The sequence below is a fragment of the Pelophylax lessonae genome, assembly GCF_965119305.1.
Source record: "Pelophylax lessonae genome assembly, contig: HAP1_SCAFFOLD_57, whole genome shotgun sequence".
NCBI lineage: Eukaryota > Metazoa > Chordata > Amphibia > Anura > Ranidae > Pelophylax > Pelophylax lessonae.
The window spans coordinates 626,733-698,821 of NW_028120142.1; the positions used below are offsets into that span (position 1 = coordinate 626,733).

General features: G+C 46.7%; 1 protein-coding gene across 1 annotated transcript; it reads left to right on the forward strand.

Annotated features, from left to right (window-relative positions):
- Positions 1 to 37,442: 37,442 nt before the first annotated feature.
- On the forward strand, positions 37,443 to 38,302 carry LOC309543478 (dnaJ homolog subfamily C member 4-like). Its single transcript, XM_082275958.1, is given in 3 exon segments — positions 37,443 to 37,578; positions 37,581 to 37,769; positions 37,772 to 38,302. Coding segments are annotated over 3 exon segments (708 nt in total). The 5' UTR covers positions 37,443 to 37,502; the 3' UTR covers positions 38,215 to 38,302.
- The last annotated feature ends 33,787 nt before the right edge of the window (positions 38,303 to 72,089 follow it).

A 72,089-nucleotide genomic window follows, 5' to 3' on the forward strand; every position in this document is an offset into this window, starting at 1 on the left:
CTCTCTCTCAACCCTCCCTCTCCTTCCGGAGACCCCACACAGCCACCAGAGGCCCCTCATAGCCACCAGAGACCCTGCATAGCCACCAGAGACCCCGAATAGCCAATTGAGAAGAAAGGGGTGGGGAAAATTTAGATGGGGGTGCCCAGTTTTAGTCTTGCCTAGGGCAGCACAAAACCAAAATACACCACTGAGTGGGTGGGGGTGTTCACATGCTGCTGTCGCCATGCACTTCTTGCCATCTGTGGCAAAAACTATCACACATGTTGTGTCTGGTGGGCAGAATTGCTGCCAAATGTGATCCATTCAAGAAAATGGGGAAGGACTGCAAGCGCCCTTTATAAAACTCTGGTCTGACCACATCTGGAGTATTCTGTCCAGTTCTGGTCCCCAGTCCTCAGGAGGGATGTGTTGGAGCTGGAGAGTGTACAGAGAAGGGCAACTAAACTAATTAGGGGATTGGAGGACCTTAATTATGAAGAGCGTCTGCAATCGCTTGATTTATTCTCCCTGGAGAAGAGACGCCTGAGAGGGGACATGATAGCAATTTATAAATACCTCGATGGTGATCTCAGCATAGAAAAAAAGCTATTCAGTCGAAAGGATTGCATGAGGACTCGAGGGCATACAATGCGATTAGAGGAGAATCGTTTTAACCTCAGGCAACGCAAGTGGTTCTTTACTGTTAGGGCTACAAGATTGTGGAATTCTCTACCACAAGAGGTGGTTTCTGCGGGAAGTATGGTTGCTCTCAAAAAACTCTTGGACGTACATCTCGCCCAACACTGTACTGTATATATAAAACCCTTTTATTTATTTATTTATTTATTTATTTATTTTTGGGGGGGGGGGGGGCGACTTGTGTGATCCTTTTACTTTAACCTACCAATGTAAAACTGTGGCAATGTTTCTTCCAGTGTTACATTTCTGCTAAATATTTTGTCATCCCTAATCTAGGATTTCTTGCTGCCCTTCATGAAAGGAGATAGAATCTGGATTGGACTGCAGCGGGATATGAAGAACAGCAATCACTGGCTGTGGGTAGATGGGACCCCTCTCACATTCAAGTGAGTGCAGATATTTTTTTCAGCAGGAACGGGGGGGGGGGGGGATGCAGTTTCGGCACCTCCAGCACGGAACGTATATGTCAAAGGGTGCTGGGATGTGCTGGATGGTCAATTGATGCTTGCTGCTATTATTGTCACTTGGGGATTCTATTGTTGGGGGCCCAAACTGCTGCTGGTGGGGGGATCTATTGTTTCTGTGGGGTCAATTGTTCATGGAAGAGATTTAGTGTTGAGTGATGGGTCTATAGTTGCTGGCTGTTGTAGAGTCTATTCATGCTGGATACTGGGAGATATATTATATATATCCAGCTTGTTGCTGGGGGTATTTTCTTGTTGGGGGGGTGTTCTGTACTGGGGGGAGGATAGGTGGAGCTCTGTACTAAGATGGAGGAGTTGGTTGAAGAGTTCTGTACTGAAGGGTTGTGAGTAGAGCTCTCTACTGGGACGTGGGTTTGGGGGGAAGGCATTTTTTGGTTGTGCAGTAGGCTGTGTGTTACCCACTCTTGAACCCTTTGCCCGACACAATATGCTTTCCTGAACCCAGTGCTCTGTGCAATTGCAAGTAAGGACAACAGCTTGGCTGTCATTTCAAGCAGCCAGAGGAGAGATCTCCCCCCCCCCCCTCCGCCGCCTTCCGCGGCTCGCCTGGGCTTCCCATTCCACCGCAATTTTAAAGTGTAACATGTTAGGTATCTATTTACTCTGCGTGACATCATCTTTCACAATATACAAAAAAATTGGGCTAACTTTACTGCTTTTTTTTTTTTTAAGTCATGAAAGTGTATTTCTTTCCAAACAAATTGCATTTGAAAGGCTGCTGGGCAAATGCCATGTGACATAAAATATAGCAACGACCAGTTTAGAGTTACAGAGAAGGTCTAGTGCTAGAATTATTGCACTCACTCTAAGGATTGTGGTGATACCTCACATGTGTGGTTTGAACACTGAAGGTATTTGACTCAATTTCACCTCATAGTAGTCCCTGATAGAGATAGCCTTGCAGTTCGCCCGGCGGTCGGTTCGTGGCAAATTTTGCTTGTTCGCTACCCGCCAAATTTGTGAACACATGGCATAGTTCACGGCGGCCATATTTGTTTACTTTGGAGAGATTTTTGACCCGTGACACAGCCGTCAGGTGGAACGGGACAGCCAATTGAAACATTCCAGCACATGACAGTCCCCCTACCCTATAAATTGACCCGATCTGGCGGCCATTTCACATTCCGCTTTCTGCCAGTGTAGGGAGAGGTCTGCTGTGCTCCTCAGGGAGAGTTTGCTAGACACATATAGCGTCGTGAAGATCCACAAAAGTCCTTTCCAGGGCTGGTATTTCGGTATAGGTCTAGTATCTTTTGAGCTTAGGGAGAGGTATCCTGTGGTTGCTTTAGGGGCAGTTAGAGATCGGCTGCAGTCACACACAAATCACTCTGTCAATGTCCACAAAGTCATGTAAAGTGCTCCAATATCTTTCTAGGCTCTATTACAGTCTCTTTACTATAGAGGCAGGTATCCTGTGGTTGCTTTAGGGGCAGTTAGAGATCGGCTGCAGTCACACACAAATCGCTCTGTCAATGTCCACAAAAGTAATTTAAAGGGCTGCAAATTTTTTGGTATTGCTGTGCAGTCACTAAAAAGGGGGATGATGGAGGGGGTTAATCCACAGTATAATATACTTTGTAGAAAGCATATTATAGTGGATTAGTAGTATTATTGTGCACTGCAGCATTGTGACAGGTGTGGTGGTGAGATTGAGCGTTTCTGCAGCAACACTACACACAGTGGCAAACTCCCTGGCCAATTATTGGTAGAACTGGTGTGACAGACCAGTGGCCCCCCAAAAGCACATATTGAAGTGGGTGTTATCTGAGTATACTTTTACAAGTGTATTTGTGTCCTGCAACAACATTACCTCTGTTGCTGTGTGAAGTCTGATACACACAGTGCCAAATTCACTGGCCACATTTTTTTAGAACTGGTGTGATAGACCAGTGGCCCCCCAATAGCACATATTGAAGCAGGGTGTTATTTAACAGTATACTTTTCTAAGATTGTATTTTAGTCCTGCAAAAATGTGGCCTCTTTTGCTGTGTTAACTGTGCTACACACAGAGACAACAGATACTGGCCAATTATTTGTAGAACTGGTGTGCTAGACCAGTGGCCCCCCCCAATAGCACATATTGAAGTGGGGTGTTATCTACCTTTTTCCAGATATACTGCGATTCTCAAGAGACTTTTGTCACAGGGTAATTAAAAAACATGACAGGCAGAGGAAGAGGCAGAGACATACGCAGGGGTGGTAGGGGTAGGGCAGGAGCAGTAGGCTGGAGCCTAAATGTGAAGTTTCAAAAGCCGCGTGCAATTACGACAAAGGACGCACCAGACTTGGTTGAGTGGGTCACTCAGCCTTCCTCTTCTGCTCCCTCCTCATCCTCTCTATCTGCACCCTCTTCACGCTCTGCTGTGTGCACCCCCAAAGACACCACCACCACCACCACATACACTCCACTTGAGTCACTGGAATTATTTTCCGATCCATCACAAGACGTTTGCAATGCGCAGCCATTGTTGGTATCGGATCAGGAAGAGGAGGTAGCAACAGCCACCACTCAGCAGTCTGATGACAGTACCCAGATTAGCCCAAGGAGGTTGGTCCCCGCTGTTGCTGCCTACTCTGAGATCTCGAATGTTAGTGGTGGGGTATATGACGTGGATGATGACGAGTCTATGGACGTCACATGGGAATCCACAAGTGAGGAAGAGGAAGGGAGTTCAGAGGGAGAGATGGACCGGCAGATAGGGATGAGAGACAGGCAGAACTTGCAATGTCACAAGAGGTAGAAAGCAGACTGCAAATGTATCAGGAGCAAGCCATCAACCATGTACAGTCACATCTGGCACTCCCAGGACGCCGGCACATTGCTCCGCAGTGTGGGCTTTTTTTAATGTGTCCGTTGCTGACAACAGTGTTGCCATCTGCAGCCTTTGCAGTCAACGCATAAGTCGCGGTAAGCCCAACACTCACCTAGGGACAACCGCCTTAAGAAGGCACCTAAACTCCCATCACCGAGCCCAGTGGGAGTAACACCGTCAGAACCCACAAAGCCACACTCCAGGCTCTCACCGTCCAGCCCCTTTTCCTTCTGCTTTTCCTTCTCCTTCTCCTCTCTCCTCACATTTGCCCTCCACTCCACCTTCCATGATGCCGCCGTCACGTTGTTCTGGAAAAAGGCAGGCTTCTGTGGTCCAAATGTTGGAGCGGAAAAAAATGATGACGCCGGATAACCCTCTTGCCCAACGTTTGACTGCTGGCTTGTCGGAACTGATAGCCCGCCAACTACTGCTATATCAACTGGTGGACTCGAAGGCCTTCCATAAATTTGTGGCCATTGGAACACCACAATGGAAGGTCCCAGGCAGGAAATACTTCTCGCAAAAGGGCATTCCAGAGCTGTATGGCCATGTTAAGCGGCAGGTGAATATATCTCTGGCACACAGTGTTGGTGCCAAGATACATCTGACCACAGACACATGGTCTAGCAAACACGGCAGGGAAGGTATATCACTTTTACTGCCCACTGGGTGAACCTTCTGACGGCCGTTAAGCATGTAACCCGTGTCACCCGTGTTGATTTAGTTGTACCGCCATGGATTGCAAGCAGGCCTGCCTCTTCTTCTCCTCCTCCATCATCCTCCCTCTCCTCCTCGACTGACTCCTCCTCTTCCGCTGCTTCCGTCTCTGTCTCCTGCGCTGCCCAAGATCCCCAGAACCTATTCCACATGCCAGGTGAGATGTTGCCATGCTGTGCTGTGTCTGTTGTGCCTGGAAGCCAAGAGCCACACTGGTCCTGCACTCCTTTCAGCTTTGCGTTCACAGGCAGATCAGTGGCTGAGGCCGCTGAATTTGTCAGTTGGTAAAGTGGTGTGCGACAACGGTGCCAATCTGCTGAACGTGCTGAAACAGGGCAAAATAACACACGTGCCATGCATGGCACACGTCCTGAACTTGATGGTGCAGCGATTCGTTGGCAAATACCCTGGGGTCCAGGACGTCTTGCGGCAGGCCAGGAAAATCTCAGGCCATTTCCAAAGATCTTACACAGCCATTGCTCGCCTTGCTGAGATTCAGCAGTGACACAACCTGCTCCTTAGGCGTCTTATTTGTGACTGCCCAGCACGATGGAACTCAACCTTGCATATGCTCGAAAGGCTGCTCCAGCAGAAACGTGCAGTTAATGACTACCTGTTCCAACTCGGCGGCAGGACAGGTTCTGGGGAGCTTGGGTTTTTTTCAGCTCGCCAGTGGCTGCTCATGCGGGACGCATGAAGACTTCTGCGGCCATTCGATGAGATCACCAAACTGGTCAGTCACGGCCAGGGCGCCATAAGTGACATCATACCTTATGCTTTCTTTCTGGAGTGTGCATTGCGTCGTGTCATTGATCAAGCCGTCGAGGAGCAGGAGCAGGAAGATCAGGAAGTCGAAATGTTGGATGAATTCCCTGGGGGTGCTACTCCATCTGAGACAAATCAACAGCAGGAGTCTGAAGAGGAGTCAGAGGAGGAGGATGGTGCTGGGGGGTATGAGGAGGAGCAACAAGATCATGCTTTAAACCTTTCTGGGATCCCTGGTGTTATCCGTGGATGGGGGGAGGAGAACGAAGACAACATTATCCTGGATGATGAGCTGGAAGCAGGCCACTATACCGCTTCCAGTTTAGTGGGAATGGGGGCCTACATGATGCAGTGTTTTAAAGGGGACCCCTGTATAAAATGCATAAAGGCCAAGGACCAGTACTGGGTGGCAACGTACTTAGACCCCCGGTACAAACACAAAATGGCAGAAATGTTACCACAATCACAGAGGTCGGTCAGAATGCAGCACTTCCAGGCCTTGCTGAGGGAAATGCTGCATTCTGCTTTTCCGTGCGCTGGCAGAGGAATGTCCAGTCACAGAGAGACAGTTGCGGGTAGCAATCCAACAGTGCCTGCAAGAAGAGGGCGGTTGGAAGATGTCTTGGTCACTTCAGATATGAGATCCTTCTTTCAGCCGAACCATCGACAGCTGTACTCTGGATCCAGCATGCGGGAACGCCTAGACCGACAGGTGTCCGACTACATCGGGTTAACGGCCGATGTGGACGCTCTGAGGAGTGATGAACCCCTGGACTACTGGGTGGGCAGGCTTGACCTCTGGCCAGAGCTTGCACAATTTGCAATGGAAATGTTGGCTTGCCCTCCGTCCAATGTCCTGTCCGAAAGAACGTTCAGTGCAGCGGGGGGATCGTGACCAATAAGCGCACTCACCTAGCTCATGACAGTGTAAACAACCTCACATTTATAAAAATGAATGAGGCATGGATCTCTGAGGAATTCAACACATGTGACCAGTAGAACAGGTTTCATCGAAATTCCTCCACCCACAACAATTCCTGGTCCATGGCTTCGCTACATACAGCGGCATAAAATGCATTTCATGTCCATTGAATGGCAAATTTTAGGGGACTTTAAGGGCCGACAATTTTTTTTTCTGTGAATGCCTAATGTACCTCTAGCCACCGAATACTAAGTTCTTTGCTGTCAGTTCAAACCATGTGAGCTAATTTTTGGAGCATATACCGGCCGACACTTACCGCTCTGTGTACTGTGAACGCCTACTGTACCTCTAGCCATCAAAAACAAAGTTCTTTGCTGTCAGATCAACCCATGTGAGCTAATTTTTGGAGCCTATACAGGCTGATACTTACGGTTCTGTGTACTGTGAACGCCTACTGTACCTCTAGCCATCAAAAACAAAGTTCTTTGCTGTCAGTTAAACCCATATGGGCTAATTTTTGGGGCCTTTTATGGCCGAGATTTACTTCTGTATCATGTGAATGCCTAATGTACCTTCAGCCACAGAAAACTACGTTCTTAGCTGTCAGGTAAACAAATGTGGGCTAATTTTTGGGGCCTGGAATGGCCGACACTTCTATATCCTGTGAATGCCTAATTTTTCAGACTGGAAATGAAAAACAATGGGTCTGTAAAGGTTTTGCCAAATTGTGGAATGGATGCGGACCCATTTTACAGATGTGTGAATGGACCCTATATGTATTAGACAATGTATTTACCGGCAGCTGTCAGTTCTGGCTGATTTATGAAAAAAATATATATATTTTTGGCTGTAAAAAAAATAAAAAAAAATTTAGGGCAACTTTTTCAGTTGCAATACTTCTATTATGACATTGACCATGTGCTGGGACTATTTGTGCACAGCTTGTACGTCTTTTGTGGCTGCAAATATGACCTAAAGGTTTTTAAAGTTCGCCTCCCATTAAAGTCAATGGGGCCAGCCACGAACTCGCGGTTCGCGAACCGCCCCGGCCGATGTTCGTCCATCACTATTCACAGGTAACAGAAGTAAGTGTCGGCCAGTATAGGCCCCAAAAATTAGCCCACTTGGATTTACCTGACAGCAAAGAACATAGTATTTGGTGGCTGGAGGTACATTAGGCATTCACAGGATAAAGAAGTAAGTGTCGGGCAGTATAGGCCCCAAAATTAGACCACATGGGTTTACCTGACAGCTAAGAACGTAGTATTCTGTGGCTGAAGGTTCATTAGGCATTCACAGGATAAAGAAGTAAGTGTCGGCCAGTATAGGCCCCATAAATTAGCCCACATGGGTTTACTTGACAGCTAAGAACGTAGTATTCTGTGGCTGAAGGTTCATTAGACATTCACAGGATACAGAAGTAAGTGTCGGCCTGTATAGGCCCCAAAAATTAGCCCATATGGGTTTACCTGACAGCAAAGAATGTAGTATTTGGTGGCTGGAGGTACATTAGGCATTCACTGGATAAAGAAGTGTCGGTCAGTATAGGCCCCAAAAATTAGACCACATGGGTTTACCTGACAGCTAAGAATGTAGTATTCTGTGGCTGAAGGTTCATTAGGCATTCACAGGATACAGAAGTGAGTGTCGGCCATTATAGGCCCCAAAAATTAGCCCACATGGGTTTTCCTGACAGCAAAGAACGTAGTATTTGGTGGCTGGAGGCACATTAGGCATTCACAGGATACAGAAGTAAGTGTCGATCAGTATAGGCCCCAAAAAATAGCCCACATGGGTTTACCTGACAGCAAAGAAAGTTGTATTCTGTGGCTGGAGGTACATTAGGCATTCACAGAAAAAATAATTGTCAGCCCTGAAAGGCCACAACAATTTGGCATTCAATGGACATGAAATGCCTTTTATGCCGATGTATTTATCGAAGACAAGGACCAGGAATTGTTGTGGGTGGATGGCGGTCTGGTGGATATTTGTGGCCTGGCATGAGGAATTTCAATGAAACATGGTCTACTGGTCAAATGTGTTGAATTCCTCAGAGATCCATGCCTCATTCATTTTTATAAATGTGAGGTAGTCTAAACTGTCATGAGCTAGGCGAGTGCGCTTATCGGTCACGATCCCCCCTGCTGCGCTGAACGTCCTTTCGGACAGGACACTGGTCAAGCCTGCCCACCCAGTAGTCCAGGGGTTCATCATTCCTCAGAGCGTCCACATCGGCCGTTAACTCGATGTAGTCAGATATCTGTTGGTCTTGGCTATCCCTGATGCTGGATCCGGAGTACAGCTGTCAATGGTTCGGCTGAAAGAAGGATCTCATATCTGAAGTGACCAAGACATCTTCAAACCGCCCTCTTCTTGCAGGCACTGTTGGATTGCTACCTGCAACTGTCTCACTGTGACTGAAATTCCTATGCCAGCGCACGCAAAAGCAGAATGCAGCATTTCCCACAGCAAGGCCTGGAAGTGCTCCATTCTGACCGCCCTCTGTGATTGTTGTAACATTTCCGCCATTTTTTGTTTTTTAACGGGGGTCTAAGTACGTTGCCACCCAGTACTGGTCCTTGGCCTTAATGCTTTTTATACGGGGGTCCCCCTTAAAACACTGGAGCATGAAGGCCCCCATTCCCACTAAACTGGAAGCGGTGTAGTGGCCTGCTTCCAGCTCATCATCCAGGATAATGTCGTCCTCATTCTCCTCCCCCCATCCACGGATAACACCAGGGATCCCAGAAAGGTTTAAAGCATGCTCTTCTTGCTCCTCCTCATCCCCCCCGGCACCATCCTCCTCTTACTCCTCTTCAGACTCCTGCTGTTGACTTGTCTCAGATGGAGTAGCACCCACTGGGAATTCATCCAACATTGCGACTTCCTCATCTTCCTGCTCCTGCTCCTCGTCGGCTTGATCAATGACACAATGCAATGCACGCTCCAGAAAGAAGGCGTAAGGTATGATGTCACTGATGGCGCCCTGGCCGTGACTGACCAGTTTGGTGATCTCTTTGAATGGCCGCAGAAATGCAAAACAATACAACACTGACCAGGATCGATGGATCAGCGCTCACTGCAATCACATAATGAAGGACTGTACATAATGTTATATATGGCACAAAGTCATAAAATCCAAAAAAACTGTCCGCAGGTGTGCTTCAGTGTGGTGTCCTGGGTTGAAATAAGCGATGGTCTCTGTAGTATATGTGGGGAAGAGAGTCCAATTATGTTGAGGTGCAAGACCTGCTGCTCCTAGAAGAGGTGAGGGATCCCTCCAGACATGCAGAATAAACGAAACAAGGGTGCCAGGTCAGAGTAGTGTTTAAATTAAAAACAAATTTATTGCAATGCACTTACATAAAAGAATCAACATCAGCAATCAGGTGAAAAGCATGGATCCCCAACGATGGGTGCTGAGGGGTGGTTGGAACGCAAGCACCCAGCCACAGGTGTGTCCACAGATCCAGGGATGGAGGATGGGGAGTGGATGGTCCGGAGATCCCGAGGGAAGGGGATCTCGCTGTGCTTCCTCCTCCTGGGGACATCTGCGGCGCACAGCCGCAAGCCGGATGTCCCAAGGGACAGTTTAGCAGACTTAGGAAAAATTGTTCCCTTGAAAAGGATTACGAAGAACAGGGCCAAATTCTAACCACCAGATTTCTTGATAAGGGATATGATCCTGCCCTAGTCCATGCAGCATTTGAGGAATGTGGCAATCACAAAAAATCCATCTTTACTCTGACGGCTTATGGGGATGTCAAATTCATCACCCAGTACCATTATGCCCACAGAGAAATGGAGAATATTATCAGACGCCATTGGGGCATACTTCAGGAAGACCCAAAATTGGCCCCTGTCCTTCCAGTGCGCCCCAGGTTATCTACAGAAAACCTAGGAGCATCAAAGACATCATAGCCCCCAGCAAAATCCCTGTGCCTAAGACACCTACACAGAATTTGATCTCTTTTTGAAATTTAGTAGGTATGTTTCAGTGCAAAAAGATATTGTGCAAAATGTGTCCATACATCACGCACAGACAAAAATGGTTCTTGGACTCCTCCGGGAAAAAATACACTTTCAAACAATTCCACAGTTGCTCTATGGAGTTTGTAGTGTATGGTTTGACATGCCCCTGTGGTCTCCTCTACGTGGGCCGCACTATCCGCACAGTGCGGACCCATTTTGGGGACCACAGGAGACTCATAGAAAAGGGTTCTGATGAACATAGCGTTCCTAGACACTTCCTTCTACATCAAAACAAGTCCACAGAGGGCTTGCGTGTTTGGGTCATTGAGGCCTTCCCTCCCTGCGACTCGGTGGCTGAACGGTTTCAGACCCTATGTCGCAGGGAAACTTTTTGGCTATTCACCCTGAATTCATTGTCGCCTGGAGGACTCAACGAAGATTTGGAGATAAACACTTGCCCTTCCCTCTTTCCTTCCTTCCCCCTTCCCTTACTTTTTATTGTTCAAGGCATCACTATATGTGCATAAAGCATATCAGTATTATCGTTATCATATTATATTGATTTTTTACATATTCTTAATAAATTAGTATACAGTCTTCCCCCCCCCCTTTAACCCCCCCCCCTTCCCTATTTTCCTCCATTCTGATTTTTCTGCGTTTTTAGTGATTTTAACATGCATTTTTTTTTCAGATATACATACATTTTTTTCCATATGTGTGCTTTCATGTGTATATATGTATATACATTTTTTTTTTTTTTTTTCTTTCCTTTTTTTCCTTTTTTTTTTTATTGAAGGTCGATAAACAATACATCAGAAACAGTTAAAACAGGGATGTACAACAAACAGTCAGATCCAATCAAAGAGACTCTGACCCCGAGAATGAATGCAATAGGTTGGCATCGACACTTCATTTCACATTTTGCACCGTATACTGATCCCACTTGGGGGAATAAGAGAGCATAGAGTAAAACATCCAAAAAAAAAAAAAAAAAAAAATAGAGTAGTGTGAGGGAGGGGGGGGGGGGAAGAAGGAAGAGGAGAAGAGAGAGAAAGAGAGAGAGGGAGAGAGAGAGAGAGCGAGGGGGGGGAGGGTGGAGGTAAGGGAGAGGGGATGAAGTATAAGGGAGGGGGAAGGTAGTGGAGAGGAAAGAGTAAACAGGGTGGGGGGGGAGAGGGAGAAAGAGCTGTTGCAGAGCGATACCATATCACATTTGCGGATGTGTCAGGGTACGACATCCAAAGATGTAGAGGACACAGCTTTGAGACCCAGAATGCAATTTGCAAAGATTAAACATTATGACCCTTATCAAAGTACGTATCGGGTGTCTATATGTCGGAGCCCGACGCTCCAGAGCTCATAGGAACGCTAAGGGGAGGCAGAGTCAGTGAGGAGGGTGAAGCGGAGGAGCCAGTAGCCAGGAGATAGGCAGACCATTTTCGGTGGAATCGAGAGTGATAGAGAATCCTTAGTTGGTGCAAGTCCATCAAGTCTCTCCGTAGAAGCACTTGTAGTTCCCCCCTGACTTCAGTGATAGAGGGAGGGTCCTTAGATGTCCAATGCTTTAAAATGCTCCTTCTGGCTATCATCAAACAACTCAGGAGCCAGGGTTTGTGGTGCTGCAGGAGTTTTCTCTGAGGCTTGGGCAGGAGGGGAAGAGTGCCCTGAATGTCTCCAAAGAGAAGTAGGTATACGTCCTTTGGCAGAGATAGGTCCAGAGTGCAATTGATAAGGACCAAGACCCTGTCCCAGAAAAGAGAAACCGTTGGGCATAGCCAGAATTTGTGAAGAAGGGATGGCAAATGTTGGTTACAGAGAGGACAGAGAGACTTGGTCGGGTCCGGGGACCACCGGAGGCATGGTATATACGCCCCATGTATGATTTTAAGTTGTTGCTCCCTCCAGAATTCATTATGCACAAAGAGGCATGTGTCGTTGTACCCTTTTAGAATTCGGTTGTGGGCTGATTGTGAGGAGAGAATTGTATCCCATCGTGTAGCAACCTGTGAGGCTACATGGTCGTATAGTTCCAGACATAATGAGGGGTAAATGTGTGAAATTTTGTGGGCTCCCCGCTTCACCCAAGAGTCAATAATGGATGACTGAAAGCGGGCTGTGGCCAGGGTACCTAAGGAATGAATGAAGCTGACACATTGTTGCACATATAGATAATGGCCCCTAGGTAAATCATACGTCCGACAGATATCTGAGAAGGGCAGAGGGAGGCCAGAACTAGAGTCATACAGCTGGGAAAATGTTTTAAGACCTCTGTCTGCCCACAGATCAAACACCCGGCCCTGCTGCCCCTGCGGAAAAAGAGGATGTTTTTGAATAGGCAGGAAGCCGGAGACCCTGTGAGGGGTCCCAAGCCTCCTGCGTACCTCCCTCCAGGCTATGACAGTATCTCTTAACAGGAGGTTAGAACGCAAGCCCGGAGGGATGTCTCCATGTCTACAGTGCAGCAGGGCCGTTAAGTCATAGGGCCGCACCATTTGCATTTCCAGATCATAATTCGTATATCTAGAGCTACCCGAAATCCAGTCTAAAGCACCCCGAAAGAGGCAAGAAAGGTTGTACATCCGTATGTCTGGTAGACCTACCCCTCCCTTCCATTTCGGAAGGTATAACTTGCGCAGTGCGATTCGGGAGCGTCTGCCCTGCCAGATAAATACGGAGAGGGCACGGTTAAGGCGTTGAATATCTTTGTGTTTCAGTAGGATAGGTAACGTCTGTAAGGGATACAACAGTTTTGGAAAACTAGACATTTTAAATAAATGGCACCTACCCCTGAATGATAGGGGCAGCGACCGCCAGTTTTGCATTTCAGCTATAATTTTATCCACTACAGGGGTAATGTTTAGAGAGTAGAGGGAGGAAGGATGTCTCCCCACTCGGATGCCTAGATACGTGATGTGGGATCGAACTATAGAGAATGTGGAGCAGGACGCCCAATGCGGCCGGTGAGGGGAGCGCAGGGGTAGCACTTCGCTTTTAGAGAAATTTATACGTAATCCTGTGCATGAACGGAAATTAGCAAAAAGTGATTGGATCAGCGGTAAGTCATGCGCGGGGTCAGCTGTAAAAATAAGTACATCGTCGGCAAAAAGCGCAGTTCGCAATTGCTGTGTACCCACCGGAATGCCGCGTAAGTCAGGGTGAAAGGTCAATGTTCTGGAGAGGGGTTCGATGGCCATGTTAAAAAGGAGGGGGGAGAGAGGGCAGCCCTGTCTGGTGCCTTTATGGAGTTGGAAAGCCACCGAGGTGAGGCCGGCCACCACCACTTGTGCCATAGGGGTCCGGTACATTTCCCGGATTAAGTGAAGGAAAGCACCAGAAAAGCCAAATCTGGTGAGGACCATATCCAGCCAGCAGAAGCTGACATTATCAAAAGCTTTCTCAGCATCTAATGTGACAATGGCAGCATCCGCGACCGGATCGGCCCCCGCGTATTCCAAGGCTGCAATCACCTTTCTAAGGTTGGAAGTGGCCGACCTCCCCTGGGTGAAACCCGATTGGGCAGGATGAATCAAGGACGGTAAAATAGAAGCTAGTCTGTTCGCCACCATCTTTGACAAGAGTTTGGCGTCCAGATTTAGCAGCGATATAGGCCTGTATGATCCAGGGTTGGTAGGATCTTTCCCTCGCTTATAAATCAATTTTATGTAGGCCTGGTACCCGGTGGGCATGTACTTGCCTCCCTGGTAGATCGAGTTGTATAGATCAAGGAGGGACGGGGCCAGCGGTTCCAATGCCAGTCTGTAGAATTCCGAGGTGTACCCGTCCGGACCCGGCGCTTTACCCGGCGAGAGGGACTTGATAGCCGCAGTAAGTTCCTCCAGGGAGAAGGGAGCATTCAAGGAGACTAGTTGGTCGGCCGTGATTGAGGGGAGCGTAACCGAGTCGAGTAAGGCTTCCGCTTTCGTGACATCAATGGGGTCAGGGCCATAAAGAGACGTGTAAAAGTGTTCGAAGGTGTTCAGTATATCTTTCGGTGTGTGTACTACCGTCCCCTGCGCAGTTTTCAATGCAGTGACTACTGTGGGGGTGAAGGGTGGTCTACATAGCGTCGCTAAAAGCTTACCCGGCTTATTGCCATATTTGTGAAATCGCCAATCTTGAAAATGGGTATACATGGTTTCCTGTGCCTCAGCCCACGTCTCGAAGTCAGATTTGGCTTTGGACCAGCGGTCCCTGTTCGCCGCTGTGTTAGAACCATTGAGAAGCCGTTGTGCCTCTCGTAGAGAGGTACTGGCCGCTGTATATGCTGCAGTAACTTTTCGCTTGTGGGCCGCGGCATAGGAAATGATGCGCCCCCTGAGTACCGCCTTGCCCGTCTCCCACAGAAGTACGGGAGAACAGTCTGGTGAGGAGTTAGTAGATAGGAAGTCCGCCCAGGTATCTCTAATGAGCTTTTGAAGCCCGGCATCTCTAGCCAAATAAGCTGGGAAACGCCATGGGGATTTGGTAGCGGAAGGGGCCATATTTGACAATTCTACCGATATAGGGGCATGATCTGATATTGCAATGTCGTGGATTTCAGGTCGGGTAACGTGAGATAGGAGGGAAGCATTAGAAAATATATAGTCAATGCGTGACAAGGAGTTGTGTGGGTGCGAAAAGAAAGTGAATTCACTCTCTGTGGGGTGTGTCAGACGCCAGACATCCGTCAGGAGCAGTCCGTTCGCAAATGTCTGTAGGGGCGAAGACAGAGGGAGCGGTCGCGCCGGTGAGCGATCCTCCCCACCCCGCTTGTCCTCCGCCACATGCATCACCGAATTAAAGTCACCGGCTACCACTAGTGGGGTATGGGCCACAGGAGCCAGAAAAGAGGTAAGTTGTTGGAAGAAGTGTTTCGTAGGGGCGTTCGGAGCGTATACCCCGGCCAGAGTCCAAATTTTAGTACCAGTTGTGAGGGTCAGGGACAGCATACGTCCAGTGTCGTCGTGAGATGTGTCTTTGACGGTGTAGGTTAGACGTTTGTGTAATAAAACTACTACTCCTGCCTTGCCTCTGACCGCCGGAGATCCATAAACCTTACCCACCCACAATTTACGCATGCGATCTAGGTCACCGGCCGCCAGGTGAGTTTCCTGCAACACCGCAATGTCTGCCCTCAGGCGCTTCAGATGCCTGAGGACAGCCATTCTCTTATTAGGGGATTTAAGGCCCTTAACATTCCAGCTGACAATTTTTATCGACATGGAAAACGTCGGGGGGGGTTAATGAGCAGATGTATGAGTGCGCAAGTGGTCAAAGTAGTATCTGTGGGTCTCTGCCATCGGTGCAATAGCACATCAGCAGTGAGTGCGAGAAGGCATAAAAGCGTTCTGCTAAGGGGGTAACACCGGGTGTGAACCCAACAGGGGTCCAGGGAAACACATAACAGGGTACCTGTGAGAGGAAGTCTTGACTTCACTTTTTTCCTCATGTAAGCCACACTATCGCCCAGAGACAGCGTTACCGATAGTCTGCCGTTGGCGCCCAACTCGGCAAGAAAGGGTGTAACTGGTAACCTCGGGAGCGTCGAAGACATCTGAACAAAGGGATGAATCCGAACGGCCAAAAGACACACGGCAAGGCTGTAGCTAGGGAGAGAAGAGAAAGAAATGCAAAAACAGCATTAGTTAAACCCGCATGCAATGTAGTAATACCCAGGGGGCTTAAACATCAGCCCCTGTGGAAATGAATAAAAGTGCAGAAACAATACAAGCATTAAACAACTATCGCCATCTAGAGGCAGCGACAGGGCGGTGCATACAAACGTAGAATTCCATGGAGCTAGGGACATAACATGGTGAACAGTGACTGAGCACCCAGAGCTGGAACAGAAACAAACTTCTAGGCGTAGGAGGGCCCTAGGAGTGCTGATCACGGGCGACCAAAAGGACCGGTCAAACGTTGCTTTTTGGCAGGATCCCTTCTCGGGCTACGTTGCTCTCTGGATCCTGGGGAGCTTTGACCGGAACTCCGGGTGGGGTCCAGCGAGATGTGAAGGTAGGATTGTAGGTAATGACTTGCCTCCTCGGGATGGGTGAATGATTTTTGGACACCCGCCGCATCTGAGAAGCGGAGGGTAGCAGGGTACGCCAGAGTAAACTTGATAGCCTTCTGGTATAACGCCTGACAGAGCGGCTGGAAAGCTTTCCTTCTTTTGGAGACCTCCTGCGAATAGTCCGCAAAGATGAGAAGCTTGTGGCCATCCATTTGGAGCGATTTGGAATTTCTAAAAGATTTCAAGATGTTTACTCTGTCCATGTAGTTTAGATATCGTACAATCACAGGGCGAGGAGAGCGACGTTCGTTAGAGGGGGCTCCCAGTCTGTGGGCTCTTTCCACCGTGCAGGGTGTAACAATTCCCAGGGCTGCAGGGATCCTGGTCATGCAGATGTCATGAAGAGAGTCCGTGTTAAAAGATTCTGGTAATCCGATGATCCGCAGATTATTGCGCCGAGATCGATTTTCCAAATCGTCCAGCTTCTCTAAGATATAACTCTGCGTTTGCCGGGCCTGCTGGTCATGTGTAAAAGAGTTTTGCACCTCATCTTCTATGTCGGAGACTCTGTGTTCCAGCTCAGCAAGTCTGCCTGCCTGTTCCCCCAGCTCCTTCCTGAGGTGAGTGAGGCCCTGCGCTATAGCCTTATCCACTGCTGCTGTGATAGTGGGCGATAGCAGGGTGGCAACCGCTTGTGCCAATGTGGCTATTTGTGCATCGGGGAAGACCGATGCGGATGCTCCCTGTGGGGGAGCTTGCAGCTGGTGCGAGGCGTCCGCCATGTTTGCCTCAGAGGAGGCCTGTTCAGCCATGTCGCTCCTGGGGGCTTGTGAGCTCGGCGGGGGGCCGTGGAGGACGAATTTGTCCATGATAAGTCCGGACCGCAGGGTGTGTGGCTGGGCTCCGTGAGGTCTGCAGGCTCGGATGGGCTATGTATAGGGCTTTTTATGCCGCCGGGATCGGAGCCGCTGTTCCGCGCGTCTCCCTACATGAGGCGCCGGAACCGGAAGCTGTTATACATTTTTAATATGTACTTTGTAATGTTGACCACTTTTCATTTTATTTCTTTGTTTTTCATTTAGACATGGCATCTCCCCCCCCCCTCCTTTTTATACATGCAGGTGCACACACCATTGTTTAGTAGGTGCACCTTATTATTTTCACATTCAGATATTGCCTATAGTCACTTAAGGGCCATACACACTATCAGATTATCTGAAGACTTTTTCCTTCAGATTTACCTTTTCTATGTAGTGCAAGGGCCTGCCGGATTGCATACAAATTGAAAGTGTTTAGGTTTGACCTCATATTATATAGTTTTGGTAAGTCTACAGACAAAAGTCTTCAGATAATCTGATAGTGTGTATGGCCCATTAGCCTTCCTTGTTTTTAAGTCCATATACCTCCTTTCCCTTCCCTCAATAGCAGTTCCCTAGTAGTACCAATTAGCGATAATAATCTACTCCTGTCACTCCCCTGTGGCGTGATAAAAGCATCTCAAGTGGAGGGGCGGGCCAGCCTGACGAAGGAGATTGATCCTCTGAAACGACTTTGCGGCCCGCCCTCTCCACGGTCTCAGCTGTCTCCTGCCGGCTTCCGTGGAGGAGATGTGTTAATGGACCCCAGTGCCGGTACAAGGTCATCCAGCGCCCAGGGCGAACATTTCAAATTGCGCCCCCCCCCCGGCCATGCATGACTAATCATCATCTTACCTATACCTGTTAGCCACATATAGTGCAGAATTCAGGATTGGATAAATTACAAAGTTCAAGGGTTGGAAGCAAAAAAAAAAAGTGTGAGTGCAGGAGTCAGGAACGGGGTTATTTTTAAAATAATAAATTGGGACCTGCTTCTAGAGGAAAGTGCAGTGTGTGGCAAAAATTGGATGCGGCTTTCACTGTGCTGACTATTGGGTGTGACAAGAGACGTAAGGGCAGGAACAGTGCAAGGGCTCAGTAGCAAATGACGCAGAGTTCAGACTTTTATGATTGTGGAAGGGGGGCATTCAGAAGGTCCAAAGGTTTTTAGGGTGGGGAGGGTCCACTTTAAAGTTTTTTTACTGTTTGTTCCGAATATCTACAATACTTTAGGGTGCATGAACTGGGGAGTGGTTCACTTAAAGAAATAATTACCTGAAAACCAAAAATGTAATATATTGCAGCTTACCAATCATTAGATGTGGTGGCTGCATTCGTTTTCTTTTCTTAGGCTTTTTTTCCACTGTTTTTCGTCTGGTGCTCTGGCCAGTAACACACCTGCTTTATTAGAGCGCTCCCACTCTGGATGAAGAAGCACAGGCAGCACAGCAGACAGCAGTGCTGTCAGTCTGGGGGGAGGGGAGTGTTAGATGAACTCGCAGATTTAGATACACTAACAAATTGAAGCCAAACTCCAGCTCCCACTTTATAATCATTTACTGTAACATTTGTTTTTCTTTTAGTATAAAGGTTTTACTTACATATATGCTGACCTTTGTAAGCACCCCTGCCAGTGGTAAATGGTTTGTCACATCTCTGTAACTGCAAGTGAGCTTGTTCTTTTGAAAAACAGACTTGCTGGCTGGATCACCAGATAAAAACAAACGGAAGAAAGAAAGCCTAAAAAAGGAAAACAAATTCAGCCTTCACAACTAAGAATTGGTAACCTGCAATATAATGTTTACTAGTGGGTTGAATGCCACTTTAATGTCTTCTTTACACTGGTGACCCTGTTGCTGGTGACAGGTTTGCTAGTGAGAGCAGAGAACATCATCACCTGACATTGCCACCATGCTGACAAACTGTGGAATGTCCTTTGTCAGTCTGGCTGATGAGGGATCGATGCTGTAGGATCGGGTCAGTAGTTTTCCTGTCCTCTCCTGTTGCTGGCTAGTTGACACCAATACCAGGATCACAATTGAGACAAAATATACTTTGAATTTGGTTTGCTAGGAGTTTAGTAATCCTGACAGTTTGATCTGTTACTACATTCCTTTTAGTTTCTAGACCAATTCACAACATACATCACTAGCCTATGGAAAACCGGAGCCACCACTCCAGTCCGCACTTCAGCACACCTGTGCTTTCTGCTCACCTGTTTGAAGTGAATCTGGGAAAGAGAATGAGGAGGTCACACAGGGAGCTCTGATTCCCAACAAGGACTCGATGGCATTTGCAGCTTGCTGAAATGTTTTTTCTACAGCTAAACTCCCAAGATTTCTCCCCAGCACTGCCCCAGTCTGTACATGAAGAGCTCTGTGCTTCAGGACAACTCCTCCATCTTTGCTGAGATCCTGGGGCTATCAGAGCCATTCTGCACATTTCCTGTGCCTGCACTGAGCTGTAATGTAGAGGCAGAGGATAAATGAAGCAGGACACACACAGGAGGGAGATCAGGGGATGAATGAAGCAGGACACACAGGAGGGAGATCAGGGGATAAATGAAGCAGGACACACAGGAGGGAGATCAGGGGATAAATGAAGCAGGACACACACAGGAGGGAGATCAGGAGATAAATGAAGCAGGACACACAGGAGGGAGATCAGGGGATAAATGAAGCAGGACACACAGGAGGGAGATCAGGGGATAAATGAAGCAGGACACACAGGAGGGAGATCAGGGGATAAATGAAGCAGGACACACAGGAGGGAGATCAGGGGATAAATGAAGCAGGACACACAGGAGGGAGATCAGGGGATAAATGAAGCAGGACACACAGGAGGGACATCAGGGGATAAATGAAGCAGGACACACAGGAGGGACATCAGGGGATAAATGAAGCAGGACACACAGGAGGGAGATCAGGAGAGCTGTCACTGCCATGTGCATGAAGAGCACAGAGAAAAGAAACTTACAATGGCCACCAATTCTCACTGTGCTCTATCACCACTATATCCATCTTTGCTGCCTGCAGCTACAAGTGTCAGTCACAGAATGGAATGGAGTTATTTTACACTTTGTGGAATACTGAAACATCCCAGTATATTCCCACCATATGAATCCATTTTACTTTCACTTTCACATTTGGCAAAGTACAGGGCAAGTTTACAGCACAGCCAGGTACAGTTTGGAAGGCAGAATAGATCTGGACTCACAGGTGCAGAAGACATCCATCCATCCTGGCTGTCACATCTTCATTCTGCCATTTGCTGAGCTCTGATGTCTTCAGTGCTGGGCGAGTGGGCGGGAGTAATGATCGGGGCTGCAGTGTAGTCTCCTCTTCTTGCTCCGCCCCCCTGCAGAGAAGCTCTGCCTGTTACAGCCCCGATCTGGCCACACTGAGGAACTAAAGCCCGGGAGAAAGCTCCCTTCTCCCTTCTGTAAAGACATGTGAGTCCCCCCTGTACAGAGGAGGCAGCCAGTGGGTGAGGGCGCATCTTTAGCCCCGTTTTTGGACTGGCAGTTGCAGCATTCAGAGGAGTGAAAGCCATTGTGTGAGTCTTCTTACTGGCAACCCAGCGCCCCTCCCATACTCCGCCCAGGGCACCCGACCCTCCCGCCCCCCCCTTGTACCGGCCCTGATGGACCCTATATGTATTAGACCAGTGATGGTGAACCTTGGCACCCCAGATGTTTTGGAACTACATTTCCCATGATGCTCAGCTACACTTCAGAGTGCATGAACATCATGGGAAATGTAGTTCCAAAACATCTGGGGCGCCAAGGTTCGCCATCACTGTATTAGACAATGTATTTACCAGCTGCTGTCAGTTCTGGCTTATTTATGAAAAAAAAATAAAAAAATTTGGGGCAACTTTTTCAATTGCAATACTTCTGTTATGACATTGTCCATGTGCTGGGACTATTTGTGCACAGCTAGTACGTCTTTTGTGCCTGCAAATATGACCTAAAGATTTTTAAAGTTCGCCTCCCATTAAAGTCAATGGGGAGCAAACTCGAGGTTCGCAGACTTTTGAGAAAATTTGCGGCTGGCGTTCGCGAACCGCCCCGGCCGAAAATGTGCGGACCCATTCACACATCTGTAAAATGGGTCCGCATCCATTCCACAATTTGAGGGAACCTTTACACACCCATTGTTTTTCATTTCCAGTCTGAAAAATTAGGCATTCACAGGATAAAGAAGTAAGTGTCTTCCAGGCCCCATAAATTAGCCCACATGTGTTTACCTGACAGCTAAGTACGTAGTATTCTGTGGCTGAAGGTACATTAGGCATTCACAGGTAACAGAAGTAAGTGTTGGCCTGTATAGGCCCCAAAAATTAGCCCACATGGGTTTACCTGACAGCTAAGTACGTAGTATTCTGTGGCTGAAGGTACATTAGGCATTCACACAGTATACAGAAGTAAGTGTCGGTCTGTATAGGCTGCAAAAATTAGCTCAAATGGTTTGAACTGACAGCAAAAAACGTCGTTTTTGATGGCTAGAGGTATGGTAGGTGTTCACAGTACACAGAACCATAAGTGTCGGCCTGTATAGGCTCCAAAAATTAGCTCACATGGTTTGAACTGACAGCAAAAAACTTAGTATTTGGTGGCTGGAGGTACATTAGGCATTCACACAAAAAATAATTGTCGGCCCTGAAAGGCCCCAAAAATTTGCCATTCAATGGACATGAAATGATGCCTTTTATGCCACTGTATGTAGTGAAGCCAAGGACCAGGAATTATTATGGGTGGAGGAATTTCAATGAAACCTGGTCTACTGGTCACATGTGTTGAATTCCTCAGAGATCCATGCCTCATTCATTTTTATAAATGTGAGGTTGTCTACACTGTCATGAGCTAGGCAAGTGCACTTATCGGTCACGATCCCCCCTGCTGCGCTGAACGTCCTTTCGGACAGGATACTGGATGGGGGGCAAGCCAACATTTCCATTGCAAATTGTGCAAGCTCTGGCCAGAGGTCAAGCCTGCCACCCAGTAGTCCAGGGGTTCTTCACTCCTCAGAGCATCCACATCGGCCGTTAACCCAATGTAGTCTGACACCTGTCGGTCTAGGCGTTCCCTCATGCTGGATCGGGAGTACAGCTGTCGATGGTTTGACTGAAAGAAGGATCTCATATCTGAAGTGACCAAGACATCTTCCAACCGCCCTCTTCTTGCAGGCGCTGTTGGATTGCTGCCTGCAACTGTCTCTCTGTGACTGGAAATTCCTCTGCCAGAGCACGGAAAAGCAGAATGCAGCATTTCCCGCAGCAAGGCCTGAAAGTTCTGCATTCTGACCGCCCTCCGTGATTGTGGTAACATTTCCGCCATTTTGTGTTTGTACCGGGGGTCTATGTACGTTGCCACCCACTACTGGTCCTTGGCCTTTATGCGTTTTATATGGGGTTCCCCCTTAAAACACTGCAGCATGTAGGTCCCCATTCTAACTAAACTGTAAGCGGTATAGTGGCCTGCTTCCAGCTCATCATCCAGGATAATGTCATCCTCATTCTCCTCCCCCCATCCACGGATAACACAAGGGATCCGAAAAGGTTTAAAGCATGCTCTTCTTGCTCCTCCTCATCCCCCCCAGCCCCATCCTCCTCCTCCTCTGACTCCTCTTCAGACTCCTGCTGTTGATTTGTCTCAGATGGAGTAGCACCCTATGGGAATTCATTCAACATTGAGACTTCCTGATCTTCCTGCTCCTGCTCCTCGACGGCTTGATCAATGACATGACGCAATGCACGCTCCAGAAAGAAGGCATAAGGTATGATGTCACTTATGGCGCACTGGCTGTGACTGACCAGTTTGGTGATCTCATCGAATGGCTGCAGAAGTCTGCATGCGTCACGCATGAGCAGCCACTGGCGAGCTGAAAAAAACCCAAGCTCCCCAGAACCTGTCCTGCCTCCGAGTTTGAACAGGCAGTCATTAACTGCACGTTTCTGCTGGAGCAGCCTAGCGAGCATATGCAATGTTGGGTTCCATCGCGTCGGGCAGTCAAAAATAAGACGCCTAAGGGACAGGTTGTGTCGCCGCTGAATCTCAGCAAGGCGAGCCATGGCTGTGTAAGATCTTCGGAAATGGCCCGAGATTTTCCTGGCCTGCCGCAAGACGTCCTGGACCCCAGGGTATTTGGCAAAGAATTGCTGCACCACCAAGTTCAGGACGTGTGCCATGCATGGCACGTGTGTTATTTTGCCCTGTTTCAGCGCGCTCAGCAGATTGGCACGGTTGTCGCACACCACTTAACCAACCGACAAATTCAGAGGTGTCAGCCACTGATCTGCCTGTGAACGAAAAGCTGAAAGGAGTGCAGGACCAGTGAGGCTCTTGGCTTCCAGGCACAACAGACACAGCACAGCATGGCAAGCAATGTCTCACCTGGCATGTGGAATAGGTTCTGGGGATCTTGGGTGGCGCAGGAGAAGAGACGGTAGCAGTGAAAGAGGAGGAGTCAGCCGAGGAGGAGAGGGAGGATGGAGGAGGAGAAGAAGAGGCAGGCCTGCTTGCAATCCGTGGCAGTACACCTAAATCTACACGGGTTCCACGGGTTGCATGCTTAACGGTCATCAGAAGGTTCACCCAGTGGGCAGTAAAAGTGATATACCTTCCCTGCCCGTGTTTGCTAGACCATGTGTCTGTGTAGATAACACCCCGCTTCAATCTGTGGTATTGGGGGGCCACTGGTCTATCACACCAGTTGTTCTGTGAGTATCAGACTTAACTCCGCAGAAAAGGCAATATTGTTGCAGGACACAAATACACTTATGAAAGTATACTCAGATTACACCCCACGTCAATATGTGGTATTGGGGGGCCACTGCTTTATCACACCAGTTGTTCATAAAATTGGCCAGTGAGTTTGGCACTGTGTGTATCAGACTTCACTCAGCAAAAGAGGCAATATTGTTGCAGGACACAAATACACTTGTAAAAGTATACTCAGATAGGCTCCAAAAATTAGCTCACATGGTTTGAACTGTCAGCAAAAAAACGTAGTTTTTGATGGCTATAGGTACAGTAGGCGTTCACAGTATACACAAGTTGGTGGCGGGCTGTTTAGGCTACAAACGAGCTCACATGGGTTGAACTGACAGTAAAGAACGTAGTATATGATTGCCAGAGGTACAGTAGGTGTTCACAGTATACACAAGTTAGTGGTGGCCTGTTTAGGCAGCAAACATGAGCTCTCGGATTTAACTGACTGCAAAGAACGTAGTATATGATGGCTAGAGGTATAGTAGGCGTTCACAGTATACACAAGTTGGTGGCGGGCTGTTTAGGCCGCAAACATGAGCTCACATGGGTTGAACTGACAGTAAAGAACGTAGTATATGATGGCTAGAGGTACAGTAGGCATTCACAGTATACACAAGTTGGTGGCGGCCTTTTTAGGGTGCAAAAATTAGCTCACATGGTTTGAACTGACAGTAAAGAACGTAGTATATGATTGCTAGAGGTACATTAGGTGTTCACAGTATACACAAGTTAGTGGCGGCCTGTTTAGGCCGCAAACATGAGCACACAGGGGTTTAAATGACTGCAAAGAACGTAGTATATGATGGCTATAGGTACAGTAGGCGTTCACAGTATACACAAGTTGGTGGCGGGCTGTTTAGGCTACAAACGAGCTCACATGGGTTGAACTGACAGTAAAGAACGTAGTATATGATTGCCAGAGGTACAGTAGGTGTTCACAGTATACACAAGTTAGTGGTGGCCTGTTTAGGCAGCAAACATGAGCTCTCGGATTTAACTGACTGCAAAGAACGTAGTATATGATGGCTAGAGGTACAGTAGGCGTTCACAGTATACACAAGTTGGTGGCGGGCTGTTTAGGCCGCAAACATGAGCTCACATGGGTTGAACTGACAGTAAAGAACGTAGTATATGATGGCTAGAGGTACAGTAGGCATTCACAGTATACACAAGTTGGTGGCGGCCTTTTTAGGGTGCAAAAATTAGCTCACATGGTTTGAACTGACAGTAAAGAACGTAGTATATGATTGCTAGAGGTACATTAGGTGTTCACAGTATACACAAGTTAGTGGCGGCCTGTTTAGGCCGCAAACATGAGCACACAGGGGTTTAAATGACTGCAAAGAACGTAGTATATGATGGCTAGAGGTACAGTAGGCGTTCACAGTATACACAAGTTGGTGGCGGGCTGTTTAGGCCACAAACATGAGCTCACATGGGTTGAACTGACAGTAAAAAACGTAGTATATGATGGCTAGAGGTACAGTAGGCGTTCACAGTATACACAAGTTGGTGGCGGGCTGTTTAGGGCGCAAAAATTAGCTCACATGGGTTGAACTGACAGTAAAGAACATAGTATATGATTGCTAGAGGTACATTAGGTGTTCACAGTATACACAAGTTAGTGGCGGCCTGTTTAGGCCGCAAACATGAGCACACAGGGGTTTAAATGACTGCAAAGAACGTAGTATATGATGGCTAGAGGTACAGACACTTGCACAGGAGTCTGCTGCTAAAACTGAAGGGGTTAGAGACTGCTCCTCAGCCATCCATGTGGGTCACTTCCTGTCCAAAATGACTGCTGATGATGACCCAGGGGCCTTTCTGGTTACGTTTGAGAAAACCGCTGAGAGGGAAGGCTGGCCCAAAACCCAGTGGGCAGGATTGATCGCTCCCTTACTGGGGAATCGCAGAAGGCCTATTATGATTTGTAGTCTGTGGATGCAGGAGAGTATGAAAAGGTCAAGCAGGAAATCCTGGCGCGTCTCGGTGTCAACTTGGCTGTTCGAGCCCAGCTGGTCAACAGCTGGTCCTTCTGAGATGAGAGGCCCCCAAGATTACAGATGTTTGACCTAATCCACCTGTCATGAAAATAGCTACAGCCGGAGTCCTTATCTGGGCCACAAATAGTGGAGCGTGTAGTCATGGACCGGTTCCTGAGGTCATTAACAACTCCTCTGCAGAAGTGGCTGAGTCAAGGAGACCCCAAGTCGGCAGACAACCTGGTGGAGCTTGTTGAGAGGTACTATGCTGCAGAGAACCTGGTCACCACCCCTACAGCCGCACGGACTTTCCACCCAAAGCCACGGTCTCCCGAGGCAACCGGTAAGACTGTTTCAAGGGATGTGGGTGGTCAGCATGGAAAGGAGACAGGGGGGAGGACATTTGGTGCCAGAGCTGAAGCTTAGCGTCCCAAACAAGGGGAGCCACTGCCTGTCAGCAAACCTAACTGGGGTAACATCCGGTGTTTCCGTTGCCAGAACCTGGGAACTGTTGCAGCAAACTTACCATTGACAGATGAACCCATGCAGTGTGACATGTCTCTTAGAAGGCAGTCTATGTTTGCGGCTGTTTCATGCGCTGCTGCGCCAGGTGTAGGAAAACACATATGCCAAATGACTGTTAATGATAAGCCTATTGCGGCCTTGCTGGACTCGGGAAGTCTGGTGACTTTAGTTAAAGTAGAAATAGTTAAAAATGTGAATTTAAATGCAAAAAAAGTTGCTGTGATCTGTGTACATGGTGATACTCGAGAGTATCCTATAGCTACTGTTAGCTTTGAAACTGATTTAGGTACGGTGACCCATCTGGTCGGACTTGTGCCCCACTTAGTACACGAGGCCATCATTGGTAGAGACTTCCCTAAGTTTTGGGAACTGTGGGACCGTCCCGATTCGGTCACGGTAACTGACTCAGTGGCGGAGCCAGAACTCTTGGCCAGCGCCGACCATATGGGTTCAAGGGATTGCTCTCACGGTTCCCTGGATTTTCCTTTCTCTGTTATGGCAGGAGAACTGGAGAAGCCTAAGGAAGTCCCCACAGCCAGTCAAGGTGGACAACCTTCTGCTGACCCTGAGGGTACATTGGAGTTTGCTGATCTTAATGTGCACAAGGAAAACTTTGGTACCGAGCAGAGAAAAGACCCTACCCTTGTCAGGGTCTGGGAGAATGTAGTAATGGTTAATGATGTACCTGTCGAACCAGGGGACAGGTCCTGTTTTCCTTTTTTCAGCAGCAATGAGGATTTATTGTATCGTGTATATAAAAAGAACAATGAAATTGTTGAACAGTTGGTGGTCCCTAAGCCTTACAGACGAGTGGTGCTGGAATTGGCTCATGGACACTTACTAGGAGGTCATTTAGGGGTTGAAAAAAACACTGAAAGGGTGTTAGGCAGGTTTTACTGGCCTGGGATACAGAAAGATATTGACAATTATTGTCAATCTTCTCCTGTATGTCAGATGTCAGCCCCATTACACCACTTCCGAAGTCCTTTAGTGCCCTTACCCATTATTGAAGTGCCCTTTGAGAGAATCGCCATGGACCTCGTAGGTCCACTCCCAAGTCTGCCCGGGTCATCAACACATTCTTGTAATCATGGATTATGCTACCCGTTACCCCGAGGCAGTTCCCTTATGCACTGCATCCGCTAAGAACATTGCTAAAGAGTTGTTCATGGTGTTCAGTTGCATTGGGATCCCTAAGGAGGTCCTTACGGACCAGTGCACCCCATTTATGTCACGAATAACTAAAGAGTTGTGCAAGTTATTTAAGGTGACCCGTATACCATCCTCAAACCGATGGCCTTATAGAACGCTTCAATAAAACATTAAAGAGTATGTTAAAACAGGTTGTGGACAAAGATGGAAAAAACTGGGACTACTTGATTCCGTACTTGAAGTTCGCCATCAGGGAAGTACCCCAGTCCTCTACGGCAGGGCTCAAAATTTCAAGTCATGAGCTACTAGCCAGGCCTTAAGAGTTACTCGCCACTTGTTGCCCCACCTAAATCCTACCATGCTCCGCCCCTAAACACGCCCTCGCCAGAGTGCCCACAGCGTGCCCCCTTAAATGTAGAGTGCCCACAGCATGCCCCCTTAAATGTAGAGTGCCCATAGCATGCCCCTTAAATGTAGAGTGCCCACAGAGTGCCCCCTTAAATGCAGCATGCCCCCTTAAATGTAGAGTGCCCACAGCATGCCCCCTTAAATGTAGAGTGCCCATAGTGTGCCCCTTAAATGTAGAGTGCCCACAGAGTGCCCCCTTAAATGCAGCGTGCCCCTTTAAATGTAGAGTGCCCACAGCGTGTCCCTTTAAATGTAGAGTGCCCACAGCATGCCCCCTTAAATGTAGAGTGCCCACAATGTGCCCCCTTAAATGTAGAGTGCCCACAGCATGCTCCCTTAAATGCAGAGTTAGCACAGCGTGCAGAGAGACAAGCGTTCACTTACCTGATGCAGCAGTGGCTTCTCCTAATCCTCCGCGTCTCCCGAGTCCTCCTCCTCCTTGGCCAATGGCAATTGTTTGCCTTTCGGCCAATCAGGAAACGGGACCCACTTCCTGATTGGCCAGGAGGAGGATCAAGAGGAGGATCCGTGTGACAATAGCGAATATTAATTCGCTATTGTCACACAGTGGGTGGGCTCGGGGCACACTGCTCTGCGCCCGGGTCCACCCTTTTCTGAAGAACAATGCACTCACTACAATGCAGGCTGCGCTGCAAACGGCAGCGGGGGCGGTAGGCACTACATTCCCCATACAGCACAGCCCTTACTCGCCATCCTCATCATTCCACTCGCAAAATGCGAGCAGGCGAGTGAAATTTTTGAGGGCTGCTCTACGGGATACTCTCCGTTTGAATTGTTTTATAGCAGACACCCTCGGGGACTCTTAGACATAGCCAAGGAAACCTAGGAGGGGGAGCAGACACCCCACAATAGTGTCATTGAGCACATCGCTCAAATGCAGGACAGGATTGCAGCGATTATGCCTATGGTAAAGGAACACTTACTGCAGGCCCAGGCAGCGCAACAGAGAATATACAACAGGGGAGCCCGACTCTGTGTATTCTCACCTGGTGACAGGGTCCTGGTGTTACTAGTTCCCACTGTTGAGAGCAAGTTCCTGGCTAAGTGGCAGGGTCCCTTTGAAGTATTGGAAAGAGTTGGGGAGAGGAGTTGAGCGGACACCTGGATGTCCGTGTTCGGCGGGTTCGGCCGAACTTGAAAAAAAAGTCTGGGTCCATGTCCCGGACTTTTTCCGAACTTTACCCGGACACCGAACCCCATTGAAGTCAATGGGGACCCGAACTTTCAGGCACTAAAATGGCTCTAAAACACCAATGGAAAGGGCTAGAGTGCTGCAAATGGCAGCAAAACGTAGTTAAGAGCATGGCAAGTGCTCTGCAAACAAATGTGGATAGGGAAATAACTTAAAACAACAAAAAAAAAAACTGAAAAATAAAACAATGTTCTTCATCTGTGAAGGATGAGGCCCATATGGAGTAGGAGGGAGGTTGAGGTGGTGGTGGATGTGGCGGTGTCATAGGCGTGCGCACAGGGTGTGCCTGGGCACACCCTTATCACCTAGGGCACATTAGCATTATCGCTCTGTTTGCCAGTGAGGAGATGGGAAAGATCTCCCTTGGACCTGCTCTGCCATAAGAGAAGTGCCACACACTTCTATTTCACTTTGCCAGCAGGGAGAGTAATGTACCGAGGCCATATACATGTAGGCAAACACATGCATGTGTATTTAAACTTTGGGCTGCACACCCTAATGCAATAGTCTGCGCACACCTATGGGCGGTGTAGGTGGAAGCGGCGGTGGAGGAGGACGAGGTAGCCAACACTGCTTTTTTTCAGTCATTTTAAATGAGGGTACACCCCAAAAGAGTGAGAAAGATCAAAAATAGAACAATGGCTGGATAAGGTCGGTATCCATCTCTATTCTGCACAAGGTACGGAAAAGTCCTGTGGGATCCATGCCTGGTTCATTTTAATGAACGTGAGCTTGTCCACATTGTCTCTGGACAGGCGGCTGCGCTTGTCTGTGATAACGCCCCCTGCCGGGCTAAATACACGTTCAGATAATACACTGGCTGCAGGGCACACCAGCACCTCCAAGGCATAAAGGGCAAGCTCAGGCCATGTGCCCAATTTGGAGACCCAGAAGTTGAAGGGGGCAGACCTGTCATTCACTACATGTAGGCGTGTGCACACATACTGCTCCACCATGTTGGTGAAATGCGGCCTCCTGCTAAGATGTTCCATATGAGCTGCTGGTGCTGCTGTTTGTTGTGGCGTGCTGACAAAGCTTTTCCACATTTCGGCCATGCTAACCCTGCCTTCTGAGGTGCTGGCGGTGCCCTGGTTGCGTTGGCGACCTCTTCCTCCTCCTCCTCTGCCATGGCCTTGTGCTTCCACTGTGGCCCCGCTGTCAGGTGGGAATGCCAGCAGCATCGCGTCTATCAGCGTGCGATTGTACTCGCACATCTTGCGATCGCGATCCAGTGAGTGAATTAAGGACGGTATGTTGTCCTTGTAACGGGGATCCAGCAGCGTGGCCACCCAGTAATCAGCACAAGTTAGAATGTGGGCAACTCCGCGGTCGTTGTGGAGACACTGCAGCATGTAATCGCTCATGTGTGCCAGGCTGCCCAGAGGCAACGAAAGGCTGTCCTCTGTGGGAGGTGTATCGTCTGTGTCCTCTGTATCCCCCCAGCCACGCACCAGTGATGGCCATGAGCTGGCCTGGGTGCCACCCTGCTGTGAACATGGTTCCATCTCCTCCTTCATCTCCTCCTCCTCATCCTCCTCATCCTCCAGAACTGTGCCCCTGCTGGACAATTGTGTCCCTGGCATTTGTGGGTGCAGGAACCCACCCTCGGAGCCCCTTGCGAATGAATGCCCTGAAAGCCTTGGAAATGTTACCTCTTCATCCTTCTCCTCCTCCTCCTCCTCCTCATCCTGTGCCACATCCTCTTCCATCATCGCCCGAATCGTTTTTTGAAGGAGGCATAGAAGTGTGATAGTTAAGCTGACAACGGCGTCATCGGCACTGGCCATGTTGGTGGAGTACTCAAAACAGTGCAACAAGGCACAGGTCTCGCATGGAGGCCCAGTTATTGGTGGTGAAGTGGTGCTGTTCCGCAGAGCGACTCACACGTGCGTTCTGCAGCTGAAACTCCACTATGGCCTGCAGCTGCTCACACAGTCTTTCCAGCATGTGCAAGGTGGAGTTCCACCTTGTGGGCACGTCACATATGAGGCGGTGAGCGGGAAGGCCGAAGTTACGCTGCAGCGCTGCCAGGCGAGCAGCAGCAGGGTGAGAACGCCGAAAGTGCGCACAGACCGCCCGCACTTTCTGCAGCAGCTCTGACATATCGGGGTAATTTTTAAGGAACCTCTGCACCACCAAATTCAGCACATGCGTCAGGCAAGGGATGTGCGTCAAACCAGCTAGGCCCAGAGCTGCTATGAGATTTCGCCCGTTATCGCACACCACCAGGCCGGGCTTGAGGCTCGCTGGCAGCAACCACTCATTTGTCTGCTGTTCCATGCTCCTCCACAACTCCTGCGCGGTGTGTGGTTTTTCCCCCAAACAGGCAAGTTTTAAAACTGCCTGCTGTCGTTTACCCCTGGCTGTGCTGAAGTTGGTGGTGAAGGTGTTACGCTGACCGGATGAGGAAGCGCAGCAGGAGGAGTTAGGAACAGGAGGCAAACTGAAGCGCCCTGCAATCCTCGGTGGTGGAAGGACATGCGCCAAATTGCTATCCGCCTCAGGCCCATCCGCCACTGCATTTACCCAGTGTGCCGTTAGGGAGATATAACGCCCCTGACCGTGCTTACTGGTCTACGTATCGGTAGTTAGGTGGACCTTGGCACAGATGGCGTTGCGCAGTGCACACCTGATTTTTTCCCCCACTTGGTTGTGCAGGGAAGGGATGGCTTGCCTGGAAAAGTAGTGGCGGCTGGGCACGACGTACTGTGGGACAGCCACCGACATAAGGCTTTTAAAACTGTGCGTCTCCACCAGACGGAATGACAGCATTTCAAAGGCCAAGAATTTTGAAATGCTGGCATTGAGGGCCAGGGATCACAGGTGGGTAGGGGGGTACTTCCTCTTCCTCTGAAGTGTTTGGGAGATGGAAAGCTGAACGCTTCCACGGGACATTGTGGAGATGGTTGGTGACCCAGGTGGTGGTGTTGCTGACAGATCGTCTGTTTGCGGGGTGGCAGGTGCCGGTATCACTACAGAGGTGGATGGAGAGGCCGAGACTGCAGCAGAAGAGGAAGCAGGAGGAGCCAGAGACCTTTCTTGGTTTTGAAGGTGTCTACTCCACTGCAGCTCGTGCTTTGCACTTAGATGCCTGATCATGCAGGTTGTGCCCAGGTTGAGAAGGTTTATGCCTCGCTTCATGCTCTGATTGCACAGGGTGCAAACCACTCGTGTCCTGTCATCAGCACATTTTCTGAAGAACTTCCACGCTAGAGAACTCCTTTGAGCTGGCTTTGGTGCGCTCGGCCCCTTGCTGCATTGGGCAGTAGCAGGCGTAGTGTCTAGGGCACGGCCGCTCAGCTTCTGCACCCTTCTCCCTCTTCTGCTGTGCTGGTGGCTCTGTGCGACCACCGCCTCTTCCTCCAAACTACTCAGGTCACCTGCATGACCTTCATTCCATGTGGGGTCGAGGACCTCATCGTCCTCCACATCATCTTCCACCCAGTCTTCACCCCTGCCCTCCTTGTCGGTCTCCACAATTCTGAGTGCCGCAGCAGTTGGCACCTGCGTTTCGTCATCATCGGAGACGTGCTGTGATGGTCCTTCCATGTACTCATCTTGAGAAATAAGTGATTGGGCATTTCTGCACTCAATCTCTTCCACTTCTGGGGCAGGGCTAGGTAGATGGCCCTGGGAAACCCTGCTGACAGAGTCATCAAAAAGAAGAAGAGACTGCTGCATGACTTGGGGCTCAGACTGCTTGCCTGATTTGCAAGGGGGTGAGGTGAAAGACGGTTGGACATTGGCTGCAGGTGCCAACTCTGACCTTTCTGCAGTAGACTGGGTGGGAGACAATATGAAGGAACTGGAGGCACTGTCAGCAACCCAATCTACTATCGCCTGTACTTCTTCTGGCCTCATCACTTTTAGAGGCACATGATGCCCTACCAAATACTGCTGCAGGTTCTGTCGCCTACTCACACTTGAGGAAGGTGTTTCACTTGTGCGTGTAGCTGGCACAGATCGACCACATCATCTCCTTGCAACAGGAGCTCTACCAGCAGCACCACAACCCAGGCCACGGCCCCTATGTGACGGTCTCCTCATATTTCTGTAATTTATGATCTTGCCCTCGAAAGGTGTTTATTGAATAGCGGAACAAAACAACAACAGTATCGCATGGGTGTATCTCACAGTCAAATATGCAAACTATGCCGCAATTAATTTTTTTTTACCCCAAAAGGGTTTTTATTAAATAGCGGAATAGAAAAACAGTATACAAATACAACGGGTGTATCTCACAGTCAAATACGCAAAGTATGACGCAAATTAATTTTTTTTCACCCCAAAAGGGTGTATATTGAATAGCGGAATAGAAAAAAGGATATAAAACGGTGTATCTCACACGTACAAACACAGACTAGGCCCCGATTACAATTTTTTGTACCCTAAAGGGAGGATGAGGATGAGGAAGAGGAGTAGGAGGAGTTCGGAACAGGAGGCAAACTGAAGCGCCTTGAAATCCTCGGCGGTGGAAGGAGATGCACCAAACAAATTTAAAAAGGTGTATCTCACATGTACCGATACAGACTATGCCGTAATTTAATTTTTTACACTCAAAAAGGGTATATATTGAATAGCGGAATAGAAAATTTTTTTATAAAACGGTGTATCTCACACTTACAAACACAGACTAGGCCCCAATTACAATTTTTTGTACTCTAAAGGCAGGATGAGGATGAGGAGTAGGAGGAGTTCGGAACAGGAGGCAAACTGAAGCACCCTGCAATCCTCGGCGGTGGAAGATGCGCCCCAAAAGATTGGAAGGTGTATCTCACACGTACCAATACAGACTATGCCGCAATTTAATTATTTTTACCCCAAAGGGTGTAGATTGAATAGCGGAATAGAAAAAAAATAATAAAACTGTGTATCTCACACGTACAAACACAGACTAGGCCCCGGTTACAATTTTTTGTACCCTAAAGGCAGGATGAGGATGGGGAGTAGGAGGAGGTTGGAACAGGAGGCAAACTGAAGCACCCTGCAATCCTCGACGGTGGAAGATGCGCCCCAAAAGATTGGAAGGTGTATCTCAAACGTACCGATACAGACTATGCCGCAATTTAATTCTTTTTACCCCAAAGGGTGTAGATTGAATAGCGGAATAGAAAAAATTTTATAAAGCGGTGTATCTCTCACGTACAAACACAGACTAGGCCCCGATTACAATATTTTGTACCCTAAAGGCAGGATGAGGAGTAGGAGGAGTTTGGAACAGGAGGCAAACTGAATTACCCTGCAATCCTCGGTGGTGAAAAATGCGCCCCAAAAGATTGAAAGGTGTATCTCACACGTACCGATACAGACTATGCCGCAATTTAATTCTTTTTACCCCAAGGGTGTAGATTGAATAGCGGAATAGAAAATATGATATCAAAAGGTGTATCCATCTCACACGTACAGACCCAGACTAGGCCCTGATTACTATTTTTTGTACCCTAAAGGCAGGATGAGGAGTAGGAGGAGTTCGGAACAGGCAGGAGGCAAACTGAAGCATCCTGCTATCCTCCGCGGTATAAGATGCGCCCCAAAAATTGGAAAGGTGTATCTCACACCTACCGATACAGACTATGCCGCAATTTAATTCTTTTTACCCCAAGGGTGTAGATTGAATAGCGGAATAGAAAATATGATATCAAAAGGTGTATCTATCTCACACGTACAAACCCAGACTAGGCCCTGATTACTATTTTTTGTACCCTAAAGGCAGGATGAGGAGTAGGAGGAGTTCGGAACAGGCAGGATGTAAACTGAACCACCCTGCAATCCTCGGCGGTATAAGGTGCGCCCCAAAAATTGGAAAGGTGTATCTCACACGTACCGATACAGACTATGCCGCAATTTAATTCTTTTTACCCCAAGGGTTTAGATTGAATAGCGGAATAGAAAATATGATATCAAAAGGTGTATCTATCTCACACGTACAGACCCAGACTAGGCCCTGATTACTATTTTTTGTACCCTAAAGGCAGGATGAGGAGTAGGAGGAGTTCGGAACAGGCAGGAGGCAAACTGAAGCACCCTGCAATCTTCGGCGGTATAAGATGTGCCCCAAAAATTGGAAAGGTGTATCTCACACGTACCGATACAGACAATCCCGCAATTTAATTCTTTTTACCCCAAGGGTGTAGATTGAATAGCGGAATAGAAAATATGATATCAAAAGGTGTATCTATCTCACACGTACAGACCCAGACTAGGCCCTGATTACTATTTTTTGTACCCTAAAGGTAAAGGCAGCATGAGGAGTAGGAGGAGTTCGGAACAGGCAGGAGGCAAACTGAAGCACCCTGCAATCCTCGGCGGTATAAGATGTGCCCCAAAAATTGGAAAGGTGTATCTCACACGTACTGATACAGACAATCCCGCAATTTAATTCTTTTTACCCCAAGGGTGTAGATTGAATAGCGGAATAGAAAATATGATATCAAAAGGTGTATCTATCTCACACGTACAGACCCAGACTAGGCCCTGATTACTATTTTTTGTATGCTAAAGGCAGGATGAGGAGTAGGAGGAGTTCGGAACAGGCAGGAGGCAAACTGAAGCACCCTGCTATCCTCCGCGATATAAGATGCGCCCCAAAAGTTGGAAAGGTGTATCTCACACGTACCGATACAAACTATCCCGCAATTTAATTTTTTTTACCCCAAAGGGTGTAGATTGAATAGCGGAATAGAAAATATGATATAAAATTGGTGATTTTTCAATAGCACATGTCAACACAGCAGTGTCTTATGTCAGTCAGCTCTGCTGCAGGCTATGAAGGGGAAAAAAAAAAAGAAAATTCCCCTTTAAGTTTGTAATTTTTAAATAGATTAGTACAGACTATGCCACAATTTAATTTTTTTAACCCAAAAGGGTGTATATTGAATAGTGGAATAGAAAAAAGTGTATAAAATTGAAAATCATCACTCAATAATAGCACATGTGAACACAGCAGTGTCTTATCACAGTCAGCAGCACTGAAGCAAAAACGCTGCACACAACTGACTGATAAAAATAGATTTTTTTCTCCCTCCTCCTCAGCGAGCAAAAAGATTGTGTTCACTGCACCACCCCACACACAGCAAAATCGATGTAGAACACTGACCCTGCCTATTCTCCAGCCTCGCCCTACAATGATCGATAAGATCGTTCACTGGCACTGCACAACCAACCCCCCACACAGCAAAATCGATGTAGAACAATGACCCTGCCTATTCTCCAGCCTCCCCCTAAAATGCCCTAATAACTCGCCCTGCCTGCAGCACTCCGACCTGTCCCTGCATTCTTTTCGGACACAATACAATTTTTCACTGTCTGTCCCTAATCAGCAGCCAGCACGTATGATGTGTGCTCTGTCCCTAAACTACAGCAGAATGGCGCAGCGCGCTGGGGCTCTCAAACTTATAAAGACATGGTCACATGCTTCAGATGGCCAATCACAGCTACTAATACATTAGTAGGAATGGCTGGGATGGCTTAAGGCACACCAGTTAAACGCTTGTTGATTGGCTGTTGAAAGCCCGCCATTAAAAGCGCGCCATTACATACAAACCCGGAAATAAAATGACCGAACACGGATTTTAAACCCGAACATACAGTAAAGTTTTCGGGTCCGTGTTCAGGTAACAAAAATCCAATTATTCGGTACGAACACGAATAATACAGTCCGTGTTCGCTCAACACTATTGGGGAGGTCAATTATAAAGTGCATTAACCAGGAAAAAGGAAGCCAGAGCAGATTTACCATATAAATCTGTTAAAGCCCTGGAAGGATAGGCTGGCCTTGACTGCGAGGCCGTCCGTGTAACATCCAGGGGTACAGAGTCCCCTCTGGTCCCTGAGGTTACAATTCCAGACACCCTGTCTTATTCCCAAAAACAAGAAGCTAGAGAGTTTCTGATAAGGAATAGAGAGAAATTTTCAGAGTTACCTGGTACGACTTCAACAGTTTAGCATGATATTGTTACTGAACCTGGGGTCCGTGTCAAGCTCAAACCGTATTGAATTCCCGAAGCGAGGAGAAAGGACATTAGTGATGAAGTAAAAAGGATGCTGGAGCTAGATGTCATTGAGGAATCCAATAGTGACTGGTCTGGCCCCATTGTTTTAGTTCCAAAACCAGATGGTACTTGGAGGTTCTGTAACGACTTCAAAAAACTCAATGCAGTGACAAAGTTTGACACATACCCCTGCGCCTGCGCAGTCGGCTTGGGGGTGACAGCTGAGGAGATGCCCACAGCGATTATCGTTAATCAATGATGTCATGGCGTGGGTTTTGTAAAGGAGGTATACAGATATGCTCATCAGGGGCTCAGCGCTGTGCTCAAACTTTTTTGCTTTTCGGGATCATTATCAGGTGCTGGGTGTGGGAAGAGAAGCATCAAGGAGTGAAATTAAGGATGCCTTTTTCACCCTATCAAAGAAGTGCCATCCTGACATTGATCCATCAAATCCTCTACTCCATGCCCAGTTTGTACGCATCAATGAGGCATATAAGGTGCTGAGCAAACAGTCTTCCCGCAAGGAAGACAAGGCCCGGTTTATAGAGCCCAAAGTCCTTATAGGAGCTCCAGCAGAGCAGACAGCACAACACACACTCATAGAAAAGAAGAGCCTTATAACTGGTCCTCTACAGACAGTGACAGTTGGTATTTTTTGCAGTTTGCGCCACAGTCGGATTTCAACGAGCCTGCAAAGCAGCGAAAAGAACGCAATAAAAGCATTGTTTGGGGTTGCATATTGTTGGTTTTCTCAAGCATCTACCTACACTTCTTTGTTTTTAGCACATTAAGAGACATTCGTAATAAGGAAATGGAAGAACAGCAGCAGAAGATTTTGGATTTCTATAATAAAACAAAGGAGACTGCCCAGATGAATGGGATTAGCAAGCAACAAGAAATTCTAATACAGAGGCACGAAGAAAGGCTGAAGAAACTATATGGACTAGAAACTGAAACTAAGAAATAAGGGAGAACCAAATGATCAACCTTTAACCTTTTCCTCAAAACATGATATATTTTATAAGCTTATGGTAAAAACACTAAAAAAAAAAAAAAAAAAAAAAAAAAATTTTGACACGTACCCAATGCCCAGAGTGGACAAACTTATAGAAAGACTTGGCAAAGCCCTCTATCTAACTACTTTAGACTTGACCAAAGGATATTGGCAAATACCCCTGACTGGTAGCGCCAAAGAAAAGACTGCGTTTGTTACCCCAGAGGGTTTGTTTCAGTACAAAAAAATGCCTTTTGGGTTGCAAAATGCCCCTGATACATTTCAGAGGGCCATGGATTGGACCCTAAGACCTCACCGACAGTATGCAGCAGCCTATCTGGATGATATAGTGGTACATAGCACTGACTGGGAGTCTCACTTGCCCCGTGTACAGGCTGTTCTGGATTCCCTCTTCAAGGAAGGTTTTACAGCAAACCCAAAAAAATGTGCCATTGGTTTAGAGGAAGCCAGGTATTTGGGCTACACTATTGGTCGTGGAGTCATTAAACCGCAGTTAAACAAAGTAGAAGCCATCCAAGAATGGCCACGTCCTGCAAAATAGAAGGTCAGAGCCTTTCTTGGGATTGCAGGGTACTATAGGAGGTTTATCCCCAATTTTGCAACTCTAGCTGCCCCACTGACCGACCTTAGGAAAGGGAAAGAATCAGTAATGGTGAAATGGTCCCCAATAGCAGAGGAGTCTTTCCAAGTCTTAAAGAAGGCTCATTGTGCACAGCCAGTGTTGTACTCCCCCGATTTCTCAAAAGATTTCTTGGTTCAGACGGATGCGTCTGATGTAGGTATTGGGGCCCTATTGTCACAGGTACACAATGGGGAAGAACACCCTGTGGTATACCTGCGCAGAAAACTTAATGAACACGAGAGAAAGTATGCAGTCATTGAAAAGGAATGTTTAGCCATAAAGTGGGCCTTGGATGCACTAAGGTACTATCTGTTAGGGCGCCAGTTTGATTTGATAACTGACCATGCCCCTCTGAAATGGATGGCCCAAAAGAAGGAGACTAATAGACGGGTGAACCGGTGGTTTTTGGCTCTACAAGATTACTCCTTCACTGTAAAACACAGGCCAGGTGTTGAGATGGGGAATGTAGATGCCCTGTCCTGTGTTCACTCCTGTTGGGCCACAGGTGTTCTAACCCTGGGGTTGAAACAAGGGGGCCGGGGGGGATATGTAGCAGAGCCTCCCAGAGAGCTGGGAAATGTCCTGTTTGGGGTTTATACATCCTCCAGGCATCACTCATACATCTTTAGGGATCTCTGATCCATGATCCAGTTCGGATCTTGGTCCTCTTCCCCAGGCCAATTTAATCTCACCTGAGACAAACAGCCAGGGCTCTCTCTCAGCCTGGGAAATCAGACAACGTTTGTCTATGAGAGCAGAAGGTTGGTAAAACTGTCAGTGTGTCTGTGGAAGCTGACAAGCTGTAGGCTTGCTCAGGCTGTGTTAGTGAGGGCCTGCTTTGTGTGTAGTAAGCGCCTGGACACAGCTAGGCTTTTGTTTATTATTATTAATGGGAAGGCGGAGCCTGGAGTTGTGGGAGGGGAGGAGCCCCCTATTTAAAGGTAGGCCCCCCGCCTCTTCTGGGCTGCCTCTGGGATCGTTTATCTGGTTTGTGTCACGCCCACAAGTCAGTTTGCAGAGCTCCACGAGGACGCTTCCGGGTCAGCCATCAGGCACCCGGCTCACTGTGAGTACTGGGGAGGGGGAGCTGGGGCCCGGTCTCCCCACCCACCCCCCTCCCTCCATCACCAGCCGTACTACCTCCCTGCTCCTTCCTTCCTCCACTCACACAGGGTGAACCACAGCTTGTCTCCCCAGCCTGGACCTACCTTTCTCAGGCTCCTGCATGGGGGGGAGAAGGTCATCCTGGCCGTTCCTGATCATGTCCGCATTCCCTGGAGCGGTCCACGGCCTCCCTGGGGGGGGGGGTGAGACATTATCCCCCAGCTCTCTGCCAGCCCTGCACCTTTCACTGCCCGGCCATCTGTCCTCCCCATTGTAAGTTCTTTGGGGCGCTCCAACCTCCGGGCACCATCAAATTCACCCGCCCCCGGGTCACCCACCACCAGCCTGCCCCCCCCCCCTACCCTCTCTCTTCACCAGCCGTTTCTGTTGATAGTATCTCCCTCAGGACAGCTCACTTCACAGGTTCCTTCTCTCAGTATCAGCACAGGCTGCATTTCCGGCTCACTGGTGACACCTAGTGGTCTAGAGGGAAATTACATCTGCAATTTTGCTCACTGTCATTTTCAAAGCTTGTTCTCATTATTGTCACAACTGCAAACCTGGTCAGGAACCCTGCAATCTTTGTTCCTCATTCATGTTTTCCGATTATTTCATTTCCATGCATTCAGGTCACATACACCCAGATAGTGGGTTGCGGTAACAAAAAAAAAAAAAAAAAGGGAATCCCGTGAAGCAGCTTTCTTTGCCTTTTAATCGCACCTTTGGTTTGCACCGGCTCCCATCTCGCACAGGCAGCCCCCTGGCTGGGCCTCCCCCCCACTGGCCAGCCTCACTCTTGCATCCTCTGGGGGGGGGGGGGAGTTCACCAAACAGACTTAATGCAAAATGCTTTGTCGTTTTCTTTGCCATCACGTTGAAAGAAATTTTTTTTTTTTTTGTTACATATGTTTTTTTTTTTTCCTCGATGTTCGTTGACGTTTATTTCAGGTACCACAAAACTGTTTTTCCCTCTCTTTAGTCACAACTCTCAGGGGCAATGTGGCCACAGAGGTCTTTGTACTTACCGCATGTGGGGGGCCACGCTCCTGCCCCCCTCACCTGGCTCCCGGCCATCACCCACGGCCTTGACACGCAAGGATACGCTCCAACCACATTCCTGGTTCACTTCCGGTGAAACGTTCATTCGGGGGGGGTGGACCACATCTCTCCTTCCCTCAGTTCCAGGTTCTGGTGGGCACTTCGTACAGCCCCTCTCGATACACCTAGGGTTGGCGTCCGCAGGGTATGTCAGTTGTTTGAGTCAGGCACTTATGTCATCTCACTTCAGGCGCCAACAGAAGGTATGCCATCTCACTTGGTCTTTACATTTCCTTTGTATCTGGTGGGGGGGGGGGGCAGGGGGTGTAGTTAGGTAGGTCACTTGGAAGTTAGCCCGAGACCAACACCCATCCTCACGCGGAGGTATTCACCCATCGGCCCAAATCATAGCTAGCGTCTCGGTCACCCCACTAGCGTAGAAAGGGCGTCACCTTCCAGAGGCCTACACCCCGCCATTTCATTACTTGGCACAGCACAGGGCCAACTCATAGACAGCGCCTCTATCCACCACTGGGTTAGTTAGGGCCTCACGTCCCGCTCGCTAGCGCTGGTCTCCTCTCGGGAAACCTTGGGGGGGGGCACGCCCACCCGCCAAATATTTTACGCTCATGTTCTATGACCTTTTTCTTCATGTTTTCCAGGATGTCTCATGCGTCAGACATAGGAGATAGCTTCTCCCTTCCTAGCACGCCAGTCAGGCCTCCTACTCAGACATCAGTCCCTATCGCAGGAGGAAGCCAAGTCTTGACGAGCCCTGGCCCGTTGAGCGCTTGGACCATCCCAAGGATCGTTACCGAATTAAGACGGAAAAGAATTCCATTCCCGGCCACTGCCAGGAAAGCTGAACTTTTCAGGATCCTAAAGACCAACACAGTTCCGCCGTCGGGGCTCGGATCACAGGACAATGTGCACGAGACTTTAGCTGGGATTCAGGCCACGATGGCATCCATCTTGTCCTCCATCAACAGCCTGAATCAGAGGATAGAGAAATTGGAAACCCCGGCTCCCGTCCCCTCGGCATTCCCGGGTTCCCCACCCTCCCAGGTTGCCACCCTAGCGGTCTCGCAGAGTGTCGTCGCAGGTACTCTTACCTCCCCGGCCTCTATCTCACACATCATCACACCAGCTCACATGGTCCCTCCTAGTGTCAAGAAAGACATCCTGGAGGGCAAGGATGTCAACCTCATGACCTTGCTGTTAGCTTCCCAGGACGTTGTGGAAAGTAAGACGTATAACTACGGCGAACTTTCTGTGGTGCTTAAGGCCAAAGACTCCAGGTTGAGCAAGAAATTGACTATCCCGGAGTTTGTGTTGGCTTTCGGTCTGTTCAGGGATGTGATGTGCTTCAATTTCCCGAACCGAAGGGAGGAACTGGATTTGTACATGCACAAGGTGGTCGATTTGGGGTACAAGTATGGCGGCTCAGCATTCTATGACTACCACCGTTCTTTTTCCGCCAAAGCGGCTGCCACCTTCGCCCAATTCAACGTCCGGGCAGACTGGGGCCAATTGGACACGGAGTTATTCTGCCGCCACTTTGCTGGGCTCGCTCCACCGGCCTGCGCCAACTGTGCTGCTTTTTCCCATCCCACCAACTTGTGTGCCTTTGAATCCAGTTCCACAGTCACCAGCGACGTCACCCCGGGTACCAGCAGAGTCGACCAGAAAGCTTCCAAAGACAGGCTAGGCATGACGTCAAGTCCCGTCAAGAACATTCTAAAAGGCATCCTTCAGTTGGAAGGCCACAAGCCCACGGGTCGTCAACCAATTGACGGCAGCAGGTTCCGGGCTTTGTCCGACCTTTTGGATACTAAGCCATTTGAGGCAGGGACCAATGATGCCATCAAGACAGCAGTGTATCTGGCCTTCTACGGGTTTCTGCGGCCTAATGAGTTCACCGTGGGGAACTTGCTCAGCACCGCCAACATGTTAAGGAGGGCAGACCTAGTTAAGGTGGACGACCATTTTGTCCTGTCACTCCGCCAGTCCAAGACCAATCAATTAGGGCCACCAGTCGAGATACTACTGTATCCTTCTTACAATAGATGGTGCCCAGTCCAGTTGCTGGACCGCCTTTATCCAGGCATGGCGGGTCAGGCCAGCGATGCCCCCCTGCTGAGCCTCCAATTCAATGTCCGGGCAGACTGGGGCCAATTGGACACGGAGTTATTCTGCCGCCACTTTGCTGGGCTCGCTCCACCGGCCTGCGCCAACTGTGCTGCTTTTTCCCATCCCACCAACTTGTGTGCCTTTGAATCCAGTTCCACAGTCACCAGCGACGTCACCCCGGGTACCAGCAGAGTCGACCAGAAAGCTTCCAAAGACAGGCTAGGCAGGCCCATTGTGTTCCTTGGCAAGACACAGGTCTGTAACAACTTTAATGCAGGTGGTTGCAGTTTCAGCGCCTGCAGGTTGTTACATATCTGCTCTACTTGCTTCCGGGCACACGCCAAGACCATGTGCCCTAACCGACTCTTCCCAAAGAAATGACTGACCGAGTTACACGTGGACACCCTGGCTTCCCTCCTGGAGTCCCACCCTGCTCAGGATTTAGTTAATTTTCTTATCCAGGGTTTCACAGAAGGGTTTCAGACAGGGTTAGTAGCGCTACCAGCAACCACGGTGGAGTGCAATAATTTGCAGTCTGCCCTGTCTGACCCCTCCACAGTCAACACCTTGTTACAGGCTGAGGTGGCCAAGGGTTTCCTGATTGGGCCTTTTTCTTGTTGGCGTACCAACCCGTTGGGCATCGCCACCGGGAAATACAACAATAAAAAGCGTTTAATTATTGACCTTTCGGCTCCTCATTCTGTTGTCACGCCTAGCCTCAATTCTCTCATTCCCTCTGAGGAATTTTCTCTACAATACACCTCCGTAGACAATGCCATCCATGCGATCTTGCAGGCCGGCGAGGCTGCCTGGCTCGGCAAGACTGACATATCCAATGCCTTTAAACTACTGCCCATTCATCAGTCACTATGGCAGTGGGGGGGGGTCCTACTATTTTGCTGTCCGCCTGACTTTCGGGGCCAAAAGTAGCCCAAAAATTTTTGACACATTTGCGGAAACCCTGTGCTGGCTCCTTCTAAACATCAGCCGCTGTCCAGTGGTAATTCATTATCTGGATGATTTCTTGACCGTAGAAAGTCACACCGCCACACCACTCAGTTTAACCAAGACTGTGAGGGTTTTTTCCACCTTGGGGGTTCCGGTGGCTCCAGCCAAGACCATAGGCCCCACCACCAAGCTGACCTTTTTAGGCATTTGCCTGGACTCAGTCACCATGCAGGCCAGCCTTCCTGCAGACAAAGTTCAGAGAATCAGGGCTGAGGTTGAGTCTTTCCTCCGCAGAGGTTCCACGACGCGGAGGGAACTGCAGTCCCTCCTGGGTTCTCTGAACTTTGCCATGAGGGTCATTCCCCAAGGCCGTGCTTTTGTGTCCCGACTTCTCAGCCTGCTCCCAGGTCTTCCGCATGAGGACAGCTTCATCACACTGGACGGTCAGGCCAGGGCAGACTTGTCCATGTGGGGCGAGTTCCTGGCCCATTGGAATGGCATGAACATGTTCATCCCGCCTGTCACAGACTGCTCTCCGGTATTATGGACTGACGCAGCTGGCCATAGCGGGTTAGCGGCCATTTGGGGCAACAGGTGGTTCAGGGATAGTTGTCCGCCTGAAACCTTAAACCTGCCATCCTTCAACTCCACCTCGGCCCTTTTTGAAATTTACCCCATAGTGGCAGCTGCCAGGGTTTGGGGGCACCTTTGGGCGGGCCAAACTGTAAAGTGCTTCACTGACAACATGGCAGCGGGCGAGATCATCAACAGGGGGCGGTCTTCCTCCCTTACCATCATGAGTTTAGTCAGAAGGCTCACTTGGCTGGCCGCCACTTTACAATTCCACTTGGTTTGCGAGCATGTGCCAGGTGTTCTTAACACAGCAGCTGATGCCCTGTCTCGTTCCAATTTGCAGGTCTTTTTCCAGGCACATCCCACGGCAGAGGAAATCCCGGACGAACCACCACCGTTCTGGGAACTCATCCTGGATTAGCTGTTCTCATGGCCCACGGGAACATGCTAGCCCAGTCAGCACTGTCGCCGAACACCAGACGTTCTTACGCGCGGGCTCTGACCATCTTCTTGAGGTTCATCACAGAGTTCAATATTTTGGACCCGTTGTCTTTGGACACCATCGTGGCTTTTTCTTCCTTTTGCCATTTGAACTTGAAACTGGCGCACAGCACAATCAAACTCTACCTCTCTGGAGTTCAGTTTCACATTGTCAACACGTACCCCAGTCACGGTACCTTCATGACGTCAAGTCCCGTCAAGAACATTCTAAAAGGCATCCTTCAGTTGGAAGGCCACAAGCCCACGGGTCGTCAACCAATTGACGGCAGCAGGTTCCGGGCTTTGTCCGACCTTTTGGATACTAAGCCATTTGAGGCAGGGACCAATGATGCCATCAAGACAGCAGTGTATCTGGCCTTCTACGGGTTTCTGCGGCCTAATGAGTTCACCGTGGGGAACTTGCTCAGCACCGCCAACATGTTAAGGAGGGCAGACCTAGTTAAGGTGGACGACCATTTTGTCCTGTCACTCCGCCAGTCCAAGACCAATCAATTAGGGCCACCAGTCGAGATACTACTGTATCCTTCTTACAATAGATGGTGCCCAGTCCAGTTGCTGGACCGCCTTTATCCAGGCATGGCGGGTCAGGCCAGCGATGCCCCCCTGCTGAGCCTCCATGGCAGGCCTCTCACCACGCCCAGGTTTGTCAAGTACCTTAGAACACTGCTGAGTAAGTTGGGGTGCGATCCCGCTGCTTTCTCCGGTCATTCATTTCGCATAGGGGCAGCCACGGCGGCCTCCAGCCATGGCATTCCCGTGCATATACTCAAGAGACTAGGGCGGTGGAAATCCTCCGCTTACTGCAGGTATATACCCCAACCTGAAGGCGAGCTCAGACAGGCGTTCCGAGTCTTAGCCGAATTTTGCCCTCTTTATTTCACAGGCCTGCCCGAATGACGGTTTTGGCACGCTACTACCGTAGTTTTTAATTATGCTATGTCATCCATCTGGGCTCTATTCCCTGACCACAAATGGGAAGGCGGAGCCTGGAGTTGTGGGAGGGGAGGAGCCGCCTATTTAAAGGCAGGCCCCCCGCCTCTTCTGGGCTGCCTCTGGGATCGTTTATCCCTCCCACCACTGCCCCTTTTCTACAACATTCCCTTCTTCTTTCTTCCTTCTTGGTGGGCCCTCTTTATTTCACAGGCCTGCCCGAACGACGGTTTTGGCACGCTACTACCGTAGTTTTTAATCATGCTATGTCATCCATCTGGGCTCTATTCCCTGAACACAATTCCTGCTTGTATTCCTTAAAGCACTGTAAAGTACCTGTACAAAGACTGGATGAGGGGGGTATTTTTCCTTAGGCTGCTTGAAAAATAAAAGGTAAGTAGGTGTTGCCTCCGTCCCTGTATGTGTTATTTGGGGGTTTTTTTGGTGCCTCAGGCCAAGGAGGGATTGGGACTTTAAGGGCAAGTGCATAAATATAGAAACAAGTATATAAATATATGATAGGAAATGTTCCGTTTTAAATAAAACAAAATTTATTTACAACAATGTAAATCCATATATTGTAGAAGAGACAACATATATAGGTGAACAAGGTGCTTGGGGGTAGAGACCCCGGTGTGAGGAAATAATAAAGGGGTTGATTCAGAGATGAATCAGTGACAGTGGTGAGAAAATTGACTTTTTGCTAGGATTTCCACAGATATAGAGTGGGACGTTGGTCCCTTAGGAGAATCCTATTGCTGACGCGTTTCGGCTCACTTGGAGCCTTTCTCAAAGCGTTGAGTCACTCTGTACTTCAGTCTATGAAGATAATATATAATATATAAAGTTTAGATCTTTATTCATGTCAAGTGTAATTTCAAAAATTATTGATAGCAAAATTTTACCTACATGAATATAGCTGACGGTTACTGCGCATGGCTCCCTTCATCCTGTTGCAAACGCAGCGGGATCAGGCTATGCATATTGCCTGAGATGGGTGAGATGGTATTAATGGGTATAAAAATACATAGTATCTTAATGTTTGTGGAATGGGTAAAACCACTTACATTTACTGAAGGAGTTAAAGAGTACTTCCTCCACGGGGAATAAATTCCCTCTCTTGTTTTCAGGTTGTTTGATCTATGTTAGAAAATTAGTCTATATCAGATTGCATATGGTGTAAACATGAAGGGTGACTTTTCCAACGGAGGTGTATAGCCTCCTAGTGCTTGTACAAATGCAAAGTGACTTTTTGTGCCCATAAGTATTGGACAAAGAAGCGGTCCAAGTAGCTTACATTTGAGGAGATAGGTGAGGTGATCCTTCCGGCTAAACGCAGGTCCGTCCGTCCTCTTCCCTCGGTTGGAGAGAAGTGAGGACTTGACGTTGATCCCCGGCCTTTTAAAGCCCTCCGCGCGTGCGCAGTGCACTGCTGCACGTCGGAGGGTTTGTTCGAGCGTGACGTGGCACCTGGTAGTGCGCCTGCGCCAAGTGGATGCGCGCGCAGGCGCTAGAGTGGAGACGCTCATTGGCCGCCAGCATGGGAGGAGGGGCCCTCCTTTCCCCGTGGGTGATTGGATGGGTCCCGGACAGCCCCTACGATGATGCGTAGGGGCTACCCGTGCTGGGTGCGATTGTCAAGGATGAAGGGGAGGGGGCCGATCTGCAGCATTGACAGCTTAATAAATCATGCAGGCAATTGTAATCATTAGGTAATACATCTTATTGTGAAAGTTGTATTAAGCTTTATAGTGTATCGAGACCGTTTTGGGTCTTGGAAATGAACATATATACAAAGCAAGGTACAATATAATATTGCATGAGTGTTTGACAGCAGAATAACAGTAATAAAAGACTTTGCCTCAGTGAATCTGATAGATTGGGGGGGAAAAATCTCGATGGGATGGTCATCCAGAAAGGTCCCTGGATCACGTTTAGGCAGGATTGGATGTATGGGGTGTATATGACTAATTCCTAAGGCTCGTTAGATTGTTGCAAGAGACAAATTATATATCTCATTCCTAGGTTGGGAGGTGTATGGTTGAGAAGGATAAATGGAAAATAAATAATAATAAATAAATAAATAAGGCCCTCTATAATAACATTCCACACCACAAAGGAATGCAAGTCATCAAAAAAACATTAGAAGAACAAAGTGGAAAGGACACCAAATTCAACACCTTCATAATCATGATGTTGGAATATATCCTTAATAACAACTTTTTTGTTTTCAATGGTACATACTATCTACAGACGTGCGGCGTTGCAATGGGCACTAGTTGTGCCCCATCCTATGCAAACACATATCTTGGAGCATGGGAACAAGAATTCTTAGCAGAGGAAAAAAACGGTATTTTCGCCGACAACATTATCGTCTGGCAGAGATTTATAGATGACATTTTCATAATTTGGACGGGTTCGGAAAGCATGATACACGAATGCCTCCGCGCCATGAATAATAACACATACAATATGTTTTTTACAATCAACTATGACAGAGAAAAAAATCCCGTTTTTGGACACTTGGATCATAAAAGAAAAAAACGGACTCCTGAAAACAACCCTATATCGAAAAGAAACGGCAGGTAATTCCATTCTACACGCATCCAGCTTCCATCCCCCCTCCCTGAAAAATGCAATCCCATACAGCCAATTTCTCAGGCTAAAACGGATTTGTACCACTGAACAAGACTTCCAGAAAGAAGCTGACTCCCTGACTGCCAGACTAATAAAAAGGGGTTACACAAAAACGACCCTAAGAAAAGCCTTTAACAGGGTAAAGCAACAAGAAAGGCAAGAGATTCTATTCAGAAAGAAACAACGACTAGACAAACAAGAGAATCAAACGAGAGTGATCATGAGATTCACGAACGACCACCCTAAAATAAGAAACATCATTGCCAAACACTGGCAGATCCTACAGGAGGACCCAGCGATAAAACCTTTTATATCGGAACACCCACAGATCACATACAGGAAAGCGGGATCTATGAAGCAATCGCTCACCCACAGTGAATACAAACAAACGAGAAAAGACCCCTGTAAACAGAAGGGCACATTCCCATGCGGAAACTGTGGGCAATGTGATGTGATTAAAAAATGCACAACTACCACACTCCCCAATGGAGAGCTCTTTACACCCCGACATTTTGTGAACTGCCGAACGAGAGGGGTGGTCTACTTGATGAGATGCCAATGCGAATCTTTTTATGTTGGAAAAACAAAACAAGAGTTTGGAAAACGTGTAAACCAACACATCAACAGTATGGAAATGTGTAATTTCTATGTACCACTTGGCAGGCATGTGGCACATTTCCACAAAAACAAAATGCCTAACGTTACATTCTCAGCACTGGAAAGGATACACATACCGTGTAGAGGGGGTGACTGGAACAAACACCTGCTACAAATGGAGATGAGATGGATAAGACGTCTCCAAGCCACAAAACCACCTGGTTTAAACGAAAACGAGAGTTTTCGCCCCTTTCTCGAAGGGTTTGCATCAGGAAAGACAGACTAACCAAACAAAAACGCATTACTTTATAAACAGTTGGGACTTACTGGCATAATCACAGCCCTCAGATATTCCTTCTCCTACAGTTAGGTATCTGCCTCTCTCTTCCCCCCCAATTGAGTTGATATGGCTTATGGTTTTCCAATCCATAAAGATTCACCCAGACTCCTCCCCCTATGCGTTTTCCTTTTCTTTTTCTTTTTCTAATTCATAGATTTCAATTCCTTTTATCATTTATTTATTATTATTTATTTTCCATTTATCCTTCTCAACCATACACCTCCCAACCTAGGAATGAGATATATAATTTGTCTCTTGCAACAATCTAACGAGCCTTAGGAATTAGTCATATACACCCCATACATCCAATCCTGCCTAAACGTGATCCAGGGACCTTTCTGGATGACCATCCCATCGAGATTTTTCCCCCCCAATCTATCAGATTCACTGAGGCAAAGTCTTTTATTACTGTTATTCTGCTGTCAAACACTCATGCAATATTATATTGTACCTTGCTTTGTATATATGTTCATTTCCAAGACCCAAAACGGTCTCGATACACTATAAAGCTTAATACAACTTTCACAATAAGATGTATTACCTAATGATTACAATTGCCTGCATGATTTATTAAGCTGTCAATGCTGCAGATCGGCCCCCTCCCCTTCATCCTTGACAATCGCACCCAGCACGGGTAGCCCCTACGCATCATCGTAGGGGCTGTCCGGGACCCATCCAATCACCCACGGGGAAAGGAGGGCCCCTCCTCCCGTGCTGGCGGCCAATGAGCGTCTCCACTCTAGCGCCTGCGCGCGCATCCACTTGGCGCAGGCGCACTACCAGGTGCCACGTCACGCTCGAACAAACCCTCCGACGTGCAGCAGTGCACTGCGCACGCACGGAGGGCTTTAAAAGGCCGGGGATCAACGTCAAGTCCTCACTTCTCTCCAACCGAGGGAAGAGGACGGACGGACCTGCGTTTAGCCGGAAGGATCACCTCACCTATCTCCTCAAATGTAAGCTACTTGGACCGCTTCTTTGTCCAATACTTATGGGCACAAAAAGTCACTTTGCATTTGTACAAGCACTAGGAGTCTATACACCTCCGTTGGAAAAGTCACCCTTCATGTTTACACCATATGCAATCTGATATAGACTAATTTTCTAACATAGATCAAACAACCTGAAAACAAGAGAGGGAATTTATTCCCCGTGGAGGAAGTACTCTTTAACTCCTTCAGTAAATGTAAGTGGTTTTACCCATTCCACAAACATTAAGATACTATGTATTTTTATACCCATTAATACCATCTCACCCATCTCAGGCAATATGCATAGCCTGATCCCGCTGCGTTTGCAACAGGATGAAGGGAGCCATGCGCAGTAACCGTCAGCTATATTCATGTAGGTAAAATTTTGCTATCAATAATTTTTGAAATTACACTTGACATGAATAAAGATCTAAACTTTATATATTATATATTATCTTCATAGACTGAAGTACAGAGTGACTCAACGCTTTGAGAAAGGCTCCAAGTGAGCCGAAACGCGTCAGCAATAGGATTCTCCTAAGGGACCAACGTCCCACTCTATATCTGTGGAAATCCTAGCAAAAAGTCAATTTTCTCACCACTGTCACTGATTCATCTCTGAATCAACCCCTTTATTATTTCCTCACACCGGGGTCTCTACCCCCAAGCACCTTGTTCACCTATATATGTTGTCTCTTCTACAATATATGGATTTACATTGTTGTAAATAAATTTTGTTTTATTTAAAACGGAACATTTCCTATCATATATTTATATACTTGTTTCTATATTTATGCACTTGCCCTTAAAGTCCCAATCCCTCCTTGGCCTGAGGCACCAAAAAAACCCCCAAACCTGTACAAAGACTTGTATATAGCACCAATAAACACTGGACTGTTTGTCACTACCACACTGGATTTGGTATCTGTGCCTGAAGGACTGCTTATCCCAGGGAGCTTTGTACCTGCTACCTGTTTCCCAGCGTACATAATATAAATATAAATATATATATAATAAATGATCGTTCATGATGAGGAGATCTATGAAGCTGCATTTACTAGTTGCCTTTGTATGGTGGCTTCTGTCAGCTTCTCATTAGTTGGAATAGGCTGAGAGGCCTCTGCTATTCGCAGGCCGCAGTCATTCCAGCCGCTGGAATCTGGTGGCTGCATGAAAACGTCCGTGTGAAGGAGACCCAAAAGTAAAATATTCTGATGTTCTAATTTTTCTTCTTTTTGCAGTTTGTGGGGTGAAGGAGAACCCAACAACGACGGAGGCAATGAAAACTGCACGGAGATTATCAAACATATTCAGTCATTGAATGATGTCCCGTGTGACATTAAGAAACATTCCATATGTAAAGCTCTGTCGAGGTGCTGAGATACGCTCGGTATACTGTGACCTCCCTTCTCTCTATGATATCTGCTTCCATGCTTTCCCAGGAGTTCCATGACCGTACTAGGAGGTTAGGTTGGGGTAAACCATTCGCTTTTGCTCTATGTTTTATTTCCATTGATTAAACCCATACGCTATGAGGTCTCTATATATCCATTCACTATGCCATTGTCTCCTAGCTGCCATGTGCAGAATTTTTTTTGTTAAATTCATTTAATTTGTGTAGTTCGTTTTCATGATTCGGTTAGTTCATTCAAACTCAAATCGATTGGAATTTTCCAAAATGTGGTCACATTAAACTCAAGTCGACCGAAATCATAAAATTTGAATCAATTTGAATTCTGTTCGATTGTAAATTTATTCTATTAGAAATTTATTCTATTAGAAATTACAATTTTGGAAAATGGTTATATTCTTTCTATTCCATTCTATTCTATATAGTTTTTTTATTCTAGTTTATTCTATTTTCTTTTCTATTCAAATTAACATTTATTCTATTTAGAATTGAAATTTGTTTATTCTATTCTATCTGTTCTTTTTTCTTTTCTATTATTTATTCTGTTCTATTCTTTTCCATTCTACTATTTTATTTTCTATTCTATTGTATTTGAATTAAAATGTATTCTATTTGAAATTCGAGTTTCGAAAGATGGTTATATTCTTTCTATTCTATGGTTTTCTTTTCTATTATATTCTATTATTTTCTATTGTATTTGAATTTGCATTTATTTTATTTGAAATTCGAATTTCAGAAAATGATTACATTGTTTACTCTATTCTATTCTTTTCTATTCTATTCAAATTCACATTTATTCTATTTGAATTTCGGAAGATGATAAAATTATATTTTATTCTATTGTTTTTTTTCTATTCTATTTTTGATCTATTCAATTGTTTTCTATTCGATTTAAATTCACATTCATTCTATTTGAAATTTGAATTTCAGAAAATATGTATATTGTTTATTCTATTCTTTTCTATTTTCTTTTCTATTATTTACTTTATTCTATCCTTTTCTTTTCTATTTTAGTATTTTCTATTCTATTGTTTTCAAATTCAAATTTTTTCTAGTCAAAATTCGAATTTTGGAGGAGGGTTATATTCTTTTGATTCTATTGTTTTCTTTTCTTATTATAAAGTTATTTTCTATTCAAATTCACATTTATTCTATTTGAAACTCAAATTTCAGGAACACAGGTATATTGTTTATTCTATTCTATTCTATTCTTTTCTTTTTTTTATTATATTCTACTATTTTCTATTCTATTCGAATTTACATTTATTCTATTTCAAATTTGAATTTCAGAAAATGGTTATATTGTTTTTTCTATTTTATTTTCTATTTTTTTCTATTCTATTCTTTTCTGTTCTACCATTCTTTTTTCTATTGTATTGTATTCAAATTCAAAATTCACATTTTGTACGATGGTTATATTCTCTCTATTTCATTCTATTCTATTAGTTTTTCTATTCTATTCTTTAATTTTTTAACATATTCTATTTTTTTCTATTCTATTTGAATTTATTCTATTTTAAATTCAAATTTTGGAATATGATTATATTGTTTAGTCTATTCTATTCTATTTCATTTTCTATTCTAGTCTCTTCAAATTCAAAATTTTAATTTTGGAAGATGGTTATAATCATTCTATTCTATTGTTGTTGTATTTTCTATTCTATTCTTTTCTTTTATATTCTATTTTTTTTCTATTATATTTGAATTTCAAATTTCAGAAGATAGCTATATTCTTTCTATTTCATTCTATTCTATCTTCTATTCTATCCCTTTATTTTCAAATTCACATATATTCTATTTTATATTTACATTTTGGGAAACGATTATATTTATTTATTCTATTCTGTTTTTTCTATTCAATTTCAAATTTATTCTATTCAAAATTTGATTTTCGGAATTTATATTCTATTGTATTTTCAATTCTATTATTTTCTTTTATATTCTATTATTTTCTTTTATATTTTATTCTTTTCTATTATATTTGAATTTATTCTATTTGAAATTTGAATTTCAGAAGATGGTTTTATTCTTTCTATTTTATTCTATTCTATTTTTTATTTTCTATTTTATTTTATTTTGTATTCTGTTCTGTTTTACTCTATTATATTTCATTATTTTCTATTCTATTCTTTTCTATTCTATTATATTCCTTTATTTTCTATCATCCTGTATTCTCTTTGGAAATTAGAGTTTTAAAAAGAATTGAAATTCAATTTGAAAACTATACGAATTTGAATTTCATCCAAAATTTTGTTTCATTATTTCAGATTCATTTAAATCTGTTACTATTTTAATTATATTCTATTGTAATTCGGAAATGTGGATACATCCTCATTTCCAAATTTCAATTAGGAACCAAACGAACAGTATATGTCTAGTAAAGAGAGACCAGATTGTCTCTCCTCCCCTCTATCATCTAGGACAATGATGGCTAATCTTGGCACCCCAGATGTTTTGGAACTACATTTCCCATGATGCTTATGCAATCGCAGTGTAGTTTAGCATCATGGGAAATGTAGTTCCAAAACATCTGGGGTGCCAAGGTTCGCCATCACTGATCTAGGAGGACTGGAGCCATGTCATGATGTCACTTCTAGTCTGGGGCGGAAGTAAACCATTTTTATTTTATTTTAGAGAGCAAAAGTTCAAACTTTTTTTCTTTACCTCTTCTCTACCTAAAAAAAAAAAAGAGGAATTTGGGGTCTTATAGACCCCAGATCTCTCAATAAAGAGGACCTGTCATCCCTTATTTCTATTACTAATTTAATGAATCTATTATTATTAAGGGATGTTTACATTTCTTGTAATAGAAATAAAAGTGATAAAAAAAATAAATAAATAAGAAAACAAAATTATCATGCCCCCATTGCTCCATGCGCACACATACGTAAGTCACGAAAGCATATGTACACTGTGTTCGCACCACACATGTGAGGTATCACTGCAACCGTTACAGTGAGAGCAATAATTCTAGCACTAAACCTCCTCTGTATCTCTATACTGGTAACCTGTAAACATTAAAGCTTCGCCTATGGAGATTTTTAAGTACCGTAGTTTGTTGCCATTCTATGAATGTGTGCAATTTTAAAGTGAGACATGTGAGGCATTCATTTACTCGGCATAACATCATCTTTTATAGTTTACCAAAAAATTGCATTATATATTGTGTTTTTTATTTTTTTGCATAAAATATCCTTAAAGTGTTTTTTCCCAAAAAACTGCATTTAAAAAACAACTGTGCAAATACCATGTGACATAAAAAAAATTGCAACAATTGCCGTTTTATTGCCTAGTGTCTCTAATAAAATAATTAAACAAAAAAAAAAATATATATATATATATGTATATATATATATATATATATATATATATATATATATATAAAAAATGGAGGATAACTGTGCTAACTAGGTAATAAGCTGCAGCTTCAGGCGAGACAACACCAAGTAGAAATAGGAAAAAAAATAAGCCGCGCTAATTAAACTTGATAAGGAACTGTAAGGGAAGGAATTCCACTGATAGCAAAAAGGTTATGGATAGTGTTGAGCGAACACAGACTGTATTATTCGTGTTCGTACCTAATAATTGGATTTTTGTTACCCGAACACGAACACGGACACTTTACTGTATATTCGGGTAAAAATCCGTGTTCGGTCGTTTTATTTCCGGGTTTTGCATGCTTTGGCGCTCTTTTCATGGCGGGCTTTCAACAGCCAATCAACAATCGTTTAACTGGTGTGCCTTAAGCCATCCCAGCCATGCCTGCAAATGTCTCAGTAGCTGTGATTGGCCGTCTGAAGCATGTGACCAAGTCTTTATAAGTTCGAGGCAGCCGCAGCGGCGTCATTATGCTGCTTAGATCAGGGACAGAGCACACATCAACGTGCTGGCTGCTGATTAGGGAAAGATAGGCAGGAAAAAAACATTTGTGTCCGGATAGAATTGAGGGACAGGTCGGAGTGTTTAGGCAGGGCGAGTTGTAGGCATTTTGGGGATAGAGTCTGCTGAATTATAGGGTCAGTGTGTTCTACAAACTACAATCGATATTGCTGTGTGGGGTGGGGTCTGCACTTAGTTCTCCTGATCTACAATCTCTTCTCAATCCTGTTAGGGACAGAGTCTGCTGAATTTTAGGGAAAGTGTGTTCTACAAACTACAATAGATATTGCTGTGTGGTGTGGGATAGGAGATAGGCAGGTGTCAGTGATCCACATCCATTTTTCTGTGTGTGGGCTGCATTGAACACAATCTTTTTGGGGTGCAGTGAACACAATCATTTTGGAGTGCAGTGAACAAAATCTTTGTGGGGTGCAGTGAACAAAACCTTTGTGGGGGTACAGTGAACACAATCTTTGTGGGGTGCAGTGAAGACAATCCTTGTGGGGTGCAGTGAAGACAATCCTTGTGGGGTGCAGTGAACAAAATCTTTGGGGGGTACAGTGAACACAATCTTTGTGGGGTGCAGAGAAGACAATCCTTGTGGGGTGCAGTGAACAAAATCTTTGGGGGGGTACAGTGAACACAATCTTTGTGGGGTGCAGTGAACAAAACCTTTGTGGGGTGCAGTGAACACAATCTTTGTGGGGTGCAATGAAGACAATCCTTGTGGGGTGCAGTGAAGACAATCCTTGTGGGGTGCAGTGAACAAAATCTTTGGGGGGTACAGTGAACACAATCTTTGTGGGGTGCAGTGAACAAAACCTTTGTGGGGTACAGTGAACACAATCTTTGTGGGGTGCAGTGAACAAAACCTTTGTGGGGTACAGTGAACACAATCTTTGTGGGGTGCAGTGAAGACAATCCTTTTGGAGTGCAGTGAACACAATCTTTGTGGGGTACAGTGAACACAATCTTTGTGGGGTGCAGTGAACAAAACCTTTGTGGGGTACAGTGAATACAATCTTTGTGGGGTGCAGTGAACACAATCTTTGTGGGGTGCAGTAAACAAAACCTTTGTGGGGTGCAGTGAACACAACCTTTGTGGGGTACAGTGAACACAATCTTTGTGGGGTGCAGTGAACAAAACCTTTGTGGGGTACAGTGAACACAATCTTTGTGGGGTGCAGTGAACACAATCTTTGTGGGGTGCAGTGAACAAAACCTTTGTGGGGTGCAGTGAACACAACCTTTGTGGGGTACAGTGAACACAATCTTTGTGGGGTGCAGTGAACAAAACCTTTGTGGGGTACAGTGAACACAATCTTTGTGGGGTACAGTGAACACAATCTTTGTGGGGTGCAGTGAACAAAACCTTTGTGGGGTACAGTGAACACAATCTTTGTGGGGTGCAGTGAAGACAATCCTTTTGGAGTGCAGTGAACACAATCTTTGTGGGGTACAGTGAACACAATCTTTGTGGGGTGCAGTGAACAAAACCTTTGTGGGGTACAGTGAACACAATCTGTGTGGGGTGCAGTGAACACAATCTTTGTGGGGTGCAGTGAACAAAACCTTTGTGGGGTGCAGTGAACACAACCTTTGTGGGGTACAGTGAACACAATCTTTGTGGGGTGCAGTGAACAAAACCTTTGTGGGGTACAGTGAACACAATCTTTGTGGGGTGCAGTGAAGACAATCCTTTTGGAGTGCAGTGAACACAATCTTTGTGGGGTACAGTGAACAAAACCTTTGTGGGGTACAGTGAACACAATCTTTGTGGGGTTCAGAGAAGACAATCCTTTTGGGGTGCAGTGAACACAATCTTTGTGGGGTACAGTGAACACAATCTTTGTGGGGTGCAGTGAACAAAACCTTTGTGGGGTACAGTGAACACAATCTTTGTGGGGTGCAGTGAACAAAACCTTTGTGGGGTACAGTGAACACAATCTTTGTGGGGTACAGTGAACACAATCTTTGTGGGGTACAGTGAACACAATCTCATACTTCTGAAGCTTTGAGGGTGCTGCCTGTTCTATACTCCTCCTCCTCCTCCTCATCCATCCTTTTAGGTGTACAAACAATAGTAATTGGGGCCTAGTGTGCTTCTGTACGTGTGAAAAACATACACTTTTTTTGATCATATTTCCTATTCCGTTATTCAATAAAAACCTTTGGGGCTCAATTAAATTGCGGAATAGTCTGTGTCGGTACGTGTGAGATCCACCTTTCCAAGTTTTTGGGGTTCATCTCATACTTCTGAAGCTTTGAGGGTGCTGCCTGTTCTATACTCCTCCTTCTCCTCTTCCTCATCCATCCTTTTAGGTGTACAAACAATAGTAATTGGGGCCTAGTGTGCTTCTGTACGTGTGAAAAACATACACTTTTTTTTATCATATTTCCTATTCCGCTTTTCAATAAAAACCTTTGTGGCTCAATTAAATTGCGGAATAGTCTGTGTCGGTACGTGTGAGATCCACCTTTCCAAGTTTTTGGGGTTCATCTCATACTTCTGAAGCTTTGAGGGTGCTGCCTGTTCTATACTCCTCCTCCTCCTCTTCCTCATCCATCCTTTTAGGTGTACAAACAATAGTAATTGGGGCCTAGTGTGCTTCTGTACGTGTGAAAAACATACACTTTTTTTTGATCATATTTCCTATTCCGCTATTCAATAAAAACCTTTGGGGATCAATTGAATTGCGGGATAGTCTGTGTCGGTACGTGTGAGATCCACCTTTCCAAGTTTTTGGGGTTCATCTCATACTTCTGAAGCTTTGAGGGTGCTGCCTGTTCCATACTCCTCTTCCTCATCCTCCCTTTAGGGTAGGAAAAAATTTAATCGGGCCTAGTCTGTGTTTGTACGTGTGAGATACACAGTTTTTTATCCTATTCCGCTATTCAATACACACCCTTTTGGTGTAAAAAACATTAAATTGCGGCATAGTTTGCATATTTGACTGTGAGATACACCCGTGCGATACTGTTGTTCTTTTGTTCCGCTATTCAATAAAGACCTTTCTAGGGCAAGATCTTAAATTTCAGAAATATGAGGAGAGCGTCAAATAGGGGCCGTGGCCTGGGTCATGGTGGTGCTGCTGCTAGAGCTCCTGTTGCAAGGAGAGGACGTGGTCGATCTGTGCCAGCTACACGCACAAGTGAAACACCTTCCTCAAGTGTGAGTAGGCGACAGAACCTGCATCAGTATTTGGTAGGGCATCATACGCCTCTAGAAGTGATGAGGCCAGAACACAGAGAGGCGATAGTAGATTGGTTTGCTGCTGACAGTGCCTCCAGTTCCTTCACATTGTCTCCCACCCAGTCTACTGCAGAAAGGTCAGAGTTGGCACCTGCAGCCAATGTCCAACCGTCTTTCACCTCACCCCCTTGCAAATCAGGCAAGCAGTCTGAGCCCCAAGCCATAGAGCAGTCTCTTATTCTTTTTGAGGACTCTGTCAGCAGGGTTTCCCAGGGCCATCCACCTAGCCCTGCCCCAGAAGTGGAAGAGATTGAGTGCAGCGATGCCCAACCACTTATTTCTCAAGATGAGTACATGGAAGGACCATCACAGCACGTCTCCGATGATGACGAAACGCAGGTGCCAACTGCTGCGGCGTTCAGCATTGTGGAGACCGACAGGGAGGGCAGGGGTGAAGACTGGGTGGAAGATGATGTGGAGGACGATGAGGTCCTCGACCCCACATGGAATGAAGGTCATGCAGGTGACCTGAGTAGTTTGGAGGAAGAGGCGGTGGTCGCACAGAGCCACCAGCACAGCAGAAGAGGGAGCAGGGTGCAGAAGCGGAGCGGCCGTGCCCTAGACACTACGCCTGCTACTGCCCAACGCAGCAAGGGAACGAGCGCACCAAAGTCAGCTCAAAAGAGTTCTCTAGCGTGGAAGTTCTTTCGAAAATGTGCTGATGACAGGACACGAGTGGTTTGCACCCTGTGCAATCAGAGCCTGAAGCGAGGCATAAACCTTCTCAACCTGAGCACAACCTGCATGATCAGGCATCTAAGTGCAAAGCACGAGCTGCAGTGGAGTACACACCTTCAAAACCAAGAAACGTCTCTGGCTCATCCTGCTTCCTCTTCTGCTGCAGTCTCGGCCGCTCCAGCCACCGATGTAGTCATACCGGCACCTGCCATCCCGCAAACAGACGATCTGTCAGCAACACCACCACCTGGGTCACCAACAACCATCTCCACAATGTCCCGTGGAAGCGTTCAGCTTTCCATCTCCCAAACACTTGAGAGGAAGAGGAAGTACCCCCCTACCCACCCGCGATCCCTGGCCCTGAATGCCAGCATTTCACAATTATTGGCCTCTGAAATGCTGTCATTCCGTCTGGTGGAGACGCCCAGTTTTAAAAAGCTTATGTCGGTGGCTGTCCCACAGTACGTCGTGCCCAGCCGCCACTACTTTTCCAGGCAAGCCATCCCTTCCCTGCACAACCAAGTGGGGGAAAAAATCAGGTGTGCACTGCGCAACGCCATCTGTGCCAAGGTCCACCTAACTACCGATACGTGGACCAGTAAGCACGGTCAGGGGCGTTATATCTCCCTAACGGCACACTGGGTAAATGCAGTGGCGGATGGGCCTGAGGCGGATAGCAATTTGGCACATGTCCTTCCACCACCGAGGATTGCAGGGCGCTTCAGTTTGCCTCCTGTTCCTAACTCATCCTACTCCGCTACCTCATCCTCTACCGCCTCCTCATCTGGACAGCGTAATACCTTCACCACCAACTTCAGCACGGCCAGGGCTAAACGACAGCAGGCAGTTTTACAACTTGCCTGTTTGGGGGACAAACCACACACCGCGCAGGAGTTGTGGAGGAGCATGGAACAGCAGACAAATGAGTGGTTGCTGCCAGCGAGCCTCAAGCCCGGCCTGGTGGTGTGCGATAACGGGCGAAATCTCATAGCAGCTCTGGGCCTAGCCGGTTTAACGCACATCCCTTGCCTGGCGCATGTGCTGAATTTGGTGGTGCAGAGGTTCCTTAAAAACTACCCCGATATGTCAGAGCTGCTGCAGAAAGTGCGGGCCGTTTGTGCGCACTTTCGGCGTTCTCACCCTGCTGCTGCTCGCCTGGCAGGGCTGCAGCGTAACTTCGGCCTTCCCGCTCACCGCCTCATATGTGACGTGCCCACAAGGTGGAACTCCACCTTGCACATGCTGCAAAGACTGTGCGAGCAGCAGCAGGCCATAGTGGAGTTTCAGCTGCAGCACGCACGCGTGAGTCGCTCTGCGGAACAGCACCACTTCACCACCAATAACTGGGCCTCCATGCGAGACCTGTGTGCCTTGTTGCGCTGTTTTGAGTACTCCACCAACATGGCCAGTGGCAATGACGCCGTTCTCAGCTTAACTATCCCACTTCTATGCCTCCTTGAAAAAACAATTCGGGCGATGATGGAAGAGGATGTGGCACAGGATGAGGAGGAGGAGGAGGAGGATGAAGAGGTAACATTTCAAAGGCTTTCAGGGCAGTCATTCGCAAGGGGCTCCGAGGGTGGGTTCCTGCACACACAAACGCCAGGGACACAATTGTCCAGCAGGGGCACAGTTCTGGAGGATGAGGAGGATGAGGAGGAGGAGGAGCTGGAGGAGGAGATGGAACCATGTTCACAGCAGGTGGCACCCAGGCCAGCTCATGGCCATCACTGGTGCGTGGCTGGGGGGATACAGAGGACACGGACGATACACCTCCCACAGAGGACAGCCTTTCGTCGCCTCTGGGCAGCCTGGCACACATGAGCGATTACATGCTGCAGTGTCTCCACAACGACTGCCGAGTTGCCCACATTCTAACTTGTGCTGATTACTGGGTGGCCACGCTGCTGGATCCCCGTTACAAGGACAACGTACCGTCCTTAATTCACTCACTGGAGCGTGATCGCAAGATGCGCGAGTACAAGCGCACGCTGGTAGACGCGATGCTGCTGGCATTCCCATCTGACAGCGGGGCCACAGTGGAAGCACAAGGCAGAGGAGGAGGAGGAGGAGGTTGCCAACTCAACCAGGGCACCGCCAGCACCTCAGAAGGCAGGGTTAGCATGGCCGAAATGTGGAAAAGCTTTGTCAGCACGCCACAACAAACAGCAGCACCAGCAGCTCAGATGGAACGTCTTAGCAGGAGGCAGCATTTTACCAACATGGTGGAGCAGTATGTGTGCACACGCCTACATGTAGTGAATGAGGGGTCTGCCCCCTTCAACTTCTGGGTCTCCAAATTGGGCACATGGCCTGAGCTTGCCCTTTACGCCTTGGAGGTGCTGGCGTGCCCTGCAGCCAGTGTATTATCTGAACGGGTATTTAGCACGGCTGGGGGTGTTATAACAGACAAGCGCAGCCGCCTGTCCAGAGACAATGTGGACAAGCTCACGTTCATTAAAATGAACCAGGCATGGATCCCACGGGACTTTTCCGTACCTTGTGCAGAATAGCAATGGATACCGACCTTACCCAGCCATTGTTCCATTTTTGCTCTTTCTCACTCTTTTGGGGTGTACCCTCATTTAAAATTTGTGAAAAGAAGCAGTGTTGGCTACCTCGTCCTCCTCCTCAGGGCCAGATTAACGTAGGGGCTATTGGAGCTGTAGCTCCATGCAGGCCCCTACCTTTTATATAGGCCCCGGGTTGGCCATATTCACTGTGACCGCTCTTCTGTCACTTGTAAACACAGAAGTCTGGCTTCTATGCTCGCTTCCCCAGGCAGCACCCTCAGAATCTCCCCACACAGCGCGAAGGCCGGACAAGGAGGGACAGTTGCCGATGCATGGATGTGTTTATGGGCTTCAGAGACAGCATCCCATGTTGAATTAAGCATGCATGGCTGCACCCTTCCTCCTCTGGGTGCATGCCAAGGCACGGCCCTTAAGGCCCTTCAAAATCCTCAGCACCAAGACCATGATGCTCTTAATCCAGCCCTGGTCCTCCTCCACCGCCGCTTCCACCTACACCGCCCATAGGTGTGCGCAGCCTATTGCATTAGGGTGTGCACCCCAAAGTTGAAATACACATGCATGTGTTTGCCTACATGTACATGGCCCCGATACATTACTCTCCCTGCTGGCAAAGAGAAATAGAGCAGAGCAGGTGCGAGGGAGATCTTTCCCATCTCCTCACTGGCAAACAGAGCGATAATGCTATGTGCCCTAGGTGATTAGGGTGTGCCCAGGTACACCAGGCACACCCTGTGCGCACGCCTATGACACCGCCACATCCACCACCACCTCAACCTCCCTCCTACTCCATATGGGCCTCGTCCTTCAGAGATGAAGAACATTGTTTTATTTTTCTGTTTTTTTTTGTTGTTTTAAGTTATTTCCCTATCCACATTTGTTTGCAGAGCACTTGCCATGCTCTTAACTACGTTTTGCTGCCATTTGCAGCTCTCTAGCCCTCTCCATTGGTGTTTTAGAGCCATTTTAGTGCCTTAAAGTTAAGGTCCCCATTGACTTCAATGGGGTTCGGTGTCCGGGAAAAGTTCGGTAAAAGTCCGGGACACGGACCCGGACTTTTTTTTAAAGTTCGGCCGAACCCGTCGAACACGGACATCTAGGTGTCCGCTCAACCCTAGTTATGGAAACAACCAGCTGGATCTACAACATATTAATAAATGTAATGGGTTGAACAAAACCATAAACATGTAAAACATGACAGTTCATGTAATAATCCAAAAGTCCCAGAGAGCTTTCAAGGTGAGTAAGTGAGGAGAAATCCGGTCAGGCTATTCACCACGGTGCTGCACACAGAGGACATGCATGTCTCCTTACCAGATAGCTGAGCCACACAAGCATAGAATGAGGTTGTCCTCACAGAGCTGCTCTGGGGGATCAGGTCACCGAGAGCCCAAATACACTCAGTCACGTCAGACAATGATAGCAGGATGATCCAAATGTATACGATATGACATACGAGAAAGGAAACTAGATAGTGTAATACCATCAAGCTTTAATTTGCGTAATTAAAAACACACTTACAGTTTCCAGAACGAAAAACACAGAAAAAACATAAGCCGGCCGGCTTATATGTAGCCCGTTCCGCGGGGCAGCGTAGTGACGTCAGCAAGCCGTACCCTATGCGCTCGTCTTCACAGACTTCTGAACTGTCATGTTTTACATGTTTATGGTTTTGTTCAACCCATTACATTTATTAATATGTTGTAGATCCAGCTGGTTGTTTCCATAACCTTTTTGCTATCAGTGGAATTCCTTCCCTTACAGTTCCTTATCAAGTTTAATTAGCGCGGCTTATTTTTTTCCTTTTTTATATATATATATATATATATATATATATATATATATACATAATGTTTGGGGATTCTATGTAATTTTCTAGCAAAAAAATACAGATTTCAGATTTTACATATATATATATATATATATATATATATATATATATATGTGTGTAGAAATACATCTTCAGATCTTTGCAGATGTGTCTTGATGGGGTATGCAGCTATATCTTTCCCTTTAAGAGTTAATATAATTATAATACAACTTTTAAATGTTGAAATTAGCTTTTGGTAAATGTTTTAATTGCAGAATGTTTTAGACCCTGTTCACACTGGGGCGACTGACAGGTCGCCGTAGGTCGCCTGCCATAGAGTAGCTGTGGACCCGTTCGAATAGGAGCGACACAAGTCGCTCCGACTTAGAACAGCGGTCCGGAGCTTCTTTGGGGCGACCTGGCATTGACTTCAATGATATGAAGTCTGTGCCGGCCGCCCCGAGGTCGCGGTGCGAGCTGCGCACCGCGACCTGTGAGGTCGCCCCGGCAAGTAGCGTCGCCCCAGTGTGAAGTGCTACTTCTTATCTACTGTCTTCTGGGAACACGTTTATCAGTAGCTTTTATTAATAAACTTGCTAGAAGAAACTCAAGGTTAGATATTTAACATAAGAAACACCCGTGCTAAAACCACATACCCTTATGTTGAAACAATGTCCTTTTTTGTTCTGTACTGTATAAATACTCATGCTTGGCATTTAATAAACTAAACATGTTTTGACTCTCAGCTTGTTTCTGTCAAAGTGTGTTCCCTGAGCTCTGACGAGGTATCTCCTGGTGGTCTGAACCTTAAGGAAGAACCCCAATATATCTCAAGAGACATTAAAGAGAAGGAGACTTCTTAAACCCCTCTTGGAGCAGATGCGGAAACAGGAAATCCAGTACAATTGGGGTGTTTCGGCAGGCCTGGTAGGGAGGGTCGGATAGTAACGCTGAAATTCCCAGAGGAGCTTTAAGAGTTTTGTAAATAAAAAACTAGATTTACCAATTACTAATTATTTCTGGCTGGTCAGATACGAGGGCAGAGGAGGAACAACTGGAAGTGGAACAATGGCAGCTAGTCCCTAAGAAGAATGGGACAAAAAAGAGATAATAAGACACGTGAGGTTGGTAAGAAGAGGGGTAGGGGAAATTCATGATGAGAAGATGGGTTTTAGGGGAGACTGGGTGAACTCTGGATCTTTGTCCCTGGGGGACAGGGACGTGGGCCCATTAAGTGCTTTAGTTAGAGCATCACTCCAAGTAGAGGCAGTAGACAGCTAGAGCTAGGTGGTGGAGATGGAGAAGGTAGAAGTCTCCTCAAAGAACAAATATGGGTGCAAAACTCTAACATGTAAGATCTTTGGTATTAGAGGAGAGGTGGGGTGGGAGGGTGGGATGGGGAGGCGGGCGAGGGAAGTGGGTGGGAAGAGGCTTAAACTCTTTTGTGACATTTCTCTCTCTCATCTTGGGTCCGACCCCTATACTATGGGTCGGGGGATCCCCTCTATCCCCCCCTCCCTACTTGTGGTGGGGAGGTAAGCAGCAGGAAGAGGGAGCGAAAAAGACAATACGGCTGAATTAAAACTATTGACTTATAATGAGAGGGGATTAAATACCCCAGCAGAAAGGAATAATATACTGAAGGAGATTAAACGCTACGCCGCAAGTATAGTCTTTTTACAAGAGACACATTTGACACAAGATACAAATGTGAAACTATACTTGTAACAAAGGGTTCATTTTCATGTTACATATATTCATTTATTGGCAGGTTCATATATTCACCCTTTCATATTTGTGGATGAAGTATATTAATTAGGATAACACACAAGTAGTATAGTAATAAAAAGATTTACTTAGCTTCGATTAAAGATGGAATACAGATGATAAAACGGATAAATTCAAACTCAGTTTCAATCCAGGGAACCCCTCAACTTCTGTCTAAAGTCATCAGAAAGTTCTGGAATTGACATTCTCTATATCTCCAGGCACATATTCACTTGTATGTCGTGGACGAGGCTCTTCTAATCTTTAGCTGTTTTTTTATTTTACACGTGATAAAAAGGCGCCAATAAGCTGGTTTTATCCAGTTCTAACAAAAGAATAACTATAATTGTCCTGAGACAATGTGACCATCTGTGAGGTCAGGAAGATCAATGTATGCAGGAATGGCAGATCCATTCAGTATACAGAAATGTATGTGTATGTATATATATATATATATATATATACACACAGAAGTGGTGACCTTAAAACTATCATAGGTAATAACAACTAATACCAAGTTCTTTGTAAATCAATTATGAATATAGACCCGTCCTACAATATTGAAAGCCCCATCAAGTTTGGTATTATGGAGATTCTCCAACAAAAAGATCAAAAGGAGTGGTGATAGGAATCGCAAAGGAGGTTGGGTTCACATTGGAAGATAGGAAAGTAGCCCCAGAGGGGCGGTATATATTTATAAGGGGGGAAATACAAGAAATAGACCATACACTGGCTAATGTGTATAGCCCAAATAGGACTGTCAGCTTGTATATGTATGGAGGTTACACCACCCTAAGATTAAGGAATATACCTTCCACTCCTCAGTGCATGGGACATACTCAAGGCTGGACTATATAATGGTAGAGCACAGATTTCTGCAATCAGTGACAAACTCATCCATAGAACTAATGTCTTAATTATTGTTGAGCGAACTCGGACTGTATTGTTTGGGATCGTACCGGACTTTTGGGTATTCGGTACCCGGACACGGACCCGAACATTTTACTGTATGTTTGGGTACTGTCCGTTGTTTGGTAATGTTATTTGATGTCTTGGCGCGGTTTTAATGGCGTAGTTTCAACAGGTGAAAGGCAGCCAATCAGCAAGCGTTTAACTAGTGTGCCCTTAGAAGCCTTCACAGCCATGCCTACTAATGGCATGGCTGTGATTGGCCAGTGCAGCATGTGAGCCAGAGTCTATATAAGCTGGAGTCACATAGCGCCATGCGTCACTCTGCTCAAACTATACTAGGGAGAGGTTCCTGACTGCTGCTGAGGGAGAGATAGGAGATTATTGTAGGGTCAGGCTGGAGTTTGCTTTGAGGGAAAGAATAGGAAGAATCTTCTTTAATCAGACAGCGATCTACATTGATTGTATTGTGTGGGGGTGCAGTGCACGATCTTTATGCCCTGACCTGAGCCCAGTGAGGAGGAGAAGGGAGAAAAAAAAACTTTTATCAGTATGTTAGGTGGGCAGCGTGCGGTGTGTAGCGGCCATTTCATGCAAGCTCAGTGCATATGCGTCTGCTTAATCTGCATTTAACCACTTTAATACAGGGCACTTCCCTCCCTTCCTGCCCAGGCCAATTTTCCCCTTTTAGCGCTGTTGCATTTTGAATGACAATTGCGCGGTCATGCAACACTATACTTACACCAAATTTATGTCATTTTCCCCCCACAAATAGAGCTTTCTTTTGGTGGTATTTGATCACCTGTGTGATTTTTACTTTTTGCTAAACAAATAAAAAATACCGAAAAGTTTGAAAAAAAAAAAAGTTTTTTTGTTTATGTTATACAATTTTGTAAATAAATAAGTTTTTTCCTGCACTGATGAGCACTGATGAGACTGCACTGACAGGCACTGATGAGGAGGCAATTATGGGGTGGCACTGATGGGGTGGCACTGATTGGCGGCACTGATAGGCGGCACTGATAGGCGGCACTGATAGGCAGCACTGATAGGCACTGATATGTGGCACTGATAGGTAGCACAGATATGCAGCATTGGTGGGCACTTATAGGCGGCACTGCTGGGCACTGATAGGCGGCATTGATGGGCACTGATAGGCGGCACTGACGGGCACTGATAGGTGGCACTGACGGGCACTAATGGGCACTGATAGTCAGCACTGGTGGACACTGATGGGCACTGATGGGCGGCACTGATCGGCACTGACGGGCGGCACTGATGGGCACTAATGGGCACTGATAGGCGGCACTGGTGGGCAATAATGGGGACTGGTGGGCGACACTAAAGGATGGCAATGATGGGCACTTGTGGGCAGCACTGATAGGGAGGACACTGGTGGGCATCACTGATGGGGAGGGCAATGGGGGGCTCCCTGAGCCCTGATTGCCATCCCTGGTGGCCATAGTGGGCATCCCTGGGGTCATAGTGGGCATCCCTGGGGTCATAGTGGGCATCCCTGGTGGATCTAGTGGCATCCCCCCCGAGGGTCTGCACTGGTAATCAATGATCTGATTACCAGTGTCGACCCCCCCCCTGTCAGGGGAGCCGCCGATCGGCGCTCCTTTACTCGTGCCTGTCAGGCACGAACTAAGGAAAGCCGATCAACGTCTGTTCCTGTTTACGATGTGACCAGCCGTGATTGGACATGTCTGATCACATGGTAAAGAGCTACGTCAGTAGTCTCTTTACCGAGATCAGAGGTGCAGGGTGTCAGACTGACACCTCGCATCACCGATCGCCGCTCTGCGCGCCCCCGGGGGGCGCCCAGAGCGGTGTTATCCTGCCGACGTCATATGACGTCTGGTCAGGATAACTCAACCACATTCCCGCCGTCATTTTGTAATAGGGCGGGCGGGAAGTGGTTAAAAAAGAAAAAAACATTTTTCCTTCATATTTTACTTTGACATACAGTGTTCAGACAGACACTGTTTTTCTAACCTGCTCTTCAAAAAGCACCAATGTAAGGGGAAAATAATTATTTTTCAGTATTTAGGGAAAAAACAATATTTTTCAGTTTTTCATTCATACTTTACTGTGACACTGTCATAAAGCGTTTAGACACTGCTGTTCAAATCTGCTCTTTAAAAATCACCAATTCAAGGGAAAAATAGAAAATTTTCATTCATACTTTAGTGAGATACACCCATTGGATACTGTTGTTGTATTCCGCTTATCAATAAAAACCCATTTGGGGGGGGGGATTGCAGACTAGTCTGCATATTTTACTGTGAGATACACCCTTTAGATACTGTTGTTCTATTCCGCTATTCAAAAAACACCCATTTAGGGAAAAAATATTAAATTGCGGCCTAGTCTGCATATGTTACAGTGAGATACACCCATTGGATACTGTTGTTTTATTCCGCTATTCAATAAACACCCATTTAGGGAAAAAAATTAAATTGCGGCCTAGTCTATATCTGTATGTGTGAGATACACTCTTTAGATACTGTTGTTCCATTCTGCTATTCAATAAACACCCATTTAGGGAAAAAAAATTAAATTGTGGCCTAGTGTGCATATGTTACTGTGAGATACACCCTTTGGATACTGTCGTTCTATTCCGCTATTCAATAAACACCCATTTAGGGAAAAAATATTAAATTGCGGCCTAGTCTGCATATGTTACTGTGATATACACCCTTTGGATACTGTTGTTCTATTCCGCTATTCAATAAACACCCATTTAGGGAAAAAATATTAAATTGCGGCCTAGTCTGCATATGTTACAGTGAGATACACCCATTGGATACTGTAGTTGTATTTTGCTTATCAATAAAAACCCATTTAGGGGAAAAAAATTAAATTGCGGCCTAGTCTGCATATTTTACTGTGAGATACACCCTTTGTACACTGTTGTTCTATTCCGCTATTCAAAAAACACCCATTTAGGGAAAAAAAATTAAATTGCGGCCTAGTCTGTATCTGTACGTGTGAGATACACCCTTTAGATACTGTTGTTCCATTCTGCTATTCAATAAACACCCATTTAGGGAAAAAAAAATTAAATTGTGGCCTAGTCTGCATATGTTACTGTGAGATACACCCTTTGGATACTGTTGTTCTATTCCGCTATTCAATAAACACCCATTTAGGGGGAAAAAATTGAATTGTGGCCTAGTCTGCATATGTTACTGTGAGATACACCCTTTGGATACTGTTGTTCTATTCCGCTATTCAATAAACACCCATTTAGGGGAAAAATATTAAATTGCGGCCTAGTCTGTATATGTTACAGTGAGATACACCCTTTGGATACTGTTGTTCTATTCCGCTATTCAATAAACACCCATTTAGGGAAAAAATATTAAATTGCGGCCTAGTCTGCATATGTTACAGTGAGATACACCCATTGGATACTGTTAGTGTATTTTGCTTATCAATAAAAACCCATTTAGGGGGAAAAAATTAAATTGCGGCCTAGTCTGCATATTTTACTGTGAGATACACCCTTTGTACACTGTTGTTCCATTCTGCTATTCAATAAACACCCATTTAGGGAAAAAAAAATTAAATTGTGGCCTAGTCTGCATATGTTACTGTGAGATACACCCTTTGGATACTGTTGTTCTATTCCGCTATTCAATAAACACCCATTTAGGGGGAAAAAATTGAATTGCGGCCTAGTCTGCATATGTTACTTTGAGATACACCCTTTGGATACTGTTGTTCTATTCCGCTATTCAATAAACACCCATTTAGGGGAAAAATATTAAATTGCGGTCTAGTTTGTATATGTTACAGTGAGATACACCCATTGGATACTGTTGTATTCTGCTTATCAATAAAAACCCATTTAGGGGAAAAAAATAAATTGCGGCCTAGTCTGCATATGTTACAGCGCAACAAGGCACACAGGTCTCGCATGGAGGCCAAGTTATTGGTGGTGAAGTGGTGCTGTTCCGCAAAGTGACTCATGCGTGCGTGCTGCCGCTGAAACTCCACTATGGCCTGCTGCTGCTCAAACAGTCTGGTCAGCATGTGCAAGGTGGAGTTCCACCTTGTGGGCACGTCACATATGAGGCGGTGAGCGGGAAGGCCGAAGTTACGATGCAGCGCTGACAGGCGAGCAGCAGCAGGGTGAGAATGCCGAAAGTGCACACAGACGGCCCGCACTTTCTGCAGCAGCTCTGACATATCAGGCACCACCAAATTCAGCACATGCGCCAGGCAAGGGATGTGTGTCAAACCGGCTAGGCCCAGAGCTGCAACGAGATTTCGCCCATTATCGCACACCACCAGGCCGGGCTTGAGGCTCACTGGCACCAACCACTCATCGGTCTGCTGTTGAATGCCCCTCCACAACTCCTGCGCGGTGTGTGGGTTTTCCCCCTAACAGGCAAGTTTTAAAACTGCCTGCTGTCGTTTACCCCTGGCTGTGCTGAAGTTGGTGGTGAAGGTGTTACGCTGACCGGAAGAGGAGGCGGTAGAGGCTGAGGAAGTGGAGTAGGAGGAGTTAGGAACAGGAGGCAAACTGAAGCTCCCTGCAATCCTCGGTGGTGGAAGGACATGCGCCAAACTGCTATCCGCCTCAGGCCCAGCCGCCACTGCATTTATCCAGGGAGCTATAACGTCCCTGACCGTGCTTACTGGTCCACGTATCCGTACTTAGGTGGACCTTGCCACAGATGGCGTTGCGCAGTGCACACCTGATTTTTTCACCCACTTGGTTGTGCAGGGAAGGGATGGCTTGCCTGGAAAAGTAGTGGCGGCTGGGTAGGACAGCCACCGCCATAAGGCTTTTAAAACTCTGCGTCTCCACCAGACGGAATGACAGCATTTCAAAGGCCAGGAATTTTGAAATGCTGGCATTCAGGGCCAGGGATCACCTGGGTGTGGGGGGTACTTCCTCTTCCGCTCCAGTGTTTGGGAGATAGAAAGCTGAACGCTTCCATGGGACATTGTGGAGATGGTTGTTGGTGACCCAGGTGGTGGTGTTGCTGGCAGATCCTCTGTTTGCGGGGTGGCAGGTGCCGGTATCACTACAGAGGTGGATGAAGAGGCCGAGACTGCAGCAGAAGAGGAAGCAGGAGGAGCCAGAGACCTTTCTTGGTTTTTGAGGTGTCTACTCCACTGCAGCTCGTGCTTTGCACTTAGATGCCTGGTCATGCAGGTTGTGCTCAGGTTGAGAAGGTTTA